The following is a 72,089-nucleotide window of genomic DNA, read 5'->3' as shown; positions in this document are numbered from 1 at the left end:
TTGCTGGTGGAAGTACACAATGACACCAAAAGCTGAGAAAACTGTTTGGGTTATTATCAAGATAAACAGACATTTACTCTATGGCCCACCAATCCTACCCTTAGGCGTGTTCTCAAAAGAGATGAAAATATATACCCACAAAAAGACATATGTGCTATAATGTTCACGGAAGTTTTACTTGTAGTGGATAAAAACTGGAAACAACCCAAATGTCCAAATGTCACAGTTGGGTAAACCAACTGTGATATTTTCACAGAACTAATCAGCAATAAAAAAATAATCTACTGATGCATGCAACAAGGATAAATCTCAAAAACATTTTTTAAGTGAAGGAAGGCAGATAAAAAATAGTATGCACTATGCAGTTTTGCTTTGTAGAATTTCATTTATATTAAGTTCCAGAATAAGTAAAAGTGACCTACAGTGGTGAAAATCAGAATGGTGGTTTCCTATTAGATAGGGAGGGGGATTGATGGATAGGGAGCAAAAGATAACTTTTTGTGATGATTGGTTAAGCACACTGGAGTATACATTTGTCAAAGCGTATCAAACCGTGTGCATTTTGTTTCATGTAAATTTTACCTCAATATAAAAATACAATGATCAAAATTCTCCAATGACTTTTCATCTCACTGAGAATCAAATTAAACTTCCTTTACTTGGCCTCCAAGTCCTTCACTTTCTCTCAGCTCCTTCTGCGCCTTGCACATTCCTTTCCAACCTCAAAGGCCTCCTTATCATTTTTTGAACGTGTGGGTGTGCTCCTGCCACAGACCTTACACTGTTTGTCCTTCTGCTAGAACTCTCCTCCCCTAGGGATCTATATAACCAGCTCCCTCATTTCATTCTGATCTGTGCTCAGGTATCACCTCATTAGACGGTGTTTCCCCAACACCTTTGCTAAAATGGCAACAAGTTTCCCTAAGACATACGCATCTCATCACTCGTTATACCATCTCCTTTTTCTTCATAGTACCTATCAATCCCAGACATTATATAACTTATTCTTTTACTTTTTTGTCTTTCTCCCCTCTACAGAATGAAGAATTCTGCAGCCAAGACCTTTTTGTTATTCACTGATGCATTCCCCAGTGCCTAGGAAATGTCTGATACATAAACACTGAATAAATATTTGTTGAATGATTGGACAGACAAGCAGAGCTTAGATAAGTGACAGGGTAGAGGAGATGTAAACATCAGTGGGGAACAAACTAGATGTTCTACCTATCTATTGTTGCCTAACAAACCTCCCCAAAACAACAAAAATTTTGTTCAAATCTATCATTTGGGCAGGGCTCAGCAGGAACAGCCAGTATCTTTCATGTAGGGTCAGCCTTGGTGGGGCTGGAGTAAAAAGGATGCACTTTCAAGGAAGCTCATTCACATGTGGGCTGGGAGCTCAGCAACTTACAGGCATCTGTCTCTCTCATATGGGCATAGTGGCTGAGTTCTAAGAGCAAGCAGCACAAGAGACAGGAAGTTGAAACATCACATCCACACCATGATATGTAAGTAGTTACAGAGCCCAGATTCATTGGGAGGCAATATAAACCTCACCTCTTGATAAGAGCTGAAGAATTTTAGGGTCATTTTTTATAACCACCACACAAGATGATCTTTAGGTATGTTCTACCACCCTTGGATTTATAAATCTGTGGCTTATTTCACTGTAGACCTTTTCAAAATTCATGTGAAGAGAAGTTGTTTAACACTAAACAAAGCCATGATACAATAATCACTATTATGTACTTGATATAGTGTGTTAAAATGTTTTATATACCAAATCTCAGTATTTTTAAATTTAACATTTAAATACTGTTTACCATATACCAGGCATTGTTCTTACTGCTTTAAAGATAAAACCTAATTTAGTCCATGCAATAATCCCATAAATTAAATGCTATTATTATCCCCATGCTGTTGAGTGGAAAGCCTACACAAGAAGAGATTAAATACCTCGCAAAAGTCACACAGCCAATGAGAATGGAGTCAGATTTGAACCTGCAGTCTGATCCCAGAGCCTGTACCCTTAAGCACAGTGTCATTCTATCTCTTGTAATCTACTCAGTAATCCTATAAGGTAAATACTATGGTTATCCCCATGTGACAGAAGAAAAAAAAAACTGATGCTTTCAGCCATTATATCACCTTCCCAAGCAAGGTCTGTCTACTTACAATATTTTATACAATGTTTCTATCCTCATAACAATACTGCAAGATAGATGTGTCAAAACTGAGAATCAAATGTGAAGTCATTGCTCTAGGTCACATAGCTAGCAAGTATTAGAGCTGGGATTCCAACTCAGGTGTATGTGGCTGCAAAACCATGCTGCACTGCCCCCATCTTCAGGGGCAGGGCAAGAAGGCAGGGGTGGAGCAGCTGATACTAGAAGAGAAGATCCCTCCCCACGCTAGGATTCCTGGTAAACCTCTGAGAGGGCTCAAACAGAGATGCCCAAAGATGACAAGAGTTCTATGGATTATTAAGAGAAGTTTCCTGGTTCTATTGTGAGATTATAAATGCCAGTTCCATATTTTTCTCTCTTCCTTTGAGAAGTAGTTTTACTTCCCTCTCTCATGCTAGGGCATGACCTGTTTTTCATTGCAGCCATCATCTTTAGCCCAACTGATAGAGGAAGAAGGTAAAGTGATGAAAGTCAACATCTACCCAGGGACCTCTTGTGGTTTAGTCAATTAATTGTTGGTCCTGTGGGGAGAGGGGAGTAGAAGAAGACTGAGGGGCAAAGGAAGAGATGAGAAAAAAAGAAATCAACTAATCTCCTGAACCTGTCAGGGTTCCTCTCAACTTTTCCTATGAAGATGTCCCCTGTGGCCCATTTAGAGCCATTTACCAAACCTTTTTCAGACTTCTTTGATTTTAACATCTGCTTTCCTCCTTCTTCCCTGCACAGTCCTATGCTTCCTGGATACATGGCAGTCAGCCTTTGATCTTGGTGCCTCTGGATAGCTGCATGCTGTAAGTTATCCCTCCTCAACCTCATTCTGGGTAATGATGAAATCTACATCCCTTCCTCCTTCACCCTCTTTATCACAAACCTCCCATCCAGTCTGACATGGGTTGGACCATCTCTCCCAGGGGGACTCACAGCACTCACTAATCCTTTACAGAGAAGAGGGACTTCAGGCTATTCACAGTCCCAGAGTCATTATGTTAATCGTATAAATCAACCATCCTGAAAAGTCAGAGAGGCCCCAAAGAAATTAGATTATCAGCAAATAAGTTTAGTATAATTTTCAAACACAATTAGGTTAGGTAGGGAAAGTCTCTGAGTTATTTGCATCATCACCATTATTATTGTTACATGATTTCTGTCAACCTCAACTTTGCCATGATACTAATCTGAGTGTAGGAAGAGCTGGAAAATACTTTAAAAGCAAGCTAAGTGGGGAAGGCTGATGTAACAAGGTGGCTAAATTGCAGAAGCTTTTAAAAGAACACAATTATAAAAAAAAAGAACACAATTATATTCTTATAAATTATCCTTATAAAATTACTCCAATTATCTATATTCCTAAGGATGCTTGCATAAGAGATAAGATAATTTTCAATAAACTTTAAAAACTGTTTTAATGTTTATTTTTTGAGAGAGAGAGAGAGAGAGAGAGAGAGAGAGAGAGAGAGAGAGAATGGGCAGGGGAGGGGCAGAGAGAGAGGGAGACAGAATCTGAAGCAGTCTCCAGGCTCTGAGCTGTCAGAACAGAGCCCGACGTGGGGCTCGAATTCACGAACCATGAGATCACGACCTGAGCCAAAGTCAGACGCCTAATTGACTGAGCCATCCAGGAGCCCCTACAATAAACTTTTAAATGCAATTAAACATTTCTTCAGAAGATTCTCTCCAACAATTTTAATATTTCCAGGTGATAACTCCATCATAGAACATTTGTATTTGAATTATTCTTTAATGACAGTAAAGACATAGGTGAATGTTAGACCATTTCCTAGGCAAATAATCACAAATTCTGAATAATGAAGATTTTATTGTACTACTTTTCTACCCTCTGAGGAAAACACAATTAATATGTAAAATGTTTCTTCTACTGAACAGGAATTGCTTCCCACATTAAAAAATTACCATTATTTTGGGGCGCCTGGGTGGCGCAGTCGGTTAAGCGTCCGACTTCAGCCAGGTCACGATCTCGCGGTCCGGGAGTTCGAGCCCCGCGTCGGGCTCTGGGCTGATGGCTCGGAGCCTGGAGCCTGTTTCCGATTCTGTGTCTCCCTCTCTCTCTGCCCCTCCCCCATTCATGCTCTGTCTCTCTCTGTCCCAAAAATAAATAAACGTTAAAAAAAATTTTTTTTTTTTTAAATTACCATTATTTTAAGTTCCCCAGAGGAAACCATGTCCTGGTACTGTTAATTCTTGATATCCCAGGAAATTTTTCATTTTGTGACTTTTCCATGGCCAATATACACTACTATTTACATTTTAGTCACAGACGCTCTCTACTCTACAGCATGTTTCTGGTAGTTATTCTCCACCTCTTAACTGGTAGGAAAGCTGAGGGAAACATTCAATGTGGTATCAGACTGAACTAAACAACTGGAGTTTTAAGCATATCACTTTTTAATTATCCGGTATTTACAGGTGACCCATATCGTCACCCCTTTATAGATAATTAAGAATAAGTTTTATTCTTCTACCACGTTAGAAGAGGGCCAGAGGAAAGTAAAGAACATTTTTCTGTGTATACAATGATTTATTAGTAACCAAAGAAGTAAAACACATGCACAATCTTGTATAAAAAAGGGATGATGATAATAATAATAATAATAATAATAATGTGGTTTTGGGGGCACATGGGTGGCTCAGTCGGTTAAGTGTCCGACTTTGGCTCAGGTCATATCTCAAGCCTCATGTCGGGCTCTGGGCTGACAGCTTGGAGCCTGGAGCCTGCTTTGGATTCTGTGTCTCCCTCTCTTTCTCTGCCCTTCCCCTGCTCATGCTCTCATGCTCTCTCTCTCTCTCTCTCTCTCTCAAAAAATTAATAAACATTAAAGAAATTTTAAATAATAAGGTTGTTTTGGCTGAAATACTCAAAATATAAAACAACCATGGAAAGAAGAAAGTTGACTTTTAGATCCATGCTTTTTAAACTGTTCTGTGGCCACTAAATTGAGTGATGTTCCAACAACTAAACAGAATACAGGGAAGAGAAGGAAACTGAAACAGGAAGGGCTAGGGAAACCATTCAGAGACAGAGCTTCTTAACTGGATTGGGGGGGTGGGTGGTGAAGGATGAAGATGGCAGAAAGAAGGGAGAATATCTGTCCTAAGCAGTGGTGATGGGCACCTGCTCAGAGCAGACCTCCTCCCCACTGGCAGATGTTTTCAGACCTTCTTTGAAGCAATGAGCTACCCTTGCAGAACCTGGGGTGGGCTGTCCTCATCCTACTCAGGCAGGGGTTCAACTTTGCTGACTCCATCATGTGCTCCTGATGGCGAAGGGCAAAGGCCCTGGGGTGCCTGTCTTTGAGCCTCATCCCTCTTCATGACTCCCTAGACAGAACTGTCAGTGGGGCGTTCCTGGCCATAAAAAATGATCCTTTTCCTGGGGACTAGATTATTTCACCTGGAAAACTCAAGCATTTCTTCCTGCAAGCATTTGTCAATGGGACAGGACCTACTGCTCTCCAGATTGGGGATAGCTCTCCTGTCTTCACTGCCTGGCCCCTGAAGTTCTGACATTCAGCTGCTGGCCATTACTGCGGTCTCTGCTCTTCCCTAACTGCCATATCCCCAGCACTATGTGGTCTTTTAGAGCTTACAACCTCTGTACACAATTCTAAGAGGGTAGCCTCTGAGACAAATATTTCTCAACCTGCCTACTTCCAGTGAACCAATTAAACCTAACAGCTGGTGTTGACACAGCACTTACCTCCCAGGCCTTTTCCAGTGATAGACTCTAATCCTCTCCCAAGCTCTACGCAGTAATAGGTATTAATACAATTCCTCTGAATACATTAAGAGGAAGATTGAGTCAAGGAACACGTAATGGTTTGCTGAATACTGCTTTGTTGATAAGTGGTTCATTCATTCAACATTCCCCCCCCCCCAATTATGTTCTTGTCACTGTACTGTAAGGTATTTTCATATATATTAACTCATTTTTTCCCAATAAGAATCACTTGAGGCTCTTGTTAAACAACTTCCCTGACCCCTGTCCTGGACATTCTCATTAAGGGATCTGCGATGAGACCCAGGGAGTTGTGTGCTTGTCCAGGTGATATTCTCTCTTTCTCTTTTTCTCTCTCTCTCTCTCCCTCCCTCCTTCCCTCCCTCCCTTAATGAATTATAACATCACAGATGATTATTATCATTAGGAAAGTTTGGAAGCACCATTTATTTCATTTAATTTTCACAGTCACCCTAGGTAATATTATTATGCACCTTTCTTGAAAAAGAAACATGAGACCAGTGTATCAATATAAAAGGCTGAGATATAAAATCAACTCTAACTCCCACAGACAAGAGGTAACAGTTGATTAATTTCTTATATTCCTTCCTTGGGTTTTCCCAAGCACACTTTCTCAGTTAAACAGTTTTTTTAAAAGCTATTCATCCAGGGTTTGAGCTATATACATAATTTCTGCCTAGACCTGTGCCATACACTGGTGCCATGAGAAATTCTTAGTAGAAATTGTAAAAATAGTAGAAATAGTATTTCTATTTCTCCTTGCCCTCAATCACTCGTGCTCTCTTCCTGTCATCATGGCCAATTTTAAGCTACCAAAGACTTAACAGCCAGCTTAAAAGATTCCTGAGTATTTAACAGGCATGAACCAGCCCCAGCACACTGCTGTGTAAATCTGATCCCAGAAAAAAAATAATTCATTTTCCCCTGGATCTTCTATTGCTTCCTACTGGGTACCTTATTTACTAGTAGACAAAGATTACTGACTCCTCCCCAGACATGCTCTGTGATATCGCACCACTATGCCTTTCTTCATGATGGTCTATTTGCCAGGAGTCTCCTTCTTCCTCATCTCCTCAAGGCCTATTTCAAATGCTTCCTGTTTCCTGAATCTTCATAGCCCTTGATCTATAACTCTCTTATGAGACTTACAGCTTTCTATCTTACACTAGAGCTATTTTTCAACTTGTGTCCCATACAATTAACTGGATAAAAGCTCTCTGTTTGCATCACCCCTGTATTCTGACAGCACTGAGATCAATGTCTGGTGCACAGCAAGCAGTTAAAGCCACTTTGACAACATCTATCACATGCTTTCAATGTAGCAGGCACTGTCCCAACCCACAGGAGAAAAAACTCAGCATTTGGAAGAATTGGAGACCTTAAATTGAGGTTCCATGGGGAAACTTCAGAGTCAAATGGTCCATGTAAGTTGACTACTAACCAAACCCAATATATTTGGAAGTTGTAGACAGCTTCCACCCAAGACCATTGGAACAATTAGTCTAGTCAGCAAAAATTTTTTATAAAGGACCAAATAGTAAATTTTGTAAGCTCTTTTGGTCCAGAGGGTCTCTAACAGAATGGTTCAACTCTGCCACTGTAGTGCAAACGCTGTTATAGGCTACAAATAAACAAAATGAGCATGGCTGTGTGCCAATAAAACTTTATTTATAAACACAGACAGCAAGCAAGATTTGGCCCACAGGTTGTAATTTGTAAACTGCTGGTCTAGACACTTGAAAGCTCTGATTTCCAAACAGTCATGTGAATGTTTTTGTTCACATTCCTTTGGGTGTTATCATTCCTTTTTACTAGTTTCTAATAGCCCATCGTGATTTTCTTATTAATAAACTTGGTTAAGTCTAGGCTTTATTAGAGATAATCATTAGTCTAATTATAATTTAGCTAATTTGGGTATTTGTAGTGCAGCCAATCTGTTAAAACAGTATAAAGACATGTTACACTGACTTTGCCAGTAATGATACAACTTATAGATAATATATAAATGAAGTAAAATGTCCTTGCAATAGAAGATGATACAGATATTATCAGGATGCAACTATTACTGCTGTCATGATAACATCTAGAGATAATATACTGAAGTTCCACTGAGGTTAACTGTATCTCATAAAGTACATGAGTTCCTTTTCCTATGGTGAAATCAGCATCTTCAATGCCAACACAGAACCAAGACTAATTGTTCTGCGGCACTTGTAGATCATTTCTAGTGTATAATTCCTAACACCCTAAATGTTTCCTACAAGAAGTCTGTATGGATAAAACTCTTCCCAAGAAAATAAACAGTAATTGGTAAAACAGACTCCAAAGGTTAATGATCTTACTGTAGAAGCTGAAAAACTTGATACGGTCCTCAAAAATAAGTTCCTTACTTTGGCTGCCATGGTAAATAACATAGCTCTTACCCTGGGTATACAAGTAACCTTTTTAAACTCCTTTGCCCAAGTAACTATGGAAAAGAAAATAGCCTTAGATTTTCTTCTGGAAAATCAGGGGAAATCTTCCCCCTTTCTAATACTTCATATTGTACCTGGATTAACAACATGGGCAATCTATATCTAAGCTAAAATAAAAGGTGGGGCGCCTGGGTGGCTCAGTCGGTTGAGCAGCCAACTCTTGATTTCAGCTTAGGTCATGATCCCAGGGCCATGGGATTGAGCCCCATGTTATGCTCTGCACTGAGTGTGGAACCTGTTTTGGATTCTCTGTCTCTCTCTCCCTCCCTCTCTCTCTCTGTCTCTCTCCGTCCCTCTCCCCCACTCACACTCTGTCTCTCTCTCTAAAATAAAAAATAAATAAAATAAAATAAAATAAAATAAAATAAAATAAAATAAAAGGCAACCTGGCCATCTAGGGAAGACCCGAAGAGTCAATGGGATTGTTTTTTTGGTCAAACCTGAGAAGTCGTGTTTATTATTTAAAGTGACTATTGGTTCCTTCTTAGAATACTTTAATTATATTTGTCACACAAATTGTTTAATATGTTTTCAAGTCTTAAATGTTTCCATGCAGCCACTTTTCCAGCAGATGATTGACCAAATAACAACAACAAAAAAATGAGCACAAGATAAAATCATGCTTGTCAACACTCAACTGAAATTCAGATATCTACAGACAAAACCTCATCTTCAAAGAGATTGTGGAAATATGAAGAATGCTTATGTCATTCTTGAAGCTTTAGCTAGAAGAGAACCTAAAGGAAGATTGAAAAAAAATTAATTTCCATACTCCTAGAAGACCAATTGTTCTTACAGCAAGGATGGAAGTAGACACCAGAATCAGTTTTAAACCTGCTTAATCTATAAATAAGAATTCTGTAGCTATGGAGCCATCAGAATTGGTTTCAAACGTATTTACTCAAATCAAAGTCAACTTGTCTTTGTGAACACACTTCTGTAAGCCAACCAATTATTGAAAACTACCTGCTCCTGAAGGTCAGCCGATCAGGAATGGGCTCATTCCAGTGACCTGCTTCTGGAAGTATACAGTCAATAAGTCTTCCCCACATAATCACACTTCAACCATTGATAATAACTTATTTACAACTCTGAACTTCCATCAATCTCTGAACTCCATGCCTTTGAGTCCTAATACATGATCAACAGTCTTTCCTGCTTAAAGAAACTTCGACTGAAAAACATACCTCCTGTCTTAAGTAAGCAATAAATTCAGCACTGTGGGCTTTTATTTGTTGGTTTCACCACCATTTTTAGTGGAGGTTTCACACTTTGAGAAAATGGAGAAACGTAACAAGACAGAAAGGGCATTAATAGACACCACTGGTAACTTGGACAAAGACACGAAAGTACAAAGGTACTTGGTGAGTTCAGGAATTCGGAACCCCAGTATTAGCTGTTTGGCATCAGAAAAGTCAAGTGAGAACTAAATTTTGAACTTTTGAGGTCAATGTAAAGAGGTCATATTTTATCTTCTAGGTGTTGAGCGCTCATTGAATATTTTAAGTGGGGTATTATAATTAAAGATGAGTTTTAGAGGATGAAAAACTGCAGTGCCAAGGTCACTGGTTGAATTGGCTATGACACAGTCAATATCTATATTAGAGACTCTAATGAATCTTATGACTTATTGCATGAGAGAGGTAAGGAAATTAGAAGCAAGGATGAGATTTTTTTATTTGAATGATTTATAGGAAGGAAAAGGAAGACAAGGGAAGGGAAGGGAATGAACGCAAGGCATAGGAGGGAAGGAAGAGAGTAGAATTACTGTTAAGATCAGGTAGCTAACAAGTATTGACAATGGAAGGGGTATGAACAAGATTAAATTATGTTAACGTTTTCATACACTCTGCAATCCATTTATCTCTAACCTTTCTATCTCTAGATCAGCACCTTGAACCTTCATCCATCTCAAGAAGACCAGCCTAATGCAAGTGATAAAAGTACAGATAAAGAAGATTTTTTAAAAGGAGATTAAGAGATACAAACTTCCAGATATAAAGTAAATAAATCACAGAGATGAAAAGTACAGCACAGGGAATATAGTCAACAATACTGTAACAGCGAAAGATGGTAACTACACTTATCATGGAGAGCATTTTTGTAATGTATATAAATGTCAAATTGCTAAGTTGTAACCTGAAACTAACATAACATTGTATGTTAATTATACTTCAACTTTAAAATAACTTTTTTAAAAGCCGTATAATTTTTGGTGTTTTGTCCTCTCCTCATCCTGGGTTTCTCTCATGCATTTACCTAGAAGCTCTACCATACTTCCTCAACAATCCACTTTCCAATCCTGGTGATCCACCACCCCAGGGTTGTGCACCAAGTAAAACAATCTGGGCTCTGGGCCCTGCCCTCTCTTCATTTCCCATCTAAACAGACATGGAGTTGTTTGGTGAATTAAAAAGCAAACTCATTTAGGTGGGAGAGTAAGGTACTGGTATTTGGGCTTTTATTATTAGAAATGGCTTCATGAACAGACTTAGCAAGCCTTTCTTAGAACATGATCAGCTAAGACAATTATCATGGGGCATTGAGGGGCCACTTATTACCAGTATGCTAGGCTGTGACTTAAGGAAGCAGTCAGCAAAAGAGAAGGGAGGAATGCCAACAGGCTCTCTACTAAAAAGCTGTAAGATTTATGTGCATATCATTCATCCATGATCACTACATCCCCCCATCCCCAATACACACACACACACACACACACACACACACACATACACACACACCCCTTCGGCACCACCACCATGGGCACACTGGTAAAATGGCTACCAAATAATCCCACTCCTCCATAGACCTCTTCCACCTATTTGGGGTCATTCTTCCCATGAGGTAGTAAATACAAATGAATTTATTCCTTTACTGACATAGGTACCAACTGCTATCGGTGGAAGCTCAAAAATACTAATACTCACTAATACTACTCACTCAATACTACTTTCCAGGTACTTTAAGTGCTTCACATATATTCCCCATAATATAGTACCTATTTTATCTCCATTTATAGGTGAGGAAATGGAATTTGAGAAATTCACCAAGTACAGACAGCAGGAATTAATGCAGGTTTGTTTATTTGAGAGCTCAAGCTTTTAACCACTGTGTTATATTATCTTTCCTATACAAACCTAAGAACTAATATTAAACTAATAAGAATATTAAAGCTGTACATAATACAGGACCCATCTAAATATCCTTCCTAAGTTTCAAACACCACTACCACCTTTGTGACTTCTTTTTTCTTCAAATCTGTGTGGAAGTTTCTTTCTAACCTTATTAAATACTAAAATGTTGATTAAGGGGACAATTCTTCACACATTTAGCCAAAGCTTTCACTCCCTTAAAACTTTGGGCCCAAATAACACTGAAAAATTATATTTCCATTCATTCTGGGTTATGCGGACAATGCTTCCTTCCCATGTACATTTCCTGCTCAGACGTTAATATCTCACCCTTTACATTAATCTCCTAGGACTACCATTAAAAAGTACCAGACACTGAGTGGCTTAAATGACAGAAATTTATTTTCTCACATTTCTGGAGGTCTGAAGTCTGAGATCAAGATGCCAGCAGGGATGGTTTCCTCTGAGGCCTCTCTCCCTGGCTTAATAGATGGCTGTCTTCTCCCTATATCTTGACATTGTCTTCCCTCTCCATAGGTCTGTGTCTCTTCTTATAAGGACATCAGTCACATTGGATTAGGACCAAACCTAATGACCTATATTTAACTTAATCACCTATTTAAGAGCCCTATCTCCATGTGGTCACATTCTGAGACACTGGGAGTTAGAACTACAACATACGGATTTGGGGTCAGGGGACAAAACTCAACCCATTACACACTCCAAGCCCTGAACCAGCACCTAGCATGATACTGATGGTCAAGAAGTGGCTAAAACCTTTACTGGTCAGATAAATGTCCAGAAAAACAAAAGAAGTAATAAATAAAATGGTGGCTCAAGAGAGAGATTCAAGTAAAGGCTGAATTTAAATTTCTCCTTCTGGGTGAGTCTAAAGTTGAGCTTCAGATGGAGGGTATAGCTGGGAGTGTGAGGTGGGGAGGGGAGGTCTAACCTTGGCTCTCCTGGGGACTTGCTGTGTGGCTGAGCAGTTAAATGGCCCCACAACTCAATTTCCTCATCTTTCATTCCCAGGGGCCATGACAGTGAATTAAGGCAAAGGCAGAGTCTTTAGGGGTCCCTCAGTGAGAAAAGCTGAGCCAGTTGAAGGCTTAACTACACATGTCAGGTAGCTTAAACATTCTTCCATCATTATATGTTTAAGCGACAATGTCTTAGACTCACTTTCTAGCTTGCAGAAAATATTTTTTGAGAATTTAGAATTACCCACTGAGATGGTTTTGAGCTGTAGTGCACCAAGGGATCTGACCATAAAAGCTTACCTCTGGCCTTGGCTTAGCTTCGAGCACAGGATTATATTTAGACCTGCTGCTTTATTTTCTCACTTAGAGTCTAGAGCGGTAGGAGTCTGAACAAGTTCTCCTGGTCTTCCCTGGACATTAACATGTCTGAAAACAAAAGGAAGTTTCTCCTTTCAGGCTTTTCTTGGACTGGCTTTAAACAAAAAGAAAAAAGTTGAAGGGATAATGCAAGAGGACAGTTAGGCACTAAATTATTTGGTAAACACGGGTGCTATGAACTGTAACTGCCCATCCCTTCACCTTCTTTAGCTATGTGGACAATTAACCCACCGTACAATTCATCTTGCATATTTCAGGGACTCTTGGTGCAATTGTTCTCGTGTTCTCGTGTTCCATGGGGACACTCTGGGGCTGAGATTCCTCCGAGGGTCATCTCTCAGGGCTCTAAGCAATAGAACAAGTTGACTTCCTTCAACTTCAAGCTTTAACTGGAGGTATCATCCTATCCCCTCTTAAGAGCTTAAATCCAAAATGAAGAATTCCTTTTGGAGATCCCAATGCATTCTTAACTGATATTCCTAAATGATTCCCCTTTCCCTTCCTCATACTGTTTCCTTCTCTCTACTCCTCCGTGAACTCTTCATTTTCTCTTTTCTTCTCCTCTCTCTTTTAGGTCACCAGACTTAGAACTCCAAGCCTACTCTCTCTAAATATACCATTTGCTTACTGGAAAGAAGGTTGGGCATAGGGAATTAAAATACCTGGTTCCAAACCTAGCTCTACCATATACTGGTGGCGTGACCTTAAGCAAGACACCTTTTATTTCTTTAGGCTCTAACTCCTATGTCTGTAAGACAGGGATAACAATAATGCCTGACAGTTTTATGGTGAGCAGCTCATAAAATAATATATGCAAATTATCGGGAAAGAGGCACTAAATACATTTGACTTCACATCAACCAGGCCTCTGAATAAATCTCAAAGTTGAAAAGCCCCAGAATCCTAATCTGTAAAATGGAAATAATTATAGCTACCCTGCCTTCTTCATGATTATAGAGATTATGAGATAAAATATGTATAAAAGTGCTTTGCAAATTGGAAATCATTCAGTTAAAGTATCACTTTCTGATTACGTCTTCACAGGGCGGAGGACAACAGTTCAGGATCAGCCTGAGTGATGCCGCTGCGGGATGGAATCTAAAGTCAGTATCGCCCACTTGTTCTGGTTCTTTTCTCTCTCTGTCTCCCTCAGGATGGAATACTATGTTGAAAGACTCTCCTTTTCTGTCTGACATGATTTCTTTCTGCACTGCAGGCTGTTCTCCAAAATGAATAATGACAATGCCATCTCTTCGATGAGGCAGAACACCAACACTAAATTGTGTCATCGCTTGTCTCATGCTGTAAAGGAGCATGTGGTGGGCCCAGCATCCCAGTTAGGGAATGGCCACCCTGGTGAGCTGGACAGATCTAGCCTGTTGAATCCATTGCTCAGATCCCTTGGCAGCCATTTAATATTATTACTTTCCCTTCTTTTCTTGGAATTGTGCTTCCTCCTGTCTCCATATGAAGCATGAGTGAACTGGGAGAAGGCTAGGAAGACGAAGAGGCTCAAAACAAGAGCAAAAGATAATAATGATAACAACTCACATTTGTAGAGTGTTTTACAGTTTATTAAGCCTTTTAAAATGTTACTTATAGTTCTTACTCCCTGCATAACTCATGCAAATTATTTCACTTCCACACCTCAGTTCCTCATCTATAAAATGGTGAAAACGCCGACTTCATAGGGTTCTGAGGACTGAAAACTAGTGTATGAAAACAGTCCAAAAGTGTGTCTGGAACTCAATCCTTCATTTACTTAACAATATTTTGGAATGTCTACTATGTCTTAGATACTGGCCTAGGAACTGGAAAAAGATCAGTAGAGAGGACACACTAAAGCCCCTTCCCTTATGGTGCTTACACCTTGATGGCATATAATAAGCACACACACACACACACACACACACACACACACACACACACACACATAGCTGATATTCTTACAGAGAAATGAGAATTGAGAGGAATAAATACTTTAAAGAGAGTATGAAGATATAATTTGTTTTGACTAGGAGATCAAATAAGACTGGGGAGGTGGGGAAAGGGCAAAAGCAAGGATTATTCTAAAGGTTCCAAAGGCTCAGGGAAAAGGACTGTGATTCCACACACAGAGATGTAGACAGACAGTCTGGGTGTGGGGTAGGCAGCCTCTATAATGGCTCCCAAAGATCCCCACTCCTAGAGTGAGGGAGTGAGGTCTGGGCCTTTCAATGACAAGTGATGAGACACCACTTTCAAGATTAGGTAAAGGCTGTGACACCAGTCTTGCTTGTTCTATTTTACTTGCTCTCTCTCCCACTCTCCCTCTCAAACCCTCACTCTGAGCAAAAGCAGCTGCCATGTTGTGAACAGCCCACTGGAGAGGCTTACACAAGTGAGCCAACCAGCTCGCTAAATGATAACTGGTGAGGATCTGAGGCTCTCAATTCACATGAAAGAGGCCGCAAGTAAATTTTCTGATGCCTACCCAAGTAGTGAGCTTGGAAGTGGCTCCTTCCCCACTCAAGAGATGACTGCAGTCCTGGCTGACTCCTTGATTTCAACCTTTTGAGAGACTCTAAGTCAACCAGTTAAACTTCGTCCATATTCCTGACCCACAGAAACTAGGAGATAAGACATGTTTGTTGTCTTAAGCCACTACATCTGGGGGTAATTTGTTATGAGAATATCTCTTGTGCAATAAATAACTAACATACAGTATGAAGACAATGAGTTCATTTTGGAGATTTCAGTTTGAAATGATAAAAACCATCTAAGAGTTAGCCAATAGGCAGTGTGGTATATGTGTCTGGAGGTCATTTCCCTAAGAGGAAGTAGTGAGAATAGAGGCTAGACTATAGTGGATTGAGGAATGATGGAAGGGGAAGATGGGGAGATTCCTCTTTCAACTAGTGTGACTTTCAAGAAGAAGAGAAGTACTGTGTCAGCTTCTTCCCAAGAGGAGAAAAGGAGTTCAAGAAAAGTTTTTTCAGATACACATTTAAATAGAAAAAAATTTTAATTGATTTGTAAAAGGCGAGAATACTTATATTGAGAGAGAATTGCACAATTTAGAAGGCAAGCTCAAATATAAGAGAAAATGAGAAAATAATTAATGAAACAAGGTTCTAGATAGAGTAAGAAAAGAGGGAGCCAAAAGAATTAGTGGAGGGATTAGGCCAAGCCAAGAAAGAATGGCACTTGTTTTCTACTGTTGCATAACAAATTACCACACATGTAGCAGCTTCAAAGACAAACATTTACATCTCCTGCTTTTTGGGAGTCAGGAGTCCATGCATCGGTTAGCTGGGTCTTCTTGTCAGGCTCTCACAAGCCTAAGATGAAGGTTTCTTTCTACATTCCTCTCTGTATCTTGGAGTCCTCTTTCAAACTCACACAGTTGTTGAGGAACACAGTTGCTATGACCGTAGGACTGAGGTCCCTGCTTCCTTGCTAGCTGTGAGCCAGGTGTGGTTTGCAGCTCCTTGAGACGACCTTCAGTTCTTTGACACAAGGCCCTGCCATAGACTCTTACACAACATGGCAGCTTGCTTCTTCAAGGTCAGCAGAAGACTCTCTCTCTAGTCTGTTAAGATGGACTCTTACATAAGATAATGTGATCAGGGAGTGGCTTGCCCATCATCTTTGTCACATTCCGTTGGGTAAAAGCAAATCACAGGTTCTACCTACACTCAAGGGTTAGGGATTGTACAAGAGCATGACTTTTGGGGGGCTCACCTCAGGGTGTGTCCACTGCAGGAAGGAAGAACAGAGAGGAACACAGATATCCATGTCATTTTACATGGACATTTGCTGGGAAGATTTTTTTTTTTTAAGAACTGTTCTGCTGAGCACTGGGCAGGCGATTCTGCTGCCCGCTCTGGATTAAGATGCTGAAAAGGCACCTCCCGTTTGCCCTGATGGCCCCCACTGGCATTACTTCAGTTATGGGGCATGCCTCTCCCATATCCATGCCAAGGAATGAGCCTAACAAGGAGTTTGAAAGGATATCTGTGTTTGAGCTAGTAATTTTATTTAGAGATGCAAATTCGTAATACAGCAGAAGCAATTCTGAAGATAAGGAGCAATCCTGCCTGAGGTGCAGTGGCTCTAGAGAGACACCACATAGTGTAAAAGAAACACTAGAAAGCCAGAAGCTAAACTGAGCCTATGCAAGCAGATACATATGTAGACTGAAACAACTCATTTCCTGATTCTATAGCTCAGTTTCTCATCTGTATGATGATGCTTCTAAAGTACATTGCGGGTTTCCAAGTGATACTTCTCAAACTATAAAGCAACTTCTACAGAGAAGTTCTCAGTAAATGAAAGAGTATTTTCACCAAACAATAAGATTTCCGTTTCCTGAAGAACCCACTTAGTCCATCACTTTTATTTATCTGACATTTCAGATTTCCCGGGTAATAAATCTATGAAAAAAAAGTTCAACTCCTTTTAATTCATGAAAATAAATGTGAAAATCACCAAGCTAGTTAATCTCTAGAGTCTAACTCTGATCTTCTTTGGATCCATGACAGACAGTGTGCTATAGACAGGTTTTTTTTTCCTCTTCTTTTATTGTGGTAAAAACACGTAACTACAATATAGTGTTACTATGTATAAGTGCAATGTTGTATAGCAGATCTCTAGAATCTATTTGTACTGCATAACTGAAATTTTAAACCCATTGATTATCAACTCTCAAGTCCCTGGGAACCATCATTCTATTATTTGCTTCTATGAGTTTGACTGTTTTAGATATTTCATATAAGTGGAATCATGCAGCATTTGTCCTTCTGTGACTTTGGCATAATATCCTCAAGGTTCATCCATGCTGTTGTATTTTGCAGTATTTCCTTCTATTTTAAAGGCTGAAAAATAGGGGCATCTGGGTACCTCAGTCAGTTAGACATCTGACTTCAGTTCAGGTCATGATCTCACAGTTTATGAGTTTGAGCCCCGCGTTGGGCTCGGTGCTGACAGCTCAGAGTCTGGAGCCTGCTTCAGATTCTGTGTCTCCCTCTCTCTCTCTATCCTTCTACCGCTCACACTCTGTCTCTCTCTCTCTCTCTCTCTCTCTTTCAAAAATAAATAAACATTAAAAAAATTTTTTTAAATAAATAAAGGCTGAAAAATATTCTATTGTATGTATATACCACATTTTTAAAAATCCATTCATTTTCTGTGGACATTTAGGTTGTGTCCATACCTTGGCTATTGTGAATAGCATTGCAGTGAACATGCGAGTGTTAATATCTCTTCAGACCCTGATTTCACGTGTTTTGGATATATATCCAGAAGCTGGATCATATGGTACTTCTATTTTTAACTTTTTAAAGAAGCTCCATTCTCTGTTCCATAGTGGCTGTACTATTTTGCATTCTAACCAACAATGTACAAGTGTTTCAATATCCCCACGTCCTCACCAACATCTGATATATCTTATTTGTGTGTGTGGGCATTGTCGAGGGGGGGGAGGAATACCGGCATAAAGACAGACATAAAAACCAATGTAGCTGAATAGAGATCCCAGAAATAAATCTATGCATGTATGGTTAAATGATCTTCCACAAGGGTGTCAAGAATACAGAATAGGGAAAGGGCAGTCTCTTCAATAACTGGTGTCAGAAAATTATATATCCACATAGGAAGGAAGGAAGGAAGGAAGGAAGGAAGGAAGGAAGGAAGGAAAAGGAAAGGGAAGGAAGGATGGAAGGAAGGAAGGAAAAGGAAAGGGAAGGAAGGAAGGAAGGAAGGAAGGAAGGAAGGAAGGGGAAGGAAGGAAGGAGAGAAGGAAGAGGAAGGAAGGAAGGGGAAGGAAGGAAGGAGAGAAGGAAGGGAAGGAAGGGAAGTGGGAAGGAAGGAAGGAGGGAATGAGGGAGGGAGGAGGGAGGAAGGAAGGAAGAAAGGGAGGAAGGAAAGGAAGGCAAAGGGAGGGAAGGGAAGAGGGAAGGAGGGAAGGAGGAAGGGAGGGAAAGAAGGAAGGAAGGAAGGAAGGAAGGAAGGAAGGAAGGAAGGGAAATTAGACCCTTAGGGCATACACAAAAAAACAATGAATTCAAAATAAAGACTTAAGCATAAGTCCTAAAACTATAAAACTCCTAAAAGAAAACATAGGAGAAAAGCTTCATGACCCTAGTTTTGGCAATGGTTCCATAGAAATGACACCAAAGCACAGGCAACAAAAGCAAAAAATGACAAGTGGAAATACAACAGAAAATGTGTGGAATGGGAAAAAACATTTGCAAATCATGTGTCTGATAAGAGGTTAATATCCAAAATATATAACGAATTCCTACAATGTAGTAATTAAAAAACTAATAACCAATTAAAAATTGGCTAAGAACTTAAATAGACATTTCTTCAAAAGTGACATGCCATGGCCAGTAGATATATGAAAAGATATTCAACATCAGTAATCATGAAATGAGAACCAAAACCACAACGAGGTATAATCTCACACCTGTTAGGATGTGTATTATGAAAAAAAAAAAAAGACCAAAGTGTTGGTGAGGATGTGGAGATATCAAAGCCCTTACAGGTACTTAAAACTAGGGCTTTGGAGCCAAAATGTTCTTGGATTGAATTGTCACCACCACTCTGGAACCTTGACCAAGCTACTTTAATTTCCCTGAGACTCTATTCCCTCAGAAAGGTAATAACTGAATCACCCACACAGGACAAATGTGCAGATTTATTCTGAGAGTTAAAGTTAATTTGTCTGAGACTTGTTTCCCCATAGCCCAGCTCCCTGAAAAGTTCAATGGAAGCCAGCTTGATACAGTCAAATGCTTAAAGTGGTCAATGCTGGCAGAACAGTTTGCCAAGTCATGAAAGCTATAACCCCAAGGCCTTGACCTCAGCTCCCTTCACCAGGAAAAAGGGCTAATGCTTCTGCAACCATTAATGCTGAGGTGGTAAATCATGCCACTTGCCTTCCAGGTCACCCCGTTGCAATTGCATGGCTTCAATTCCTGATCATATCGGGGCAGGGTTTCTCAATCTCACACTCCTGACATCTTGAATAGGGTAATTCTTTATTTGTGGGCAGCTGCCCTGTGCATCGTAAGATATTTAGTGACATCTCTGGCCTCTACTCCCCAGATGCTAACTGCATGCTTTCCCCACGTGGGAACAATCAAAAATGTCTTCAGCTTTTGCCATTTGTCCCCTAGAGATCAAAATCCCCCTTGGTTAATAATCCCTGCACTAGGTGAACCCAGACAAAAAATGCTGAACTGATAGAATAAGGCTGTGGCCAAGTGCTAACCATAATACTGCTGTTGCATCCCAACTCTGATTACACTAGGAAATAAACTGTGCTTCCCTAATCACATATACCTTAAAAGCCCACAAACTTTGAGTCAAGGATTCTGTGACGGACAGAAAAATGCTCCCCGCACCCAAAACATCAGTTCCAAATCCCTGAAATCTATGAATGTTACTTTATGAAGAAAGGGGGATTTAATTAAGGATATAGGGATGGAAATACTATCTGAGTTATCTGGGGTGGTGGGGAGACCTAAATGAAATTACAAGTGTCTTTAAAAGAAAGGGGAATTTGAGACATAACAGAGGAGACTCACACACAAAGGAGAAGAAAACAATGTGAGCATGGAGGCAGAGAACAGAGTGATGGGGCCACAAGTCAAAGAATGCTAGCGGTCACCAGAGGTCGGAAGAGTCAGAGAGTGGACTCTCCCCAAAACCTCTGGAGACAGCCCTGCCCTGCCCGCAACTTAAGTGTCGCCGATGATACTGATTTCACACTTCTGGCCTACAGAATGGTTACTTCAAGTCGTCAAGTTTGAAGGTAATTTGTTACGGCAGCCACAGGAAATCCATACAGGTCCTACCCAGCATTTGGCTCTGGTCCTGCTCTATCCCTGTGTGCTGTCCCTGCTCCAGTCTGTGCGATTTCCATGATAAATTCCACTCCAGCAGGCCCTGTGTGTGCTATCGGAAAGTAGGCCTTGGTTTGCACAACACAGTCAGAAACAAAAACTCTTTCAGTGTCTATTATATGTCAATGTTCAAGGCCCTGAAAACACAGTAATGAATAAAACTAGCCCTATTTCAGGCTGGGAGCAAAAACTGTACAAGGAAAGAAAGAAGAAAGGAGGTAGCATAAAACACAATAAATAAACAAAGCTAAATAAATAACAACAGATAGAAAGCCCGGAAACAAACACGGACCTTAACAAAAGGAACACTGAAATGCCAGTGGGAAAGCATGTATTTTGGTAAATGGTGCTAGTCAATTGGGTATGCCTATGGGTGGAAAATGAATATTAAGCCTTTATCTACCATTATGCTCCCATATCAATTTCAAATGAACTGCAGATCTGAATGTGAAATGAGAAACTGTAAAGCTTTTAGAATAAAACATAAAACACCTTCATAATGTGGGGTAGGCAAAAATTCCTTAACATGTTTTGAAATGCACTAGCCATAAAAGAAAAAAAATAAATAAAGTAGGCTAAATTAAGAACTACTACTAGGGCACCTGGGTGGCTCAGTTGGTTGGGCATCTGACTTCGGCTCAAGTCAGGATCTCGCGGTCAGTGAGTTGGAGCCCCACGCCAGGTTCTGTGCTGACAGCTCAGAGCCCGGAGCCTGCTTATAATTCTGTGTCTCCCTTTCTCTCTGTCCCTACTTCAGCTCATGCTCTGTTGTCTCTCAAAAATGAATAAACATTAAAAAAATTAAAAAAAAAAAAAAAGAACTTCTGTTAATCAAGACATTATTAATAGAGTGAAAGGCAGCCCAGCCCACAGAATGGGAGAAATACTGCGATTTCTTTTTCAGACAACTGAAAAAAATGGACAAAACACTTGGAAAGTTTAAAAACGAAATGATGCAAATGACAATAAATATATGAAAAAGTTCTCAATCTCACCCATCATCTGGGAAAAGCAAAGTAAAACCATAACGATATGCGTACTTATCAAGGCACCATGCTGTTCCGGCCTAGAGAAGGATATGTGGTATGGGTGAGACCCGGCCAAAACATACTTCAAAGTGTCCTTGTGATGAGGGAGCATAAGGCAAGCTGACAGGCCAGGTGGGATATGTGGGATATTCCTCTGGCACTTCTGGCTTCCCAAGAACAAAGGAAAGGGGAGAATGATGTGGGAAACAAAGGCAGAAGGAAATGGCAGATAGAATTAAATTTCCTTATATCCTGCAGTCCACTGACAAATACTTGATGCCAGCAGAGTAAGTTTCTCCAGGAACTCCCTGCTGTCTTGATGCTAATGCTTTGCTAGAGGGAAAACAACCCTAGCTTGACAATAGCCAGGCCTCTACTATCCTGTGAGTCCTTAGCATATGAAAATCTCACTGGAAACTTCCCCTGGACTTTACCTCCCTCAACCCCATAGGGTTGACACCAGCCTTCACCAGTCTCTCACCAGAGACATCAGTCTCTCCTCATGGTCCCCCCCACCCCGCAACTCTTCCTGCCCACCAGTCCTGTCCCCGTGCTTTAATAAAAATCACCCTTTTGCACCAAAGACGTCTTCAAGAATTCTTTCTTGGCCATTGGGGCCAGACCCCATGAACCCCACTACTACCCCCAAAAAGCCTCATCACTTGGACACAGGCAAAGTGAGCTCCAGGCCTGATGCCTTCCTTGACTCTGCTTCTACCTGATTCACACATCCATTCCACACTTACTTCTAATACTGCGGACAGATACAGTGGATACAGTGGCCAATAAAACAGACATGGGTTTTACCTTCATGAAGTCTAGTGAGAAATCCAGACACTCAGCAAACAAACTCCTAAATATACAATTACAAATGGTATGTGCTACAACATAAAATAATAGTTACTGTGAGAGAGAAAATTAGGGGGAAGGGCTAAGCAAAGGCCACAGAGGAAGTGCTACTTAGGCTGAGAAGTGAAGGCAAGAATAAAAAGAAATGCCCTTCAGGTAGAAGTGATAGCCTAAGGCCTGAAGGCTGGCAGAAACATGAGGTTACAAGAACAGAAATAGGGGCAGCGAGGGTGTTATTGGTACTTTAGGTGACGGTGGGAGGAGACCGGAGCTATACAAGGGTCCAGGGTCATACACGTCTTTGCAGACTATTTATACCTTTGAATTGTATGTTAAGTGCAGTGGAAGCCATTATAAGATTTTAAGCATGAAATTAATATAGTCCAATTTAGATGTTTTAAAAAATCTGGCTGGCTTCTGTGTGGAAGATAAATTGAATGAAGAGATCAAGGCTGGAAACCTGGAGGCCAATTAGAAAGATGTGTCCATCGTCCAAGTGGAAGACGAAAGGGGCCATGTCACTAAGTCTCAGCTCATTCTGTTTGTCCACTGTGGACAGGTCAATAAATTGAAACTCAAGATGTTGGGGTAAGAAAAGCAACTTTACTTGGAAAGCCAGCAAACCAAGCAGATGGCACACTGTCATCCCAAGGAACCATCTCCCCAAGCATTAGATTTGAGTTTCTTTTATGTAGGAAGAGGGGGAAGCAGGAGAGGGTTGGAGTCAAAAGGTGACTGACATCCGTAGACATCAAGGAAGGTCATGTAACTTCTTTGTCTTTCAGCTGATCGTCGTGTATAGAAATCTGGTCAACATAGCAGTCATTTCTGTACATACTTCCTTATTTCCTCAGGTGAGGTAAATTTCAGGTAAAAAGCAGTTTTTGCAAATCTTAGCGGTAACATGCCTACATGTAAAGCTAAGCAGAAATTTCTAAGCTATAGGTCACAGTAACAAGGGAAAGAGAAGCAAAGCAATATGGAGTCAGACATGCTAAGTTTCTCCTGTTACAGCTGGACCAGGAGAGTGGTCCTGGAGATGGAGAGAGGTGGATGAGTCAAGTTACTTTGGAGATAGAACCAAACAGTTCAATGGAATAGGGGCATGCTGCATCTGAGAAGAAGGATTGTATTTTAAACTTCACAGAAGAGAATCAGCTCCATGGGCATGATTTTTTCCATCATGCACAGGACTTGAGATTGTTCAGGGGTGGGAAAGAAATCAGCCTGTCTTTCCCACTTCTGAATTCTCCTTCCCAATTAGGCAAATGTGAGGATCAGCCCCCAGCTCTTTGGCTGTTGGATACAGTTGTTTTCCCTCTCTTTTAAAATCCTCTCAAGTAATTCCAAAGACAATTGCGAAAACAATCCAATATTAGATATGTGTACTTAATTAACTCTAACCTGAATCCTTTATGCTGTAGAGGTTAAATTCAAGCTTCCTGTTGGAAAATGACTTTCTTCTTCCCAGCAGGAGGCAGTGTGAGATTTTTGCAGAAACCTCTGAACCTTACTTCTCACCTTCTCCTCTGAGGCCTCTGGGCTGAGAATCCACTTTATCAGCCATACAAGGGAGTGCAGGAGGCAAAGGCCATCTTCCTTAGCCTGCTTCTGAGGAGGCTATTAAAAAGACAGCTTTACAGGACGTTTATAGTGTTCTTGATCCTAGAGGGCAGGCCTGCAGGGCCTGGCAGGGGAGAGTGTTTGTGTGTGTTCTGGATGAAGCTGCTGTCTTCAAATCCAGATGGCCCATGATGTCACTGGAAAAAACCCTGAAACGTGCTACGAGAAAGAACGTTTTTATGGCTCCCTGTGTAATGTTCCCATACGCTGGGCTTGAGGTGGGGAGAAAAAGGAACTGACAGACTTTTCTACTCCCCACAGCCCTCCCCATCTGTCACTTTGGGCTGTAGGGAAAGGAAGGGCTGGAGGAAGGAAAGGGATTAGGTAGGAAGAGAGGAAACGCAAAAGGACAAAGGGAGTTGAGAGCTAATCCTCTTTCCTTCATCCGGCCTCTGCATCTTGGCACACGGTACTTACCACATGGGGGTACGGCGATTTGTTTATGGACGTGAGTCCCCTACTGGACTGTTTGAAGTCAGTGTTCCTGCCTTACTTATTTCTTTAACCTAAGAACCTAAGGCAATATCTATTAGACATTAGATGTTCAGTAAATGCTAAAAGAAGGGAGTTCTACATTGCAGCCACATTATTAAAGACCAAAGCAGGAAGAATCAAGAAAAAGAAAAGGGGAAAAAAGGTACTGCCTCTTTTATTGTTCTACTGCTCATTTCACATATCGTAACAGACACCTTTGGATAAATTTTCCTTGTTGCTGCTGTCTGAGGTGGAAGTTATTAATCCCACTCCACAGAGGAGAAAGCTGAAACCTAGAGAAGGTAAATACAGTGCCCATGACCAGTCTGCAAGTACAGCCAGCACTGAAGCCCAGGCCTGCTTGACTTTGAAGCAATTCTCACTCGCACGACCTGCCTTTCTCAGGAAACAGCCACTCCACGCTCTTCCCTACCTCACAAACAGAACAGAAAGAAGCAGGCCACGTGTGAGGAGCAGTGGGCTGGAATCTGAGTCCTAATTCAGTACTCATTATAAATAGACTCTGCTGTACCACAGTGCAGGGGTGCTTTTAATAACCCTTACAGCTGGATTTCTTATAATTTTCTAGCTATTTCCCCCTGAACTGAAAGTAAGTTCTAAAGAGCCTAAGTTACTCAAGCAGTGGCTTATATAATGAGAAATGATGGCTTACAAGGAGAACCACTCCCTATTTAGGCTAAGGATGACCTAAATCAGCTTTGGTTCTTCAGCTAAAAAAAAAAAAAAAAAAAAAAAAAAAGTACAGGGGAGAGTAAGAAAAGAACAAGAAAGAAATAATTAAGAGTTACTCTGTGAAGGGGTGCCTTGGTGGCTCAGTCAGTTAAGCATCCGACCTCAGCTCAGGTCAAGGTCTCATGATTTGTGGGTTCGAGCCCCACATTGGGCTCTGTGCTGACAGCTCAGAGCCTGCAACCTGCTTGTTTCCCTCTCTCTCTCTAACCCTCCCCGGCTCATGCCCTGTCTCTATGTCTGTCTCTCTCTCAAAAATTAAACATTTATAAAATAAATTAAAAAAATAAAATCTTAAAAAAAAAAGAGGGACTCTGTGAAATACTTCATAGTCAAAGAAGGGGAAAACTCCCCTCTCCTGGATTTGAGAGGGGAACCTTGTTTAGGGGTAAGAGTTGGGGCAAGACTGAGGTACATACCTTGCTAATTATAGACACATAAGATTTCAGAACTGAAAATTCTTTTGAATGTTAAGTTTAAACTCTTAAATATATAAGCCATCTACTTCACTTCATGTCTGAGAAAACCTGGTCCGGAGGGTAGAGAAACTTGCCAAACGTTGTAACAGGTTATTAATAGAAGTAGCACAGAACTCAGGAGTAGCATAGAACCCCAGTAAGGAGGTCTACTCCATTAAGAAAACACGTAAGGCTCCAGGTGCTAGCCCTTACTTGAGCCACTCTATTCTGGCAATTATCAAGGAATCTTCAGGGCCACTATGGAGATGGTAGGAAGTATCCCTGTCTATGCTCAGCCAAGAAGCCGGGGTTTCCCTAACATGTGACCAGATAGCATCAAGAAGTGTAGGTATTTTCCTCTCCAGGCATATTAGGGGTATGTTCCTAAGGACTACAAGATATGAAGGAGAGATTTCAGTGGGCATTTCCTCACACACTAATGTGCCATGTAGGTATATTTTTCAGGTGATTATATATATAATAAAAAAAAGTTTCTTCACCTGGCATTAGAATTCTTTTTAAAGAAGGAACTCCCCCTATTTGGAAAATTATGCTTGAAACTGAAGGTAAGCTGTTGAGGGTCAATGCATCTTCAAGGTCAAAATGGCACAGAAGGCAATACAATAAATACAGTGCCTTGAATAAAAATAAATTTATTTCTTAAAATAAGGAAGTGAAAGCTAAGAGCAAAAGAGGAAGAAGAAAATAGATGCCATGTGAAGGAAGAACCAAGTAAACACCCTCATTGGGGATTAAACAAAAAGTATTCTTGAGAATGCAATATTTTACACAGTGGGTTTTCTTTATTGTGTGTACTACTAACTTTCCTGTGACATCTCCCCCTATCCAAGCCCTTAGGTAACACTTTCTACACTCATACGTACTTTGTGTGATTCAAAACTCTTGGCTGTTCGGTTGGCTGGTTGTTGGAGAAACTAATGAAAATGCATATATTGACATGGACAAAACAGGAAGTAAGGCAGAAAAAAAAAAAAAGCCTGCTTCAATCCTGACCATAACATTCATTCCATACGTACTGAACACTCTCACTGTATGAAAAGGAGTAGACAATACTTTCCAAGTGATTTTATGAGACCAATATAACCCTGATATTAAAATATGACAGTCATCACAAAAATTAAAATTATAGACTAAAAGCACTCATGAACATAGATGTACAAATTACTAAAAGAAATGACAAAAACAAACCCAGCAATCTTCTAAAAGAATACACCATGCCAAGTGGGGTTTATCCCAGAACTTAAGGTTGGTTTATCAGTCAGAAACAGATCTATGTATTCATCATATTAGCAGACTAAAAATAAACAAATGAATATCTCAATAGACTTAAAAAGGAACTTGAAAAAATTCAGTGTCAATCAGAATAAAAATTCTCAGAAACCTAAGAATACAAGGGTATTTTGGAAACCATGATTAATATCATAATTGATGGGGAAAGGTACCCTTTCCCTTGAAGATAAGGAATAAGGCAAAAAGATCCACGTTTATTACCTTCATTGAACATTGTGCAGGATGTCCTAGTTAGTGCAAGAACACAAGAAAGAAAAATAAAAGACAGACTTTAGAAAGAGACAATTGAAACTTATTTTTTCACAGAAATTATAATTGTTCATACAAAAATCCCAAGGATTCTACAACACAACTGTGACAATTACTAAGCAAATTTAGCAAGCTTGCAGGACTCACACTGTGATTCTATATAACTGGCAACAACAACTAGTAAGAGAAACTTTAATATTTCCATTTATAATAGCATCCAAAAGCATGAAATAGCAATAACATAACAAAAGATAGAGAATTTTTTTTACAGAAATCCTCAAAACTTTGCTGAAAGAAAGTGAGATGATCGAATATATTTACTATTTCATGAAGTAAAAGGCTCATAATTATTATAATGTCAATTCTCCTCAAATTAAAGCTGATTCTAAACATAGATGAAAATACAAAAAGCTAACACAGACCTGAAACACAGAACAACAAAGCTTAGGATCATACACCAGCTGATTTCGAGAACTTTCCATATAGCTACAGTAATCAACACAGTGGGGCACTAGAATAAGGACAGACATACAGGTCGATAGAGCACAAAAGAAAGTTCAGATACACGCAGATACACACACACACACACACACACACACACACACACACACACACACACCTATACAGACAGACAACTGATTTTTAACAAAGAACCAAGCTAATTCGGTGGGGGGAAATGATGGTGATAGTCTTCAAAAACTGGTGCTGGAATAAATGGATATCCGTATAAAAGAAAAGAAACTCTAATCCCTATTTGCACGCCATACAAAACAATTAACTGGAGATGGGTTTCAGATACAAATGTGAATGCTAAAACCAGAAAAGTTTTAAAAGAAAAATGTAAAAATGTATTTATCATTATTGGACAGGCAAAGATTTCTTCAATAGAGCATACCAAGTACTACCACAAAAGAAACAATTATAAATTAGAGTTCATCAACATAAAAATTTCTTCACTTGAAAACTAGTATGGAGAATATGAAAAGACAAGTCACATGGTAGAAGACAATATCAATGATGCATGCAGGTGACAACAGAGTTTCATCTAGAATATATGGAGAACGCCTGCAAAACATTACCAAGAAGATAAACAATACAATAAAAATGGGTAAAAATCATGAACCAATACTTAACCAAAAAAGACATGCAAATGATCAGTAAACACACATAAAGATTTCAACATTATTGACCATCAGGGAAATATCAACTGAAACCACAGTAAATAAAATTTAAAAGACAGATAATACCAAGTATTGGTGAGAATTTGGAGCAGCAGTTTCATATAGTTTTGGTGAGAATGTAAAATACTACCATCAATTTGGAAAGCAAGTAATTTCTTACATTATACACACAAAGTCTACAATCTGACAACTCCCACAAGATAGCTTTGTCCGAGAGAAATAAAAAACTATGTCCATAAAATGATGTGTATAAGATATTCATTATTTATATAATAAAAGCTTCTTCATCTGGCATTAGAATTCTTTTTAAAGAAGGAACTCCCCCTCTTTGGAAAACTATGCTTGAAACTGAAGGTAAGCTGCTGAGGGCCAATATCATAATTGCCTAAAACTAGAAACAACCCAAATAGCCATCAACTAGTGAGTGGATATCAACTAGTGAGTATGATGAAACAATGAAAAATAAGCTACTGATACATGCTACGACTTTAATCAATCCACAAAATATTAGGCTGAATACAAAAACAAACAAACACCAGGGGCGCCTGGGTGGCGCAGTCGGTTAAGCGTCTGACTTCAGCCAGGTCACGATCTCGCGGTCCGTGAGTTCGAGCCCCGCATCAGGCTCTGGGCTGGTGGCTCGGAGCCTGGAGCCTGTTTCCGATTCTGTGTCTCCCTCTCTCTCTGCCCCTCCCCCGTTCATGCTCTGTCTCTCTCTGTCCCAAAAATAAATAAAAAACATTGAAGAAAAAAAAATTTTATAAAAACAAAAACAAACACACACCAAAAAGTTCACAGCGTACAACTGAATTTACATGAAGTTCTAAAATAGGAAAAACTAAGCTATGATGACACAGATTAGATCAGTAGCTATGTCTTGGGCTGGGAATAAAAGAGTATTAATTGCAAAAGGGCATGATAAAAACTTCTACGATAATAGTGTTCTACATCTTGATTGAAGTGGCAATTTGTATTTCTGTATACACTGAGTGTGTACCTTTGTCAAAACTTGTGGAACTGCATACTTATAGTTTTTGTATTTTATTATACACGAATTATATTTTAAAAACAAAAATAGAAACAATATTAAAAAGAATGGTTAGGGAGGAAGAAAATGTACCAACCTACACACACACAAACACACATATATATGACACATACATAAACATATATATATATACACACACACATGCATATATGATATAATATACATATATATGTATGATAGTGTTATATTTAAAAGTATAACAAGCTTTTTATCCCTGAAATGAGGAATACTTTGTAAAAGTTATGTAAAAATTAGATAAGAACACAAGAGGAACAAAGTTATTGATATAATTAAAAAAGAAAGAATATTAATCCAAGAAGACTAACATTTTACTACTGGAAGCTCCAGAAAATAGTAATAAAAATACTAGGAGATTGGGTTGTGGAGAATTATCAAAGATACAATAATTTTCTCAGTAGTGGATTGCAGCTTCCAAGATAAAACAGCCAATGAATGTCATGCAAAATTAATGAAAAAGATCTACATCAAGGTATAATAACACTGTGACATTTTAAAACACCAGGATAAAGAAGTGATTCTAAGCTCTTCACAGGAGACATAAATGAGTCCTGAGGAAAAAATCAACAGGACAGTGTCAGAATTTTCTAAAGCCATGCTGGAAAACAGAAAAAGAGACAAATAGCTATAGCATTCTGCATAGAAATAATTCCCACCCTAAGATTCTAAACCAAGACAAACTTGAAATCTAATGTTAAGGTAAAATACATTTTCAGTGTCACAAGTTGTCAAGAATTTTACCGACCATGGCTTTCTTTTTCTGTAAGAAATTAGATGATGTCCTTCAATAAAATAAAGGGGAAAACCAAGAAAGAAAACAAGGAACCCAGGAAACAAGATCCAACACGTGAGAGAAGTGAAGATGATTTTCTAGCAAGTCTGTAGGCAAAATCCTGTCACACCCTAGCGATCCACCAGCACAAGGCAGATGACCCCAAGAGGGAGTTGTCAAAAAAACAAGAATGAAGCAATGCATTTGACCATTCTGACAGGACTGCTACAGCTCTTTTGTGGTTTCTAAGAAGAATTGGGAGACAGTGTACAGAACACAATCCAAAGGGGCTGGGAGGCGAAAGAATGAAGATAATTACTGATTCCAAGAAAAACAAAATATTGTGCAAAAAAAGTAAAAGTAATTACAGTATATTCTATGGTTTAACTGTAAATAAATTTACACAGTAATAATGTGAATAATTAATGTTCACTTAGTTAAAATAAGATATAATTTGGGAAACAGAATAAAATAAAACAGAATAAAATAAAGTAAAATAAAACAAAATAAAATAAAAGGCATCGAAAATAAGCCTTAGAATAAAATAAAATAAAAAATAAAGGCATGGAAAATAAGCGTGTGTGCAATTAGGATGGGAGCAAAGTTAATAGGAAAGAAGAGATAAATCCTAAATGTCATAGTAGAAAGCAAGAGATAGTGTCTAACCTACAAAATCAAGTAACTATATAGGCAATATTTAGCTATATGGAAGTGAGTGCCCAAAGAATTAGCTTAATTAGTTAAGATGGTTGCCTCTAGATGATTAAAATGAGAAAATGGGAGCTTCTCTTTCCCTCCCTTTGTTGAAACTACGTAGATATATAATTTTAACAAATATATAATCTAAATTGGAATGAAAAGAAATAAAAAGCTAAGCAGAAAGTATTACATTCAGAAAAATAAAAATTGTACAATAAGGGAAACTGATCATAATAGATGATTTCCCTGTAAAATATATGTAATCATGTTCTTTTTTTTAAGTTACTGCAAGTAACTTTATCTTTTTTGGGGGAGACAGAGACAGAAAGAAAGAGAATGTGCATGCAAGCTGGGGAGAGGGGCAGAGGGAGTGAGAGAGACAGAGTGAGAGACACAGAGAGAATCTTAAGGAGGCTCCATGCTCAACACAGAGCCCGATGCTAGGCTTGATCCCATGACCCTGTGACCATGACCCGAGCCAAAATCAAGAGTAAGACATTCAACCAACTGAGACACCCAGGTGCCCCTATAATCATAGTCTAAACACAGGTTGTTAACTTATCAAAAAGCCTGATAAAAACCACATTGATTCATGTGAAAAAAGAAAGATTTACTTATCTATTTCACCCATAGTACTACAAGACCGGAATTGTGCTTTCCCAGGATATAGACACATGTTCCAAGGAATATTATGATAATGAGGAAAAGAGAAAAATAAGGCTCATTACAGAACTATTTAGCAAAAACTATGATAGAGTATCTTAAGAAATCACAATGAAGGCTGGTCTAAATTATTTTGGAAAGTCAGTAAAATCTTCTGGAAAAGACCCGGACCTCATGAGTTCATGTTAATAAAGTCTTAAAAAGAGAGGTGGGAACTACAGACAGAGAATGGCATGTAGAAAGGGGCAGAAATATGGAATGTAGTATGAGGTATTTTAGGAACTACCATTAGTTTGTAATAGCTGCTGCAAAATGTGTCTGGTATTTTCACCATAAGCATCCTTTACCACAACCATCTTCATCACAAACATTTTTGCCACATAATAGCTTATTAGGATATTTTGCAATTAAAAATAAATCACAGGAAAGAAGAGAGGGACTTTCATTAAGGACATAATGAAACATAAAAAATTAATAAAATTAAAAGATTTTATTGTGGAATATATAAAATACCTGAATATATTCAAAACGTACATTGTAGATTCACGTAACTGATTTTATTTTGTGGATTTGTTTGAAAGCATTTGTTTTCAAAGTTTTTCATTCATACTATTTACACATATGTTTTTGCTTGTTGATTTGTCTCCTTCTTTGGCATCACACTTTTTTTTCTCACTAAATGTCTTTTCTTCATTAAGAGAAGTGTCAGTTTCCAAATACGAGAATTGCATATTTGTAACTGAGCTTTATATTGCATTGTGAAAGCTTTCTACACTGTTGTTTGTTCTTGGCGCATTATCACATGTCCACTGATAGATGTTCTGAAGCTTTATGGGAAATGTGGGTTCAAAACTCTGCACCACTGTATAGACCATTATGAGGGCTAAGATTTATATAACATATAAAACATCTGTGTGCAGGGTTTTGTATGGACATGAGTTTTCAATTCAATTTGGATAAATACCAAGAAGCATGACTGCCGGATCATATGGTAAGAGTATGTTTAGCTTTGTAAAAATCTGCCAAGTGTGTGTGTGTGTGTGTGTGTGTGTGTGTGTGTGGGAGGGGTGTAGCTCAAGATGGCAGTATAGGAAGACCCTGCACTCACCTCTTCCCACAGACACACTGAATCTATAGCTATATTTAGAACAATTATGAAAAGGACCTGAGAACTAGCTGAACAGCTGCTACACAACAAAATAAAAAAGCCACAGCAAACCAGGTAAATGAGACAGATATACAATCTCACCAAAACCCCATTTGCAATGCAGTAACCCACAGGCAGGAAGGGTGTCACAAATACGAAGTGTATCCCTGAAGAACAAGGGGTTTGAGCCCCACATAACTTCCCATCCTTGGAACCTGCATTGAAGATATGAAACCCTAAATTTTCAGGGTTTGAAAAACAATGGGCTTCTCTCCAGGAGATGCAAGAGGCTGTAGAAAACTGAGACTTTGTTCTAAAGGGCTCATATAGAGACTTATTTGCTGTAGGGCCCAATGCAAAAGCAGCAGGTTGAAAAGTGTCTAGACCATATGTGAAAGAGATTCATCAGCTTATCTTAAAGCATCTGCTACAGGGGAAGGAGTCTTCTGGTACTCCCTCTGGGGACAGAAGTACTGGTGGGCACTATTTATACACTCTCCTTCCTTGCTAATGCTGGCCCTGGTGGGAGCCATCTTTGTACTCTCCCCCTCCCTTGCTACTGATGCTTGCTTTACCCCTGCACTCTCCCATGGCCCCAGCCCACCAAACCCAATGAGTGAGTGTGCCCTGGCCCAGCACTCCTTTACAAACCAGTTCACCAAACTCAACAGGCATCATGCCCTGGGCTGTCACTCTCCTACAGCCCTGCCCCATCAAAGCCCATAGGAGGGTTTGACCTGGGCCAGCACTTCTCCCTGGTACCCAGGGAGGTTTTCCTTACAGGGCCCCATGGACTAAAACAATCAGAGGAACAGTTCTTAGCAGGCTACTACCCCCAGGGTACTACACAGACAGCAGATTGAAACACACTCTCATTCTTTCTGTGACCCTCCTTCAAGACCAGAGAAATAGATGTTTTTCCAAAAACAGAAGAAAACAGAGACAGTCAAGCAAAATGAGGAAATAAACGTGTTCCAAATGAAAGAACAAGATAAAACCACAAGGAAAAAAAACCAATGAAATAGAAATAAATAATTTACCTGATAAAGACTTCAAAGTAACAGTTGTAATGCTCATCAATTCCAAAAGAAAAAATGAACACATAAAGAACTGCAACAAAGAGATAGAAAAATATAAGAACATACCAAATAAAAGTTACAGAGCTAAAGAACACAGTAACAAACTGAAAATACAATAGAGGGGTTCAACAACAAACTATAAAAAGGAGAAGAAAGGATCAGTGACCCAGAAGACAAGACACTTGAACAACCCAAACAGAGCAGAAATATAAGGGTTTTTTTTTTAAGAACTTTTAAGAAAATACCTTTAAAGACAAATGATAATGAAAATAAAATCTATGGGATACAGTAGAAGCAGTTCTAAGAGGGAAGTTCATAGCACACAGGCCTGCCTCAAGAAACAAACAAGGGTCACCTGGGTGACTCAGTCGTTTAAGCATCTGACTTCAACTCAGGTCATGATCTCATGGTTCATGAGTTCAAGTCCACATCAGGTGAGCTTGTGCCCTGATTTGGGTGAACACAAGCTCCACATCAGGTGAGCACAAGCCCTCCTTCAGGTGAGCCCTGTTTCTCTTTCTCTCTCTCCCTCCCTCATTCTCCCTCTCCCTCTCCCTCTCTCTCTCCCTCTCCCTTTCTCTCTCTCTGCCCCTTATGGGATTCTCTCTCTCTCCCTCTCTCTGCCCTCACTCACTTGTGCCTTCTCTCTAAAAAACAAACAAACAAATTCTCAAATAAACAGTATAACTTTACACCTAAAGGAACTAGAAAAAGAACAAATAAAGCCCAAAGTTATTATATAAAAATAAAATAATAAATATTAGAGAAAAAATAAATGAAACAGAAATTAAAAGACAATAGAAAAGGCCAATGAAACCAAGGGCAAGACCTACTTCTCTGAAAGGATAAACAAAATTGATAAACCTTTAGCTTGATTTTTTTAAAAAGAGGGGTCAAGTAAGAGATACTAGAAATGAAAGGGGGGATTTACAACTGATACCAAAATATGCAAAGGATCATAAGAAACTACTATAAATAATTACACAGCAACAAATTGGAAAACCTAGAAAAATGGATAAATTTGTAAAAACATACAATCTCCCAAGACTGAGTCATCAAGAAATAGAAAATCTGAATGGACCAATTACTAGCAAGGAGTTTGAGACAGTTATCAAAAACCTCCCAACAAAGAAAAAGTCCAGGACAGATGGCTTCACTGGTGAATTCTAACATTCAAAGATTTAATACCCATCCTTTTAAAAACTCTTTCAATAAAACTGAAGAGGAGGGAGTATTTCAAAACTTAATTTACAAGGCCAACATTACTATAAGTCCAAAATCAGACAACATCACAATAAAAAAAATTATAGACCAATATCCCTGATGAACATAGATGCAATAATCTTTAACAAAATATTAGCAAACTAAATTCAATAATACATTAAAAAGATCACATACCATGACAAAGTGGGATTTATTCCAAGAAACAAATTTCATTTGTAGTTCAACATCCATAAATTAATCAACATGCTAAACCACATTAACAAGATGAAGGATAAAAATGATATGATTTCTCAACAAGTACAGAAAAAGCATTTGACAAAATTCAACATCCGTTTATGATAAAATCTCAGCAAAGCAAGTAAAGAGGAAACATAACTCAACATAAAGGCCATAAATGACAAGCCAACAGCTAATGCTATCCTCCATGGAGAAAAGCTGAAAGTTTTTCCTCTAAGATCAGGAACAAAACAAGGATGCTCCCTCTCACCACTTCAACATAGTTCTAGAAGTTTTAGCCAGGGCAATTAGGCAAGAAAAAGAAATAAAATGCATCCAAGTTAAAAAAGAAAAAGTGAGGGGTGCCTGGGTGGCTCAGTCGGTTAAGCATCTGACTTCAGCTCAGGTCATGATCTCGCGGTCCGTGAGTTCAAGCCCCGCATCGGGCTCTGTGCTGATAGCTCAGAGCCTGGAGCCTGTTTCGGATTCTGTGTCTCCCTCTCTCTCTGACCCTTCCTCGTTCATGCTCTCTCTCTGTCTCAAAAATAAATAAATGTTAAAAAAAAAAAACTAAAGAAAGAAAAAGTGAAACTATCACTATTTGGGGATGACATGATTTTATATAGAGAAACCCTAAATACTCCACCAAAAAAAAAAAAAACCCAAACAGACAAACAAAAAACCATTAGAATTAATAAACAAATTCAGTAAAGTTTCAGAATACAAAATCAATATAAAAAAAACTGCCACATTTTTATACACTAACAATAAAATACCAAATGATAAATTAGGAAAAAATCACATTTACAATTTTATCAAAAAGAATAAAATACCTAGGAAAAATTTTACAAAGACCTGTACACAGAAAACTACAAGGCATTGATAAAAGAAATTGAAGAAGACACAAACAAATGGAAAAATATTCTGTGCTCATGAACTGGAAGAATTAATATTGTTAAAATGTCCATACCACGCAAAGCAATCTATGGATTCAGTTCAATCCCTATCAAAATCCCAATGGCATTTTTCATAGAAATATAACAAATAATCCTAAAATTTGTATAGAACCACAAAAGATCCCAAATAGCCAAAGCAATCTTCAAGGGGAGGTGGGGGGAAGAACAAAGCTGGAGGCATCATGAAATACTGAATATAGCAATATTTCAAAACTATAGTAATGAAAACAGTAGGGTGTTGGCATAAAAAATAGACAAACATATCAGTAGAACAGAATAGAGAACGCATAAATAAATCCATGCATATATGTTGTATTAATTTATAACAAAGGAAGCAAGACTATACAATGCGAAAAGAATAGTCTCTTAATAAATGGTATTCAGGAAACTGGACAGTCACATGCAAAAAATTGAAACTGGACTCCTATTTTACACCACACATAAAAATTATCTCAAAATCTATTAAAGACTTTAATATAAGACCAGAAACCACTAAACTCCTAAAAGAAAACATAGGTGTTAAATTCCTTGACATCATTCTTGGTGACACATTTTTGGTTCTGACTCCAAAGGCAATGGCAATAAAAGCAAAAACAAACACATGGGACTACATCAAACTAAAAAACTTCTGTACAGCAAAGGAAACCATCAACAAAATAAAAAGGTAACCTACTGAATGTGAAAAGATATTTGCAAGTCATATATCCAATAAGAAGTTAATATCCAAAATCTATGAATAACCCATACATCTCAGTAACAACAAGAACAACAACACAACAATAACAACAACAACAACAATCTAATTGCAAATGGGCAAAGGATCTAAATAGATGTTTTTCCAAAGAAGACACATAGATAACCAATAGGCACATGAAAAAATGCTCAACATCATTAATCATCATGGAAATGCAAATCAAAATCACAATGACATACCATCTCACACCTGTCAGAAGAGCTACTATCACAGAACAAGAAATAAAAAGTGTTGGCAAGGATTGAGAGAAAAGAGAAACCTTGTGCACTGTTGGTAGGAATGTAAATTGATGCAGATACTATGGAAAATTAGAATCAAAGTTCTTCAAAAAACTAAAAATATAACTACCATATGATCCAGAAATTCCACTTGTGGGTATTTATCCAAAGAAATAAAAAGATGAATTTGAAAAGATATGTACACCCATATATTTGTTATAGCATTATTTATAATAGCTAAGATACGGAAACAACCAAACTGTGCAATGATACATGGACAGAGTATGTGAGATACATATATATAAGATACACATAAACACATACTCACACACAATGGAATACTTACTCAGCCATAAAAAAGAATAAAATCTTGCCTTTTGTGATTAACATGGATGGAACTTGATGGTATATTATGTTAAGTTAAATAAGACAGAGAAAAATGAATTCCATATGATTTCACTTTACGTGCAATCTAGAAAACAAAACAGGGGCACTTGGGTGGCTCAGTCAGTTGAGTGTCCAACTCTTGATCTCTTTTCAGGTCATGCATGATCCCAGGATCATGGGATCCTGGGATCCCATGGGTCATGAGCCTGCTGAAGATTCTCTCTCTCTCTCTCTCTCTCTCTCTCTCTCTCTCTCTCTGCCTTTAAAATAAAAAATAAACAAAACAATACAAAACTCACAGATGCAAAGAAGAAACTGGTGGTTGCCACAGAGGAGGGGTGATGGTGAGTGGGCAAAATGGGAGATGGGTGTCAAGAGGTACAAACTTCCAGTCATAAAGTATGCAAGTCTTAGGAATATAATGTACAGTGTGGTAAGTATAGTCAATAACATATTATTGCATATTCTGTAATGTTATATGTTAAAGGATGGAAAATAGACTTATTAGGGTGATCATAGTATGTACAAATACTGAGTCATAATGTTGTACACCTGAAACCAGTATGTTATATACCAATTATACTTCAAAACAAAAACAAAAACAAAAAAAAACCTGTCTTGTAAAGTGGATTTACCATATTGCATTCTCACTAGCAATCAATGAGATTTCCTCTTGTTCCATGTCCTCACCAGGACTTAGTGGTGTCAGTGTTTCAGATTTTGCCATTCTAATAGGTGTGTAGGTGTATCTTGTTGTTTTTGAAATCCCTGTTGATATACGTATGAAGTGGAGCATCTTTTCACATTGCTTACTTGCCATCGGAATATTTTCTTTGGTGAGGTGTCTGTTCAGGTCTTTTGCCCATTTTTTTAATCAGGTTGTTTTGTGTGTGTGTGTGTGTGTGTGTGTGTGTGTGTGTGTGTGTGTGTGTCATAAGAGTTCTTTGTATATTTTGGATAATAGTCCTTTATTAGGTATGTCTTTCAGAAATACTTTCCTCTGGCCTCTTTAAACACTTTATCTTTGATTTTCTTAAGATTGAATATGATATACCCAAATGTAGGGAGGTTTTTTTGTGTTGTTTTGCTTTAGCATTTATCCTGATTTGTGTTTTCTGAGTTTCTTTAATCTGTGGTTTGGTGTGTGATGATAATTTGGAGAGATTCTTAGTCATTATTGCTTCAAATATTGTTTCTGTTCCTTTTTCTATTTCTTCTCATATCCCCATTATGGATATATTACACCTGTTTATGGCTGTCTTGCTGTTTCACTTTATTCAGTCTTTTTTCTCTTTGCCTTTCAGTTCTGGAAGTTTCTCTTGTTATAATATCAAGCTCATAGAATCTTTCTTCAGGGGTGCCTGGGTGGCTCAGTCAGCTAAGCATCCGACTTTGCCTCAGGTCATGATCTCACAGCTGATGAGTTTGAGCCCCACATCAGGCTCTGGGCTGACAGCTCAGAGCCTGGAGCCTGTTTCAGATTCTGTGTCTCCCTCTCTCTCTCTCTCTCTCTGCCCCTCCTACTAATAAACCCATCAAAGGCATTCTTCATTTACTATTTTAGAACTCTTCCCTCTCTGCTTACATTATCCATCTATGCTCATATGTTGTCTGCCTCTCCATTGAAGCCCTCAGCATATCAATCACAGCTTTAAAAACGTCCTGGTCTGATCATTTCAACATTCCTGCCATATCTGATTCTGTTTCTGATGCTTGTTCAGTCTCTTCAAACTGTGTGATTTTTTTTTTTTTTTGGCTTTTTTGCCTTGTAAATCTTTGTTGAACAGCAGACATGATGTTCTGAGTAAAATGAATAATGGAAATAGAACTTCAGTAATGCAATGGTAAGCTGTCAAGTGAGGGCAAGAATGCTGTAGTCCCATAATTAGGTTTCAGTCTTTTGGTGAGTCTGTGTTCCTAGACTGTGAACTTCATCAGGGCTATTCAGGTTTTCACTCTCCTTACATGGGATAGGATGGCAAGAAGGGGCTGGAGTTGGGTATTTCCCTGCCTTTAGGTAGGTTAGATTTTGGTAAAATAGCTTCCCCTGAGTGAAGACCTTGTTAAGAACAGAGTGCTCTGGGATAATTCAGAATGGTTCTTTTTCTTCTCCCCCAGCCAGGAGCATGGCATATACATATACATATACATATACATATACATATACATATACATATACATACACATATAGTCTCTGTCATGTTCTACTTACAGGCTTTAAATATAAAATCTCCATCTTGTAGCCAAATAGATCTGTTAAATCCAGGAACTCCAAAAAATCATGTCTTATCAGTGTGCCCTTGGGTAGGGTCCTGCAGTGCTAACAGCCCAGAAGTGGCTTTTCTCTTCCTCTGAGTCTCTTTGAGCTGGGGTACAGCAGTCAGCACAATTACAGGCAGCCCTTAATTTTAGTGGCCATGACCTTCCGTCATGGTGAAGTTACTGTGTGTGTTAACTATCTATCAGAATCAAATATTCTACCTGGTTGCAGTATATAATGGGGTTCTTTTCTCCTTTTTCTTATTTTTTTTTCCGACGGCTTTTTGTTCTATTTTTAAATATGGAAAACCAAGAAAGGAAAAGAATAAGATTGGCTTGGTTTGGGGGGAGGGGGGGGAGAGTTTCGTACAAAAGTAATATCAAAGTCTACATCAACCTACTGGGACAGTGTATCAAGTCTAACCATAAACACACCTAGGAGAAAAAGTTTTTAAAGGTAGAAGTCTGGGGACACTGTATCAAACTGTTGTTGCATTTTCCTACAAAGAACTGGTCATTCACTGCAGTCAGACACACACCAATATTTAAGTACAAGGAAGAAAACATGGTGATACATAAAAAGAAAACTAGAAAGTGAGTGGGTTCAAGAGATCAGGAGAATAGGTCTGATGGTTTCAGTACCAGGTATGTGGCTCTGTACAGGGCTCTCAACTTTGGAGGGCCTGTCTGGGTTCCTATCTGTGAAACAAGAGTCTGCTTAGATTACTCTTAAATTGGTCCCTGACTAGGTCCCATTGGCAGAGTTAGGAATGCTAGTACATGGAGTTATGTTTAGTAGAACAGTAGGGGCAGCCCTAGACTGGTCCCAGAGGGACTGGAAACACCCTTATCAGGTGGGTGATAGATCAATCTGATCCAGATTGATAGAGCTATCAATGTATAGCTCTAGGGGGAAGCCAAGAATCAGAGCCAAAGGGGAAGTACTAACTCCCAAGTCTAAAGTCTTAGTATGAACTGTATGAAGAAAATGTATATAGTATTTAGAAACTGAGAAGATCAAAGAGAGGTTAGAAACACATTATAAAAATAAAGTAGCAGTTCAAGACGTACTTAAGCCATAAAGGAGAACAAGGTGGTAAGAGCCTCTTCCTGTTAGAAACATGACAGCTGGCTCAGCAGCATAGAAAGGGATTTGACCTTGGTTGGGTCTCGTAAAGGAACAGATCTAAAAAGTCCATGGCTCTAAGTGCATGGTAAGACTTAATAATTCCAGGATAATGTGAGATTTTAAAAATTATCTGTCCATAATCTTCACCATCATCATGATTCATCCTCACCACAGATGTTCACTCATTGATCTGATGCCATGACCAAGTCCTGTGCAATGATTTTTCTTCCCTTCCTTCTTGCGCACTTTCTCTCACTCATACTATCCCCACACTGCACATTATAGCTTTTAAGTTTTATTTTTCACAATTTCCTTATGAGGTTAGTTTCAATAATTGGATTTCTGTTGGTAGCCTGTAGATTTTACTAATTTAGGAGTAGAATTTTTTCACTGCGAAAAGAGCACCTGGTAAAGTTGAAGTTAGTGTGGTTTTTGTTTTTGTTTTTGTTTTTTTGTTTTTGTTTTTGTTTTTTAAATTTTATAGACTTGCCTTTAGGCAAAAACTGGCCAGGTTGTTTGCCACAAAGGTAAATTTGGCTTATGACTAAAATATTATAACAGTTACACTAACAGATTGCAAGTGGCTACTGAAAGTTTAAACACAAGTGCCAAAGGGTCCTTTATTTTCTCTAACTGTAGCTGTTAGAGAAACCTAACCTAAACCGTTTCAAACAGACCCTTTTAAAAGTCACACCAAGGATAATTACATTTGTTTTCTCCCTTTTATGGACATAAGAATCAATGAGACTGTCACATTCAGAGAAACACACACATACAATTTGAGGCCACTAAAAATGTATTATGTTTATACTCGGTTTTCTTTTATTATTATTATGATTATTTATTTATTTATTTATTTATTTATTTATTTAAAACATGGGTGCAAATGTTTATTTATTTTTGAGAGAGAGGAAGACAGAGTGTGAGTGGGAGAGGGGCAGAGAGAGAGGGAGACACAGAATCTGAAGCAGGCTCCAGGCTCCAAGCTGTCAGCACAGAGTCCTATGCAGGGTTCGAATTCACGAACCATAAGATCAAAACCTGAGCCCAAGTCAGATGCTCAACCGGCTGAGCCATCCAGGTACCCCACTACTAGGTTTTCTTGAACCTGGATTTAAGAGCTCTGATAAGAAAAGCAGTTGGTGTAAATATTGAGAGGATTGGAGGTACTCTGAAGATTCACATTTAGCACTCCCTATTCCTGCTATCTAACGCTGTGTAACGAACCACTCCAAAAGTTGTTGTAAAATAATTATACCATTTATTTGACTATAAACTCTCCAATTTGGGCAGGGCTCAGTGGAGATAGTTAATCTTTGTTCCACTTGGGATCAGCTGAATAGAAAACGGAGGCTGGAAGTGTCTCATGGCTCGCTCACTCACAAGTCTGGTGGTTGATTCTGGCTGCTGGCTAGGAGTCTCAATTCCTTTCCATATGAGCCTCTCCATGCGGTCTCGGTATGAGCTACTTTGGGTTTTCTCACGGCACACTGGCTTGTGTGAAGGTTGAGCATCCAAAGAGCAAGCCAGACAGAAGCAACGTTGCCTTTTGTGACTTGGCCTCAGAAGTTATGCAACATCACTTGTGCCACATACTTTTGAACTATTGATCAAATCAGTTACAAAAGTCTGCTAGGGTTTAGGGGGAGGGGACACAGACCTTGCTTCTAAATGGAGGAGTGTCAATGTCACATTCTAGGAAGACTATGTGGAATACATAGGAAGTCATGATGGGATAATATACTGATCTGCCACAGGACCTACACAGAAAAGTGCCTCTGCATCTAAATAGGAGGACATTACTTCTCAACTACTACATATCAAACACAGAAACAATTACCACCTCCTCAGCTTATCACTACCAGTCATTCAATTCCTTGTCTTTAGTAATCAAATGGATTTTAGGAGAGGATGATGCAGTCACTTCCTGAGGACCATGCATTCACTTTTCCTTTTCCCATCCTAGAATAGCTGCTCTGCTCCAAGCCTGGAGCAAGAAAATTACTGCCTGTGCCCCACCAAGCCTTCTCCAACCCCATGCTCTTTCCCAATGTTCCTCAGAAAGGGTGATACCCAGGCAAAAGAGAGTGCCATGATACAGCAACCTACCCAGGTTGTACTCCAAGCTCTTTTCCTTCCGATGTTAATACCCCTGTTAGTGAGTAAGAGCATTTCAGTTCAAGAAGAGTCTCTCTTGAATTCCACAAAGCAAAAGAAATATTTATTCCAAATGGGGATTTATACTGCATTGTCTTTTTAAAAACTACTTCAATCTTTTTTTGTAAGTTTCTGAGGCAGGCCAAGAAGTTCTGCGGCCCATACAAACTTTCAAGGTAGCTCTAATTTCCAGCAACGTCTCCCAACCTTTCTGATTTTTTACTTAGCTTGGTCACTGGTCCTCTTACCGAATATTCCTATAAAAGCCAACTTGGGAATCAAGATACTATTTTTTTTCTTGAAACAAATGAGAAACCATTACTTGACCTAGCAGCTTGAATCTAACTATATTTCTGAGGATCCAATTCCAAAACCCAATTTCTAAAGAACTATGTTCAACTGTGCTATGGGTTTAATGCCTACTAAAATGTCAGGAGATCTTATTCATTTCAGAAAAATTGGAATTCCCTATATCTAAGAAAATAAGGCTACAATTAAGACTCCAATACTTCTTATAAGATAATATATTTATAAAGTTAATTATAAATTAAACGTAAACATATGTGTTCACCTTTCCCATGCTCCCCAAATACCTTAAAACAAAGGCTTAGAAATTGACAAGCGTGGGTAGGGGAAGAACTTGTTGCTGAATACACTTATCAGGGACAAGACCAAAAGCTTCCACCAAAGACTGATGTCCAACTATATAAGTACAAATGGGAGTCCTCTTACACAGTTCTATCTTCCCTACAAAATGTAAATTTTAGGGAAATATAAAGGGAAAATAACATTGCACTCTCTTTCCACTTACATACCCCAGACCCTGTAAGTCTTCACTTTTCAAAGTAGGGGATCTCTTCAGTATCAAGAGATACCCCAAATTCTGTTTTTTCCCCCATCGATGGCAATTTTCGATTAAGATACAAATGAATTAGCAAGAAATCTGCCCCTTCCCCAGAGCAAAGCCGAACTGGATGAAGTGAGGAGTGTATCTCATTTACATGAGTACATCACATGGTAGGAACTCAGTCATATTGATTCTACCTCTGGGGCCTCTCTGAAATGTCTCAAGTTTAAGGAACATGCTGCATGTGCAAATCTCCCATGCTCTTTCCCACATAATTTGGACAGAACCTAAATAACATACAGGATTTTAATATTCTTGATATCAACAGTAGCTATTTAGTTTATGCCGTTCAGTTGAGTTGAAATATCATGTAGTCATTTCCCCTCTCTGGTTCCATAATTACTCAATTTATGTATTTTCTGCAGACAGATTTAAAAACTATGATTAAATGAGGACACTTTTCTTGCCATTCAAATAGTTTGTATTAGGTTTCAGCATCAATTAGAAAGGATATTTAGTTACTAGAAAACAGACCAATATAAAGTGATATAAGTAATATTGAAGCTAATTCCTCTTTTCTGCAAAACAAGTCTAGAAATGAGAAGTTGAAGCAAATGAGCACGGTTTCATTTGGGACCTGAGTTCCACTATCTTTACTCCATGTCTTCTTTCTTCATGATCCAAGAGGCTTGCCCATCTATCATTCTCATTGGTTTTTAAGTGTCTCAAGGGCAAGAATCATTTATTTCCTTTTCTAGCCACGGCCCCTACCACATATAGGCTCCAAACAGTATTTGTTGAATGAATAAATGGGTAAAACAAAAAAATGAACAAACGAGTGAAAAAACAAATAGAGGACAAGTCTAGTGAGGGTACATTTAAATGTACAAATCCTGAACAGGCAGCAGTCCATTTATTGCTCAGTACTTCATTCATGGAGGTATTATTAGTGCATATACCAGAGAATGTCTTATGGGGAGAAGAGCTATTTAAACTGAGTATTGAGTGATGGGCAAAACGTGAATAAAAAATAAAGTTGTTATTTTGGTGCTAGGACATAGAATTTGGAGTCAAAAGACTGGCTTGCAGCCCTCCCTAACTCAACCATTTACCAGATGTGTAATTTTTGGCAAAGTAAGAAAAACTCTCGGAGCCTCTAGCCTCATCTACAAAATGGAGATAATAATAATGGACTACGTTTTGGATTATTGTGAGGTCTTCTTTATTCTTTAAGTTTTTTTTTTAATGTATGCCATCTCATTTTATTCCATGTTGTATATTAATTCTTCTATAAATGTATACATACTTAGAAATGTACCAGTCTTATTAACCATTCTTATGATGGTTAATTTTATGTGTCAACTTCATGGGGCCAAGGGGTGCCCATATTAAACATTACTTCTGGGTGCTTTTGATTGAGATTGGCATTTGAATCAGTGGACTCAGTGAAGTAGATTGCCCTCCCCAATAGGGGCAAGTATCAGCCAATCCACTGAGGGCCTGAGTAGAGCAAGATGCAGACCAGAAAAAGGAATTGTCTTCTTCCTGCTTGCCCACTGAGATAGAACACTGGTGTTCTCCTGCCCTTGGACTGGGATTAACACCACTGGGATTAACACCTAGTTCTCAGGTCTTTGGATTTAAGACTAGAATTAAACAGATTGACAGAATGCTCAGATTCCATTCCACCCTATCTATCCATTTACAGGCATACCTCATTTTATTGCACTATGCATTACTGTGCTTCACAGACATCACACTTTTACAAGTTGAAGGTTTCTAGAAACCGTACATGAAGCAAGTCTATCAGCACCATTTTTCCAACAGCATTTGCTCATTTCGTATCTCTGTGTCACATTTTGGTAATTCTCTTAATATTTCAAACTTTTTCAATAGTATTATATTTTTTATGGTGATCTGTGATCAGTGATCTTTGATGTCACTAATGAAATTGTTTTGGGGTGCCAGAAACTGCCTATGTAATTCAGGGAACTTAACTGACAAATGCTGTATGTGTTCTGCCTACTCCACCTACCAGCTGCTCACCCATCTCTCTCCCTTTCCTCAGACCTCCCTATTGCCTGAGACACAATAATATTGAAAGGAGGCCAATTAATAACTCTACAATGGCCTATAAGTGTTCAAGTGAGAGGAAGAATAACATGTCTTTCACTTTTTTTTTAATTCTGAGAGAGAGAGTGAGGAGCAGAGAGAGAGGGAGAGAGAGAGAGAGAGAATCCCAAGCAGGCTCCGCACTGTCATCCCAGAGCCCAGTGTGGGGCTCGAACTCACAAACCCATGATATCATGACCTGAGCCGAAATCATGAGTCATTTAACCGACTGAGCCACCCAGGTGCCCCAATGTCTTTCACTTGAAATCAAAAGCTAGAAATGATTATGTTTAGTGAGGAACAGTTGTTGAAAGCTGAGACAGACCAAAGACTAGGCCTCTTATATCAGTTAACCAAGTTGCAAATGCAAAGGAAAAGTTCTTGGAGGAAATTAAAAGTGCTACTCCAGTGAACATGCTAATGATGAGAACGTGGAACAGTCTTATTACTGACATTGAGAAAGTTCTAATGGCCTGCATGAAGGATCAAACCAGCCACAATATTCCCTTAAGACAAAGGCTAATCCACAGCAAGGCCCTAACTCTCTTTAATTCTAAGAAGACTAAGAGGTGAGGAAGCTGCAGAAGAGAAATTTAAAGCTAACAAAAGTTAGAGGTTTAAGGAAAGAAGTCATCTCCACAATATAAAGTGCAAGGTGAAGCAGCAAGTCCTGATGTGGAAGCTGCAGGAAGGCATCCAGAAGATCCAGCTAAGACAATTCATGGAAGTGGCTACACTAAATAACAGATGTTCAATGTAGACAAAACAGTCTCCTACTAGAAAAAGATGCCATTTAGAACTACCATAGCTAGAGAGGAGAAATCGAGCTTTGCTGCATCAAAGAACAGGCTGACAGTCTTGATAAAGGCTAGCAGCTGGTGACTCTAAGTTGAAGCCAGTGCTCATTGGTCATTCCAAAAATCCTTCAGAACTATGCTGAATCTACTCTTCCCGGACTAAATAAATGGAACAACAAAGCCTGGACGAGAGTACATCTGTTTACAATATGGTTTACTGAATATCTTAAACACACTATTGAGACCTAGTTTTCAGAAAAAAAGATTCCTTTCAAAATAGTATGGCTCATTGACAATGTACCTGGTCACCTGAAAAGCTCTGATGGAGATACCATGAGATTAACATTGTTTTCATGCCTGCTAACACAACATGCATTCTCCAGTCCATCGATTAAGGAGTCATTTCAACTTTCAAGTCTTACTGTTTAAGAAACACATTTTGTAAGGCGATAGCTGCCGTACATAGTGGTTCCTCCGATGGTCCTGGGCAAAGTAAATGGAAAACCCTCTGGAAAGGATTCACCATTCTAGATGTCATTAAGAACATTCATGGTTCAAGGGAAGGGGTCAAAATATCAACATTAGCAGGAGTTTGATAGAAGCTGATTCCAACCTTCATGGATGACTTTGAGCAGGTCAAGACTTTAGTGGAGGAAGTGACTGTAGATGTGCTAGAAATACCAAGAGAAGTAGAATGAGAAGTGAAGCCTAGAGATATGCCTGAATCTCACTGCAATCTCATGAGAAAACTTTCGTAGATGAGGAGCTGCTTCTTACAGATGAACAAGAAAGTAGTTTCTTGAGATAAAATCTACTCCTGGTGAAGATGCTGTGAAGATTGTTGAAACGACAACAAAGGATTTTGAATATTACATAAACTTAGATGAGAAAGCAGTGGCAGGGTTTGAGGACTGACTACAGTTTTGAAATAAGCTCTACTGTAAGTAAAATGCTATCAAGCAGCATTACATGCTACAGAGAAACTTTTCATGAAAGGAAGAGTCAGTTAACGTGGCAAATTTCAGTGTTGTCTTATGTTAGGAAGTTACCACAGGCACTCCAACCTTCAGCAACCACCACCCTGATCAGTCAGCAGCCATCAACAATGAGACAAGACCCTCCACCGGGAAAAAGTTTATTAATTACAATCTGCTGAAAGCTCAGATGACAGTTTACATTTTTAAGCAATAAAATATTTTAATTAAGGTGTGCATATTGAATTTTTAGACATAATGTTATTGCACGCTTCACAGATTACAGAATAGTGTAAACACAACTTTATATGCACTGGGAAACCAAAAAATTCATTTGATTCATTTTACTGCAATATTCACTTTATTGCAGTGGTCTGGAACCAAATCTGCAATATGTCTAAGGTATGCCTGCATGTACATATATTCTACATATATATGTTTAATGTATTTTATCTATGTATGTACAGTATATATCCATTATATACTTATATATTATATAGATACATATCCATATATTATGTGTGTGTATATATATCTATATATACACATATAAATGTATATACAAACTTTAAAATGGTGCAAAAATGATACACATTCAGTAGAAACTGTATATACATTGAATTTTGAATTTTGATCTTTTCCTGGGCTAGCAATATGTGGTACAATACTTTCTCATGATTCTGTACAGCATCAGCAAGCTCCCAGTCAGCCTGGCAATCAAAATGGTGAACAATGAACACACTGACAACCATTCTGTACCCACACAGCCATTCTGGTTTTCCCTTTCAATACAGTTGTCAGTAAATGATATGAGACATTCAACGCTTCATTATAAAATAGGATTTGTGTTAATGTTGCTCAAATGCAGGTTTATATAAGTACTCTGAGCATCTTTAAGGTAGGCTAAGCTAAAGTACGGTAGGTTAGGTGTGTTACATGCATTTTCTGCATGATATTTTCAACCCATGATGGGTTTGAGATATATCCCCATCGTAGGTCAAAGAATATATGTACATATGCATATACATATACACCCCCTGCTGGTTCTATGTATCATATATATGTGATATATTATACATGTGGAGATATGTATGTATGTGTATGTGTATATATATATCCTATTGGCTCTATTTCTCTGGAGAACCCTAATACCCTTATCATAAAGAATACATTTTCTTATCACCGAATAGATCAACATTTTCTTTGGTCCCAAGACACTGCTCAGTGTCTATTAAACATTTTATTTTTTTTTCACTTGTTCATTCAATTCATTGATTTATTTTCAGGCAATATTCTGTCCCTGAGGATTACATACCAAGCAAGACAGATGATGTGAACCTGTTTCTTACATTCTGGTGAATGAGACAGACAATAAAAGGGGAAATATAAGCTGGGGAAAATCCTCTGACAGAAGTAAACATGGTGATAAGAGAGAAGACAGTCATTTCAGGCAGGGGGATTATGGGAACCCTGTCTGAGTCATTAAGACTTGGGCTAAGATGTGGAGAATTCATGACCCAGCCGTACAGAGAGCTGGAAAATAAATGTTCCAGGAAGAAGAAACAGCAACTGCAGTGAATGAAAGCTTGATGTGTTTGAGAAAGAGAAAAAGGGTGTAGCAGGTAAGGTAATGCTGGCTGTTATAATAAACTTCAAAATCTCAGTGGCTTAGCAGTAAAAATTTATTTTCCATTTACTTAAAGTGTAATTGATGCCTGAGGTTTTCATCCATATCAATATCCAGCTAAAAGATGAAGGAAGAAAGGGTTATGTCTGGAGGTCCTTTATGGTCTAGGCTTCTAAGTGATACCTGTCACCTGTCACCTCCACCCCCATTTCACTGGCAGGACTCGGGCAAAGGCCATACTTAATAGCAAGGGGTAATGAGAAATGTAATTTTAGGATCTCACTCTAATTGAGAGTTCAGAGGTGTGGTTTGCCAAGGAACTAGTCGGTCTCTGAGATAGGAGGCCAGTGTGGCTAGAGGTTAATCAGTGAGGAAGGGAAAGACACAAAAAAAGAAAAGAAGGACAGTGAGGAAGGAGGGAGGAAGAAGAGGACGAGGAGAAGAAGGAGAATGAAAAAGGAGGAGAAAGTGGAGGAGAAAGAGGGAGGAAGGGAGGGAGAAAAATTAGTAATTTGACACTGAGAAGTAGGCAGGAGCAAAATCATGCAGAGCCTTTTAGGACACAGGAATTCTCATTTTAATCAATGAGCAATCCTCTGTGAAGTTTTAAGTGTGAAGTGACATGCTCAGCTTTACTTTTTAAAAATATGTCTCCACTGTGGAAATGCATTTGAGAGGAATAAGAGTACAAGATTTAAGTTGCTACTGGAAAAATTTATGTAGAAGAGGACCGTAACTTGCTGAAGGATACCGAAAGTGAAGACGGAGAGGAGTGGTTGGATTTGAGATATATTTTGGCTATAAAGCCAACAAGTATGTAGATGATTAGTAACCATTTTGTGAATAAATGAATCAACAGTAATGCCTAACATTTACTGAGCACATACTGTATCAGACTCCATGCTGAGAGCTTTTAATGGATTATGACAACTAACATAACGATCTTCTGAAGCGAGTATTATCCACCCATTTTATGGATGAAGAAATTGAGGCACAGAGAGCTAAAATCACTTGCTCCTGGTTAAAGGAGCCAGGATCAGAACACAGGCATTCTGACTTCACAGCCCTTACCCTACTGGCCCTAAACAATCCACAATTCTCTCCTAAAGGTAATAAATCTGTTAATGATGATCTGAAATGATTCCAAACTCCAAGACACCTTTCCCCTTAGCCCCAGGTACAGAGAAGTCTCCAAGTAACACAGTCAAGTATCACAGGTAAACTCAAAGATGTTGGAGGTATTTATGGTGCCCCATCTTTTGGGGAGTTCACATCTTGTTTCTGAAATCCCTGCCTTTGGTAACTCCTGTTAAAGCCAGTTGTAATGTACTTGTAAGATCAAATGCTCAGAGGAGAGTCTGTTCTGAATTAGAAAATTGTTGCTGCTAAGGAGCCCCTGGGGCATGGGGGGCTGGGGTGGAGGGCTGCACATGGGTTCAGCATGGCAGGCCCCTATACTGATAATGAATGGGGAAACGTGGCCAGTAAGGCCCACAGAAAGAAAAACACTTAAGCCTCTTGATGAAAGGCCAGATGAGAAGGTAAGTGTTATAATTCAACTGAAAATAAAAGCCAGCGGCAGGTTATCCTTCCTTCCAGGCAGACAGTTTACGGGACTGCTTTCCTGCAGCTACAGTGGCAGTGATGGATTATCTGGGAAGGTGAAGCAGCTGAGCGGATCGCCCCCTCCTTTTCCACCTCCAAATCCCCCTCAGGCTACAAGGTTTCAGAGCAGCTTTAATCCCTCTTAGCCTCCACTCTCTCTCCCACAAATCCCAAGACAAGTCCCAGCAGTTGTGAGGACTGGAGAGCATCCTCCCAAGCTGTTTCCTGAAACCCAAGCCTGAGAGACAGGAGTTGGCCTTCAGGTGCTTGCCAGAAGCCTCCATTCATTACCCTGCTGGGAAGATTGTTTGAGGAGTCTGGAGCTAAGAAGGATTGTTTGAGTCTGGCCTCAGAGGGAGTGTTGGTTGTTCAAGAGTGGCTTGTTGGAGGTATGTCTGGAGTGAGCTGTTCTTTTCAGAAGGCCGTCAGCAAGCCTTCCTGGAGGATGCAATGTTGAGGTTGACTGGGGTCAGCATGGAGAGTGGGTCCTCTGCCCCAGCCAGTTTCTGCCTCTGCTCTTTAATAAAGAGGACTCTGAGTTCTTCCGTTCTTTCTGCCCCTAATTCTCGTTCCCATAATGATCGGCTTGAGTTGCCAGCCCTTTGAAAGCCATTTTATTTATATTGGGAACTCCGGAGTCCTCAAAACCTTCCAAGAGGTATGAATATGTCTCTGGTTTTGGAATTCCAAGGCTCTTGGAGAAATGTTCTTGGATAAGAAGGCTATTCTGGAGCCTCTCAAGTCTCTCTACAGGGGAAGCTATCGTGCTTCCTGTTCAAAGGCTGGCCAGAATATCTGGATGTAAAGAAAACAGACAGAACAACAGACAAGTTATCTTTTTCCACACTTTGCTGATCTCCTCTAAGGATCTTGCATTCAATACTTGATGCAACAAGTAATACAGAAAGAGTGAGAGGAAGTAAAGGGCACAAGCCCCTGAAATCAAATCATACAGGGTTGATGAACCTCTTTCAAGAAAAGATAATTCTTCCCCAAGTACCTCTCCATCTTTTAGTCCCAGCCACATTTTGTAGGAAATCCCCTTTAGACCTATTCCACGAATATCTACCATGTTACGCCATATCAATTTTATAAACCTGGAATAAAAAAATCCTACCCCACAATCATAACTGTTATGTACTCTAAGTCTTAGCACTGAAGGAACATTTGGGTGTGATAAAATGGTATGGGTTTTAGACTGGGACAAATATGGATTCAGATCATACCATTTATATATAGGGTCTTAAACAATTCTATTTTGTCAGCTATAAAATGAAGGTAGTCCCTGAAAAACTACTGTGAGAATTAACTGAGGTATGTAAATCCCCAGACAATAATGAAATAGCATCCTTTTCCTACAGAGGCAAATTTGAATTAAACCAGAAAGGAGGTTGAGATTTTCCTGTTTTCTATAATTCCCTATAACATATTTCTGGGGAAGCAAAAAACTAAAGATAGTTGTTTTTCTTTCTAGTCACAACAGCAATCTGATCTTTTATATATACATAACATGTAATGCCTTCCAAAGAATATTTGCGTTCACTTTGTATCACATGGAGTGTTCAGAGTCATTCCATAAATACATACTACTTCACCCCTAGGTCAACAGCAGGGTAACTATGCTTTTAATAACACAGAAGCACAGGTTTTAGTACTGGTGGTTTAGAAAGGAGAAGGGAAGCAGAGGTCTTAAGAGAGAGTGAGCAGACTGTATTCCTGACCGCCAAGGCGCCTTGCCTTCCAGCCGGGGACACAAAACCAACGCCCACAAGAGCAAGACACAATGTTTGCAGGGGCATGGCGAAAAGCAGAACACGTGAAACCCACGAGTGCCCCAGGTCTTCAGAAAAGGGAGAGAGCAGCAGCGTGAACTGGAGCAGCCTGGGAGAGTCATGTGGCATGTGAGCCGGGCCTCATGGAAAAGATAAACTGAACACACAGAAAGAATGAGTAAGAATAATGCACTTGTGGCAAGAGCCAAAGCCAGAGATTCCCAAACTTGCCTGCATATCAGAATCATCTGCGAAGATCTTTTAGAATTCGGATACCTGGTCCCCAGCCCCAGAAATTCTGCTTTAACTGGGCTGGGCTGGGGACCCAGCGTCAGAATTTTTTTAAAAGTTTCCCCTATTGATTCTAATGTAGTGAAGGTACTGCACCATACTGTGTTGTGATTTATCTACTTCCACAGAACTAGATATTTAAATCTCTCATGATAAAATAAAATACATTTATGAGAATTAGTTCAGGAGTTCCGATTCTGCTCCTCGGGTTTTCCGTAAATCTTCCTGAACAAAGATGCAGGATATTTGTAATAAATTATGTCTCCTGAAAATGTGTTATCTAAGCCCGCTCTGGTTAACTCCTGCTCCATCACGTTCTTGTTATGTAAACGTATCTAGGTGAGGGTGCACTGTCACACTAACCAGGTGTTTGGTTTCAGCACAGGTCTGGGCTTCAGGTTCTTCACACACAGGGCAGCAGAGGAGGAGTAACTCAGGGGCCTTCAAAACTGGGCTCCACGTAGAACTGCAGACTGCGTGGGAGGGCAGTGTGTTCTAATTTGAGGCCACCTACCAGCCTTCAACTAGAGAAGCCGCATTTCTATCCATTTGTAACTAGTATACATCCGGCTTCTGATAATAATTCATTTAAAGAAGGAATGAGGGTAGATGTCAGTAAGATAGAGTAGGGAGTTCCAAATACCTGTTCCAATAGAGCACTCTTCACAACAGTCAAAACCCGGAAATAGCTCCAATGTCTATCAATGGATGAAGGGATAAATGAATTATAATATGTACATACAATGAAGTATTATTCATTTATTTTTGAAAGTACTGATATACGTGAATGAACATAAAATATGAATGAACCTCTATAATGTCATGCTAAGTACAAGAAGCCAGACTTAAAAGGCCCCATGTTGCATGACTCCACTTACGTGAAATATTCATAGAGCTGGAATGCAGACTGGTGGCTGGCAGGGACTGGGGAAGGAGGGAGGAGGGAGAGACAGCTTAATAGGTGTGGGGTTCTACTTTGGAGTGGCAGAAATGTCTCAGAAATAGCTAAAGGCAGTGGCTGTGTAATATTTGAACGCACTGAATGCCACTGAATCGTTCACTTTAAAGTGGCTCCTTTTACCTCAATAAGTTATTTTTATTCTAAAAAAGGAATGACCTGTGGGGTTAGATGATAGGTCCATCTCAGCTCTAAAATTGTACAACTAGGACTCTATGAATTAAGTATCATTTTTAAAGTATGGTAAGTACCAAGGAAAACATATAGAAAAAGTGTTCCGTGGGGTTCACATGAAGAGTTGGGGGCAAGAGAAAAGGAGACATTTAAGAGAGGTGCTGAAGGAGACAGAGAATTCTACATGGAGACGGCAGAGCGTGTTCACACAGACACGGAGACAGGAACCTGCAGAGGAACAGCTGGTGGGAGAGTTGGTCCATACAGGGGACGGGGATCTAAGGCTGGAAATATGGGTGTGAGCCACACTGACGACCTCAACGCCAGGGTAGAAATGTTTAAACTTCATGTGGACTCAGACAGATTATCTTTTAAAAGTTTTGGAGTGAACAAGCTCCGGGCAATTGTAATAAGAACTGGAATTCTACCTTATCCGGCTGTCCTGGCCTCAGAGTATAAGGCGGATGCTGTAGAAAGGCAGCACAGTGGCATGGTTAAGGGTGAGGACTCTGACGCCAGACCGCCTGCACGTGAATCCTGGTTCTGCCACACTCAAGTCAGGTGCATTCGAGCAAGTTACTTAACCTCTTCCTGCCTCAGTGTTGTCATCTGTAAAATGGAACAATGTCCACCTGATAGAATTGTTGACAAGATTAAAAAATTAAAACAAGTACTCAGAATAACACATGGAGCAAAGTAAGTGCTCAATAAATGTTAGTTGCTATTGTTACTGGAATAAGGGTTGTGTGTATTCAGGAAAGAATGGGGGATTAGTGGGGAAAATCAGGCCTGCTGCTATTCTGTGTTGCGGGTAAAGAAGTCTTTTGTGTGAATTCAACGTTACACTGGACTCGGAAGAATACAACGTTTATTATAACGTTCACGCGAGAGTAAACACTGAACAAAGAAGTTTTATAAATTTACTGAGGCATGCAATACAGACCGTTAACCAGGAATTGGTGAGACATGAACAGTATCAGGATGATGACCTTTCAAAGTATCCTCAGATGACCTTGGGAGTTTCCTATGCCCAGACTCCTCAGGAGTGTGTGGCAATACGTCTGGCTGCAGGGTCATCGTTACTTTGGAATGGACACTCATTGATGAAAATATTGGAGGGAAACCATGCGGTGTGGAGCAAAGTCTGGCAAGAGGAGATGGTACCGTTTGAGGACACCTGTTTTTATCAGCAAGACTGCCACAGTGCTTGAGGGGAAAGGACAGAGCTGAAGCTGAGGTCAACTGAGTTCAGAAGGGAGGCAACTCTCGCGGCCACATCAGGAAGGGGCTAGCTGCTAAAACTGACAGCACAAGGTTCTTCAATAAACTCACCCCCTAAGCTAGAATTCAAGCCTTTTGTATCAATCAGTCAACAAATCCACTGCATGCCTATAATGCAGCAGGTGATAGGGTAGCTTCCCAGTACATAGTGATGAAAAAGACAAAAATATCCTGACTTTGTTACACTCTAGCAGGGGAAAAGGAATCAAGTGTGTTGATGTCTCAAAGGCATTTGAAAACCAATGTGTACAAAAGTGACTTCCAGAACTTCCCTCTGGGCTTCTAAGTTTCCTTTTGCAGTAAATTCTATAAGCCAAAATTCATCCTTGACGACTTTGGCTCATTACCCCCGCCCCCCCCCCCCCGCCCCATCCAACTCATCACTATGTCTTGTACATTTTGCCTCTTAAATATTTTTTAAGTCCATCTACTTTTTTTCATCTCCAAGGTCTCAGTCTCTGAGCCTCCATCTACTGGAGCATAGCAAAAGCCTCCCAACAGGTATCTCATATCCACTCTGTCCTCCTGCCAATCCATCCTTGACTTAGATAAAGTACAAATTCCTTCATCTGGCTTACAGATCCTTTCCTGACCTGCCTACTGCCTACTTCTCCATTCTCACTACTTTCTTGCCACATCACAATTCCTCAAACTTGACATGTGTCCTCCTGCCACAGGCTTTATGTATGTTGTCCCTGACTGACTTCTCATCCCTTAGTTAATTCCTATTCATTCTTGGGAGCTCAGTTCACACATCACTTCCTTGGAGAAAGCCTCCTTCATTGGCCAAATCAGACCTTCCAGTTAGTAACTTCTCTTAGCACTATGCATCCTGTCTCCATAGGTCTTTTTTTTTTTTAATTTTTTTAACGTTTATTTATTTTTGAGACAGAGAGAGACAAAGCATGAACGGGGGAGGGTCAGAGAGAGAGGGAGACACAGAATCTGAAACAGGCTCCAGGCTCTGAGCGCTCAGCACAGAGCCCGATGCGGGGCTTGAACTCACGGACCGCGAGATCATGACCTGAGCCGAAGTCGGCCGCCCCACCGACTGAGCCACCCAGGCGCCCCCTCCATAGGTCTTATACAATTAGTAACTATATATTTATTTGTGTGATTATTTAATTAAGTTCTGCCTCTCCCTAAGGATAGATTCCTATCTGTTTGCTTATCATTATTTCCCCAGTATCTAGCATAGTGCCAGGTGATAATTTGTTCAATGATTGAATGAAAGGAATAATAAATGAATTACCAATAATCCCTTGCCAGCGCTCTGTGGTCTTCCAACAATCAGAGCCATCAAGGAAGGCTTCCATGAGGTTTTGATATTCAAACAGCTATTGAGAGAATGAATAGAAATTAGATAGCTGAAGAAAGTAGAAAGGCACACTCCAGACAGAGGGAACAGCACTGAGATGAAAGGGAGCACAAAACAATCACAGACTTAGACACATCCAGTATGGAGAGAAGAGCGAAGAATGGCCCAGTGCTAATGGGCATATTAACAGTGGCCAGGGGGGTGCCTGGGTGGCTCAGTCAGTTGAGCGTCTGGCTTCAGCTCAGGTTATGATCTCGTGGTTCCTGAGCTCCAGCCCTGCGTTGGGCTCTGCGCTGACAGCTTGGGGCCTGGATCCTGCTTTGGATTCTGTGTCTCCCTCTCTCTCTGCCCTTCTACTGCTCGCACTCTCTCTCTCTCAAAAATAAGTAAACATTAAAAAATTAAAAAATAAAGAGTGGCTAGGAAAACATGATGTAGAGGCTTTGTTTCTACTAGACTTTAATTCTATGGTCAGTGAAAAGCCATTAATGTTTTTACAAGTTAAATACCACATTTGGTATATAAAAAGGCTTTTAAAAGATTACCCAAGCTTAAGTAAGACAAATGGAAAAGAATCTGAGAAAGAGAGACTGTTTTTCGGAGGCCATATCTGTGGCTTGGATAAGAGGCTATGATAGCCTGGATTAGGATAGAGTAGAGCTGGACAGAGTAGACAGAAGAACATTTAGGAAGTTGGTGAAAATCCTCATAATAGTGTGTGTCGGGGGGGCAGGGGGATGATACCTGAAAGAGATTTCTCTAAACTATCAATAACAGTTACCATTAGGCTATACCAATGAGTGGCTCTGAGGGATCCTGGCCCTTGCTCTATAATGTCTTTTACCCCAAATTGTAACATAATCTAGGTAAAAGCGGTGCGCTACTTATAGTGCAAACACAACCTCAAGATAAGTCTTGCAGCAATTCCTTTTAATCTCTAAGTTCTTCCTATACATACTTGGCCACCAAAAGCCATCATATGTGCTACTGTAATTTTAAGCCAAGATTTTAGAACATCCTTTAATAAGTATTTTTGTATTTTGTTTTACTTAATAATTACAACTTTATTGTTTCCTAGTCTTTGCAGATACAAAACTGAAGTACAATAAAGAAAAAAAAATTATGTCCCAAATTATAAAGTCAGAAATGGCTGAGTCAGGGTTCAAATCCAGATGGGTCTGATTGCAAGATTGTAAAACCCTCTAGGTCCTTTCCTCCACCATGTGGCAAACTGACATGCCAGGCAGCTTCTCCTGAAAGCGCTTTGGACCCCAGGCCTCAGCACTAATGGGGCATTAGCATTTCTCTTTGCATTCATCCCCAGACATCCTTTCAGCTTGGCTTATTCTGACACCATATTTCCTATAGCAAAGGAAATGCTGTAAAATATGGGAGCTTTCAGATGTGGACTTGATTGAAATGGGTGAAGTTTGTTTTCTTTTATGTTCTATTTCTCTCTCATGCCTTCATAAGCTAGTGGATCCAGATGGCTGAAAACACCAATTAAAAACAAAGAGAACACTAGGGAAGGAGCAAGGGAGAGAGAGATACCAAGTGGTAATTAGGGATGAGACAGCTGAAATGGCTTCATGATGGTAAAGATTCTTTCATTCCAGAAGAATGTGTGTGCAAATTAGAGTCTTTTTCTCCTTCTGCACTGTAAAAGCAATTTAACATTAATAAATTGCCACCAGAGTTCTTTATTTCTGTAAGAAAATGTATGCCAGTGTATATTTCCACAGTAAGCAAAGTATGTCATTTAATTTACAGATTGGCTGGTGGAAAAAGGTGAAGGAAAAAGCCAGGCTTCACAGATCCTTAAACCCACGGTCAGACAACCTATATGGCTAGTCCAGGGCCGGCTGCTTAGACGACAGACATTTTTAAGGCCCACCAGCCTCACCTCAAAGCAACTGAGAGAAAGACTTAGCACCTTGGAAGCACACAGACTGACCACTTTTGCATTCAGGAAACCATATGCATATAAACTTCTCTCAACTTAGAAGCAAAAGTGACAGAGGCAGAGAGAGTGAGAGGAGGGGAGGTGGTGGGTGGGAGGAAGAGAGACAGAAAAGAGGAAAGGGAAAGGGGGAATGAGACAGGCTACAGAAAAGGGAAAGAGAAGAGGAAGGGGTCAGGAGACATGGGGGAGAAGGGAAAAGGGAAGAAAGAACGTAATATGGGAAAAACTAGAGAGGAGAATTACAGGCTATTTCACAATAAAATATATATATTACTTTCTGATACCAGAAATATTGTGAAATAGGTTAAATAACTGCTTCTATGTACTAGATTCACTACTAGCAAATTTAGGAACAGCTCTGTAATGACTTGTGATTAGCTTTATACTTGCTCACTTCTAATAAAAACCTTGCTTATGCTTGAAAGCAGGTTTACTCAAGTTTATAGAAGCAGTTTGTTTGAGAAATTTGGGGGGCAGGCGGTTTCCATTGGGGAACCAAGAAACAGAAAATCTGAACAGAACAAATTAGTAGCAAAGAGACTGAATCAGTAATCAAAACTTCCCAACAACAACAAAAAGTCCAGGACCGGATGGCTTCATTGGTGAACATTTAAAGAAAAATTAATACTACTCTTTCTCAAGCTCTTCCAAAAAAACTGAAGAGATGAGAACAAACACATCCAAACTAATTTTATAAGGCCAGCACAATCCTGATACCAAAGACAGACAAGGACACTACAAGAAAATTACAGGCCAATATCCCTGATGAATATAGACGCAAAAATACTCAACAAAATATCAGCAGGTGAAATTCAACAGCATATTAAAAGAATCATACACCACGATGAAGTGTAATTCAGTCCAGGATGGTCCAACATCCACAAATCAATAAATGTGATACACCACATTAACAAAATGAAGGATAAAAATCATATGATCGTCTCAATAGATGCAAAAAGAGCATGTGACAAAATTTAACATTCTTTCAAATTAAAAACTCTCAACAAATTTGGTGGAGATGGAATGTACCTCAATGTAACATGGGCCATATATGACAAGCCCACTGCTAACATCATACTCGATGGCAACTGAAAGCTTGTCCTCTAAGATCAGGAACAAAACGAGTTTGTCCACTCTTGCCACTTTTATTCAATATAGTACTGGAAGTTCTAGCCAGAGCAATTAGGGAAGAAACAGATTTTTAAAAATCCAAATCAGAAAGCAAAAAGCAAAATTGTAATTGTTTGCAGATGACTTGGTATTATGTACATGAAATGTTAGACTCCACCAAAAAAACTATTAGAACTAATAAATGAATTCAGTAAAGATGCAGGATACAAAACTAGTATCAAATATCAATTGTGCTTCTATATACTAGCAATAAACTACTGAAAAGAGAAATAAGGAAATAATCCCATTTACAATGGCATCAAAAAGAATAAAATACTTAGGAATAAACTTAATGAAGAAGGTGAAAGATCCGTACACTAAAAAACTATAAAATATTAATGAAGCAAATTGAAAAAGACACAAAAATATGGGAAGATGTTCCACATTCATGGGTTGGAAGCCTTAATACTGCTCAAATGCTCATACTACACAAAGCAATCTACAGATTGAACGCAGTCTCTATCAAAATTCCAATGGGATATTTTTTTTGCAGAAGTAGAAAAAATAATCCTACAATTCTTATGGAACCACAAAAGATCCAAATAGCCAAAGCAATTCTGAGAAAGAACAACAAAGCTGGAGGCATTACACTTACTGATTTCAGATTATATTACAAAGCTACAGTAATCAAACACTATGGTATGAGTATAAAAACAAACACATAGATTAATGGAACAGAATAAGCCCATAAATAAACCTATGCATATATGGTCAATTAATGTCCAACAAAGAAGCCAATAATATATGGGGAATAATGGGAAAAGGATGGTCTCTTCAGTAAATGGTGCTGTGAAAACTAGACATCCATATGCAAGAAAATGAAACTGTACCCCTATCTTACACTATACACAAAAATAATCTCAAATGGATAAAAGCCTTAAATGTAGCACGTGAAAGCGTAAAACTCCTGGAAGAAAACATGATGGGTAACCTCCTTAACACTGGTATTTGCAACGACATTTTCGATTTGACAACAAAAGCAAAGGCAAGAAAAGCAAAAATAAACAAACGGAATAACATCAAACTAAAAAGTTTCTGCACAACAAAAGAAATAATCAACAAAATGAAGAGGCAACCGTCTTGGAACAGGAAAAAAACGTTTGCAAACCACAGACCTAATAAGGGGCTAAAATCCAAGATAAATAAAGAACCTATACAACTCAATAGCAAAAAAAAGCCTTAATAACCTGATTTTAAAATGGGCAAAGGACCTAAAGAGACAGTTTTCCAGGGAAATACAAATAGCCAACAACTACCTGAAGAGCTGTTCAACATCACTAATCATCAGGAAAAGGGAAATCACAACACCGCAGTGACATATCACCTCATGACTGTTAGAATGGCTATTATCAAAAAAGAGATAAATACTGACAAGGATGTGGAGAAAAGGGAACCCTTGGTACAGTGCTGGTGGGAATGTAAACTTGTACAGCCACTATGGAACAGTATACAGGCTCTTCAGGAAATTAAAAACACAACTATATGATCTGGCAACCCTACTTCTGGGTTTATATCCAAAGACAATGAAATTATCTCAAAGAGACAGCAGCACCCATATGTTCACTGCAGCTTTATTCATAATCGCCAAGATATGGAAACAACACAAGTGTCCATCAATAGATCAATAAGGAAAATGTGGTATACATTTACGTTATTCAACCTAAAAAAAAAAAAAAAAAAAGGAAATCCTGCCACTTGAGACAACATGGATATACCTGGAGGGCATTATGCTAAGTGAAATAAACCAAAGACAAAAACTGCATGGTATCACATACATGAGGAATCTTAAAAAAAAAAAAAAAAAAAGTCAAACTCAATGCAACTCCTTAGCTTCACCTCCAGGGCATCTGATTCACTAAATAGAAAGGTTGGGAGAGCAGGGAAAGTACCTGGGAATTTGCATATAAATAAAAATTTGCCCATCAGGCAATCCTAAACTATCTTTGAGAACCCCCCCAGACGTAACTTTTAGTGTTCAGCTTCATTCTCTTCACTTCCAGTAATGTCTGTACAGTCCTACTAATTTTCTGCATAGTGCCTACTTAAGCAAATTACTGCATGAATTCTCCTGGGTTTTCATTGTATTTCTCTTGTCACATGGTTTAGAATTAGGTCAATCTAGGGGTGCCTGGGTGGCTCAGTCGGTTAAGAGTCCGGCTCGGTTTCGGCTCAGGTCATGATCTCACAGTGTGTGAGTTCGAGCCCCGCGTCGGGCTCCGTGCTGACAGCACAGAGCCTGCTTGGGATTCTCTCTCTCTCCCTCTCTCTGCCCCTCCCCCACTCACTCTCTCTGTCTCTTTCTCAAAAATAAATAAATAAAACTTAAAAAAAAAAAGAATTAGGTCAATCTACAGTGAGTTAGGGTAGAAGTAAGAGAAAGCAATTTTAGCCAGGAAGAAAATCAAAAGACAAAAGGTTACTCTTACCAAGCCATTATATTTTTTTTAGTGGCAAAAAAAAAATTAATTTCAATATATAAAGCCAAGAAACAAAAGCTTCTTAGGATCCAACTGCTTTCAAAACTCCATTCATTCATGTGTTTTGAATTGAGAATGCTGGAGCTGTAATAGTAGTGTCAGCAAAGCCACTAGACTGTTTAGTCACTGTCTGGAATCTTCTCATTTAGGGACTCCTAGCCCTGCTTTCAAAATCATACAGGTTTTCAATCATCCCGGGATGTCATAGAGTACTCAAAACCAATTTCAGTTTAACTTCATTTAAACACAGCAATTTCTACTTAAAATAACACTTAGGATACAATTAAAGAAAAAAGTTATGAGATAATGTCCAATTCTTCCTATAAAAACAATTCTTCCTAAAAAAATCTCTTTACATTTTATTTATCTAGCAAAAGGTCTAAGAATATAGTCACTAAAATGTCAACAATGATTCCCCCTGAACAATACAAATCTAGATAAATTCAAATTTTTTCACTTTTTCTATTCAGTGTCTTTTTCTGAATTTTTCTAAATTAATATATAAACAGGAAATAGGAAAAAAGAAATATCTTCCTGAACGGTTATAGAAATCCGGCAGTTACAGAAATCATCATGTCAATTCTCAGTTCATAATCAATCCCTCTATCATCAAGAGCATCTTTTCTCTTAAATAGTTTCTTTTCCTCAGATTATTTCTCCTCAGAGTCATTCAAATATATACCTGGTAGGGTGCCTGGGTGGTTCTCTTGGTTAAGTGTCCAACTTAGACTCAGGTCATGATTTCATGGTTCTTGAGTTCAAGCCCTGTGGCTCTGTGCTGTCAGCTCAGAACTTGGAACCTGCGTCTCCCTCTCTTTTTGCTCCTCCCCTGCTCATGCACTATCTCTTAAAAATAAACACATTGTCTCTCTGTCTCTTAAAAATAAACACAAAAATGTTTTAAAAATTAATAAAATATATTTTAAAAAATACACCTGGTACTGTAATACTGGAATGAATGAATCTCCCTTTTGTATTCCCTTTCCCTCTGGTTACTAACCCTGGACATCTTTCATAGAAGAGTTTTCTTCACTTTGCACACCCCTTTCTCCCCCAACAGTAGCACATTACTTCTATAAAATCGGTGGTTGTATTACATTTAAAATTGTTTTCCTTCTCATTTTAAATAATGCACAATTATAAACAATTTGGAAAAATAAAATAAAAACCATCCATAAGTGCATTATCCAAAAATACACTAAAATATTAGCTGATGTTATTTCCTATTAAGTTTGTATATACATATGGGTATGTGTGTGTGTGTGTGTGTGTGTGTGTGTGTGTGTATCTAGTTGAGTGCAATTCACTGGGCCCTCCAGAAAAAAATTTAGCCAAAGAGGTGAAAGACCTAAACTCTGAAAACTGTTAAGACATTGATGAAAGAAATTGAAGATGACATAAATGGAAGACATAACACTCTCTGGACTGGAAGAACTAATATTGTTAAAATGTCCATTATACACAAAGCAAGCTACTGATTCAACGCAATCTCTACTAAAATCCCAATACTATTTCTCATAGCACTAGGACAAAAAAATCCTAAAATCTGTATGGAGCCACAAAAGACCCTGAATAGCCAAAGCAATCTTGAGAAAAAAAGAACAAGGCTGGAGGTATCACAAGCCCAGATTTCAAACTATACTACAAAGCTAGAGTAATAAAAACAGTACGGTACTGGCACAAAAACAGATACATAGATCAATGAAATAGAATTGAGAGCCCAGATCAACTCATGTTCATATAGTCAATTAATCTATGACAAAAGGGGTAAAAATATACAATGGGAAAAGAGAATCTCTTCATAAATGTTTTTGGAAAACTGGAAAGCTACATACAAAAGAATGAAACTGTACCACTTTCTTACACCACACACAAAAATAAACTCAAAATGGATTAAAGACCTAAATGTAAGACTCCAAACCATAAAACTCCTAAAAGAAAACATAGGTGGTAATCTCTTGGACATGAACCTTGGCAATATTTTTCTGAATATGTCTTCCCCAGGCAAGGATAACAAGAGCAAAATAAGCAACTGTGACTAAATCAAACTAAAAAGTTTTTGCACAGTGAAGGAAAACATCATTATAATGAACTGGTAGCCTATTAAATAGGATAAGATATTTGCAAATGATGTTACAGTAAGAGGTTAATATCCAAAATACGTAACGAATTCATACAACTCAACAACAACAAAATAATAGTAGTAATAACCCAATTTAAAAATGGGCAGAGGACCTGAATAGACATTTTGCAAAGAAGATATACAGATGGCCAATAGACACATGAAAAGATGCTCATCACTAATCATCAGAGAAATGCAAATCACAACCACAATGAGCTATCACTTCACACCAGTCAGAATGGCTGACCATCAAAAAGTCAAGAAATAACAAATGTTGGACACCATGTGGAGAAAAGAAACCCCTTGCACACTGTTGGTAAGAATGTAAATTGGGGGGTGCCTGGGTGGCGCAGTCGGTTAAGCATCCGACTTCAGCCAGGTCACGATCTCGCGGTCTGTGAGTTCGAGCCCCGCGTCAGGCTCTGGGCTGATGGCTCAGAGCCTGGAGCCTGTTTCCGATTCTGTGTCTCCCTCTCTCTGCCCCTCCCCCGTTCATGCTCTGTCTCTCTCTGTCCCAAAAATAAATAAACGTTGAAGAATGTAAATTGGTGCAGCTACTGTGGGAAAGTATGAAGGTCCCTCAAAAAACTGAAAATAAAAGTATCATAAAATCCAGTAATTTCACTTCTGGGTATCTACCCAAAGCAAACGGAAACACTAATTTCAAAATATATATGTTTATTGCAGCATTATTTATAATATTCAAGATATGAAAGCAACCTAAGTGTCCATTAACAGATGAACAGATAAATAAGATGTGGTATGTACACACACAGACACACACACAGAGGAATATTACGCAGCCATAAAAAAGAATGAAATATTGCCATTTGCAACAACATGGATGGATCTACAGAGTATGGTGCTAAGTAAAATCAGTCAGACAGAGAAAGAAAAATACCACGGGATTTCACCTATATGTGAAATATAATAATAACAAACAACAAAAAAGGAACAGACTCATAAATATAGAGAACACATTAATGATTGCTAGAAGGGAGGGGGACTGGGGAGATGGGAAAAATAGGTGAAGGAGTTTAAGAGGCACAAATTTCCTGTTATAACTTAAATAAGTCATGGGATGAAAAGTAGAGCATAGGAAATTCAGTCAATAATATTGTAATAATGTTGTATGTAACCACACATATGCTGTATATATTATATATAATGTGTAATTGTCAAATCACTATGTTGTATACCCGAAACTAATATATTATATGTTAACGATACTTCGAGTAAACTTTTTTTTAAAAAAGATGTCTGAATCTCTTTCCCATACCCATTTCAAATCCCCTGGAAGAAGGCTCAAATTGGCTCAGTTACCCGTTTCTAGTCCTATCAACTATGGACAATGTGAGGTCATTAACAGGGCTCCTAGAAGCTGATCACTGGGAATGGAGGCCACAGCAAAAGGGACTCCATTAAGCAGGGTAGATATTTCAAATATACCTTACCATATAATCAAAAACTGGTAGAAGACCTACTGGGTGCACACTTGTCTCTGAAAGGGAAAACTCAGGCTGATGTCTTTAGAGAGGAAACATCATTTCAGTAACTGATGGTGTTTTGTCTGTGTATTAGGTGAGTTTCATTTTATTATGGCTAACTATTCAGTAGTCCATAACTTCAAAATTGTCCACTTGGATATAACTCTTCTTTACTTTTTCCGGGAAGTAAGAGCTGAACACCACTCTGCTTTTTCTTTTTTTGAAATATGGATTTTAAAGATATAGTTGAAAGTATTAACATGAATTCATGGTTTTAATTTATATAGCTGATAGATAGATAGATAGATAGATAGATAGATAGATAGATAGATAGATGTGTGTGTGTGTGTATACACTGAGAAATGGCAAAGTGGCCCATGACATCCAGACACTGGATGACACCCACAACTAGGCCTTGATGTTCTCCTTTATAAATGATGTCCAATATAAATGATCTTACAGAGCATAAATACCAGATAAAGCCACTCTGTGACTATCTCATATCAACCAGACAGGAATGTTCTTGAAATGGCACCAAAAAAAACAAAAACAAAAACAAAAACAAAAAAACACTTTGTAGCTTTAAGCATGGGGGGGAAAAAAACAAAACAAAACAGGATCACTGTGCAAACTACAAAAATAACAAAACATCCCTCGATTTTGGCTACTGTGTTGACTGCTTCTTTTCAAATTATAGCTTTAGGGGCGCCTGGGTGGCGCAGTCGGTTAAGCGTCCGACTTCAGCCAGGTCACGATCTCGCGGTCCATGAGTTCGAGCCCCACGTCGGGCTCTGGGCTGATGGCTCAGAGCCTGGAGCCTGTTTCCGATTCTGTGTCTCCCTCTCTCTCTGCCCCTCCCCTGTTCATGCTCTGTCTCTCTCTGTCCCAAAAATAAATAAACGTTGAAAAAAAAATTTAAAAAAAACAAAAACAAAAACAAATTATAGCTTTAACCTCTCTCTAGTCTTCTCTTTTTCTAGATAAAATATATTAAGATTTCCAGAGCAAAGTCCCACTTCCTTAAATACTTCCCCAAAACGCCTAACACAAGCCCAAATATTGTAGTAAATTCCAACACCGTCTTACTAAAATGACTCATCATTATCCATGGTATACAACCTCCCTCATGGCATTAAGTAGTAACAACTTGTTTAAGTACAGGTGTGTTCCTAGTGGATGCTGGCTAGAGAGTACTGACAATGTGTGTGTGTGTGTGTGTGTGTGTACGTGTGTGTATGTATATCTATGTATGTATGTATTTCCTAAATTTACTGTCTGCTGACAAACTCTAAAACAATGACCCCTAACACCCAGATATTAAATTCTAAATATCCTTTTCCAATAAGGCAACAGGACTCCTTAGAGAAAAGACTAATTCAAGGACTGGGGCGGGGAAAGTAAGAGATGAGCCCAGAACATCTTACGGTGCCAGGAAGAAATACTTGAAAGAAAGAAAGAGAGACAGACTGATAGCCGGAAGGGGGGGGGGGGGGGAGGAAGGGAGGGAAAGAGAGAGGAAGATGGGAACTTGTCAAAGGACACAGGAGCCTACTTAAAGGGGCTCCTGATTACCAAATATGAGACAACTTGAACAACAAAATAATAGTAATGGATTACAGCTCACAAAATAGTAAAAAATCCATCCGTCCATACTAATACAAATAATTGGGCAAATAAATCAATGGGGAGAAGGAGTAGTTCTTCCTTACAATTCCAACTAATAAATGTAAACAAAAATCATGAAAAGAGAAAATTATCAATTAACAAATATCAAATGTTTCAGGCAAAAATCATCAATGGCTTAAAAAAAATAGTGGACAAAAAGTATAATGATAAATGGTTTTTCATGGTCTCAAAATATCTCATCACCAAATACTTATTTTGTAAAAAAAAAAAAAAAAAAAAGGTTAACTTTAGAGTGGAGAAAACCGGCAAACATGACCTTAATTATGTAATAAATGTTAACATCACAAGTCATGGGAAAAATTCTTAATCATGTGCTTCTGGATGCCACAACGTGAAAAACACAACACTTGCTTCTTTGGTAATCCTAATCATCAAGAAATATCTGACACACCCAAAATGAAGAATATTCTACAAAAATAACTGGCAAGTACTCCTCAAAAGTGCCAAGTCACGGGGTGGCTAGGAGGCTCAGTCGGTTGAGTGTCCGACTTCGGCTCAGGTCATGATCTCGCAGTTAGTGGGTTCGAGCCCCGCGTCAGACCCTGTGCTGACAGCTCAGAGCCTGGAGCCTGCTTCAGATTCTGTGTCTCCCTCTCTCTCTGCCCCTCCCATGCTCATGCTCTGTCTCTCTCTCTCTCAGAAACTAAACATTAAAAAAATTTTTTTAAAAAGTGCTGAAGTCATAATAGAAAAAATGAGATTAGAGGATTGTTCCAGATTAAAGAACATGTGAAAATTAATGGTGATATATGATCCTGGACCAGAAAAATGATATTGTTAAAATATGAATAAGATCTATTAGATTAGATAATAATATTGTATCAATGTTAGCTTCCTGATTTTAATAACTACATTGTAGTTATTTAAAATGTTAGCATTTAGGGAATCAGGATTATGGAGTATTTGAGAATTCTTAAAACTATTTTTTGAACACTTTCATAAGCCTGCAACTATTTCACAATGAAAAGAGGTTTCTTAATTTAAAAATGAGACTTCTATCTTATAAAAAATAATAGATTTCTATCCTTTACTCTTGTTCTACCGATGTACTAAACTAACAAAAGGGCAATTAAACTTTAAGCCTTCAAAAGCCACATGCCATAAATGCCTCTTTAGGGAATAGTTAACACATAGGTTACAAAAATTGCAAAGAAATATATACTATCTAAACAAATTTTACTCATGTTCAGTTTCAAAAAAATACTAGTGATCATATAACATAAAAATTTAAAAGCTACTCAGGCAATTCTACACATTGTAGCTTTTTCCTATTATTTCCTCTTATTTTCTTCTTTTTCCTAATTCCTTACTACTATTGCATTTTCAATTAAGTTTTTATTCCATTTATTTTTATTTCTTAGATAACTTTTTTAATATTTCTCAAAAAATTTTAAGAAAATAAATTAACAAAAAGCACCCATAATCTCATCCTATTTTTAAAATGATTATTTTATTTAATTATATAAAATATAAACTATAGTCTTTTTAACACTGTCAGTGTTACAAGGTACAAATAGCATTATAATTGTCATAATTTTACTCATTATGCCTAACATTGTATCTACCCAAAGTCACAAAAGAATGTAATCAGCCAGATGTTTGGTCCTAAAAAAAAAAAAAAAAGATATAAACATATGACTATTAGAAATACCTGGTGTTTGCATAGATTATTCCAGTTTTCCTCAAATGTTCAGCTTCATTTGGCACAGTGTCTCACCTCCCTGGGTTGATGAACACTGATTCTCTCACACTATACTATCTATAAAGTCCAGAAGTAGGCTTATACAAGTAAATCTATATATTGTTGACACTTCAAGATGAAGGGATAGCTCACATTAATGTTAACTAACACAGTATGTTTTGAAATCATCTTTACTGCCTTGACAAATCCTAGGAATGGTGGTTAAAAACGTAGTCTAAAAGAGATTCCCTGTATCATAGTAATTAATCAACCGTGGACTAGGGGCAATTCAAGTTTGAAGCAATGCCAGTAGCCTGGAGTGACAATGTTATTTAGAAGAGCTTCTTTGAGTCGCCTGGGTGGCTCGGTCAGTTGAGTGCCTGACTTCGACTCGGGTCATGATCTCACAGTTCGTGGGTTTGAGCCCCGCATCGGGCTCCGTGCTGACAGCTCAGAGCCTGGAGCCTGCTTCGGATTCTGTGTGTGTCTCTCTCTCCCCCTCCCCTGCTTGTGCTCTGTGTCTCTCCTTCTCAAAAATAAATAAACACTAAAAGTTTAAAGAAGAAGAAGAAGAAGAAGAAGAAGAAGAGGAGGAGGAGGAGCAGCAGCAGCAGCTTCCTTGGACCACTGGAGGCAGAGAACGAAAATAGTAACATGGAACACTTAGCCCCAAAACTTCAGGTACAATATAGGCCTTTAGTTAGTTCTGGTAAAATCTTATCTCCCTGGGGAGCCTCTCCATCAAAAGATGCCCCAGCCCTTTAGCCAAAGTCTTAGGGTATGTTATGAATGTCCTTGGTCAGCACTGGGAAGTAACTATAACATTTTGTCATAAAAATTACAGCATTACATATGTAGGGCTTTTATAATCATCATTATGATTTCCTCTTTGTCTGCTATAAGGCCCCTCCAAAACTCTTTGTTTTAGTCAGTACCACAGCCCCACTGTATATACCATCATTACCAGGCACCACTTAGTATGCCTATTTCTAAATTTATGAAGAAGTAGAGTGTTTGTAGAGAGGAGTTAAGATGTGGAGGCGCATGGGAACCCTAGCTTGCCTCGTCCCTTGAACACAGCTAGATAAATATCAAATCATTCTGAACACCCAAGTAATCTAGCTGAGGACTCAGAGAACAAACTGCACATCTAGAGGGAGAAAACAGGCCACACCATGGAAGATAGGAGGTGCAAAGACAGGATTTGGGGGAGAAAAGAATTGCAGGTGGCTATAGAGGGGAGGGAGCCCTGATCATGGGGGTGGGGGGAGAGAAAGAGAGAGACAGGGCAGAGCACCACTGACTGGGAAAATGAGAAGGGCTGAGTATCATGAGTTTTCACAAGCAGCAGAGCTCAAAGACTGAAGTTTTAGAAGTCCATGCCATGGTGGGTGTGGAGCCTGGGGGTTGCAGTGATGCTCCCATGCAGGAGGGCAGAGGCCAGGGAGCATGGTCTGAGGTTCCCCTAGGTTGCACTGGGAGAGAGAGTTCCCCTTTTTGGAGTGCATTTGGAAGAGATAGCATTGCCTCTCAGGACACAAAAAAGCCAGTGAGCGCCATTGTGCTGTCCCATCCATTAGCACAGGGGCAGAGATATCTGCTGGGGCAGCTAACCTGAATGCAGGTTTTATGCTTCTCTTTACTGTAAACTCCAAGCCCCTGCATACTGATGCGACTACCATGGGACAAAATGACACTAGCCACACCCCAACAAGACCCACACCCAGAGGATCAGTGAGGGTCCTTGCCATGCCGGGTCCCTAAAATTTAGAGTTTTGAAACTGAGCCAGCATGCCTGAGATAAAACACAAGTGCACTGCACCGCCAGGTGAGCAGACAGCCTAGACACAGACAGGTGAAGGCAGGGATCTGCAGGATGTCTGGGACACACAAGGGGAGACTGTTCACTCTTCAGTGAGGGCTTCCTGAACAGTGGTGGGTACAAATTCTCTTGAGGGAAGAGAGATTGGGCTGACACCATTTTAATCCCCCATGCATCAGCATGGACAGACTTCAGTGAGAAACACAGTGCCCACAGTGGAGGCTTGAGCAGTTTACACTAAGTCCCGCCCTCCCTGCACTCTGCAGGTGCATTTTTTACTAGGGCAAGTGTGCCTGAGAGCCAGAGCAGAAGCAAGCCCCTCCCCCAGAAGACCAGCACAAAACCCCCATACGCAACCAAGTCTACTGAGCATAGAGTGCTACAAAACTTCAGTTCTAGTAGAAGTAGGATCTGGCTTCCTTTAAGAAGCAGACTAAAAGCACACCTACTTAAAAGTTGCCACACTAGACAACAACCAAACCCT

Source organism: Prionailurus viverrinus, chromosome C1, assembly GCF_022837055.1.
Source record: "Prionailurus viverrinus isolate Anna chromosome C1, UM_Priviv_1.0, whole genome shotgun sequence".
Taxonomy (NCBI): domain Eukaryota; kingdom Metazoa; phylum Chordata; class Mammalia; order Carnivora; family Felidae; genus Prionailurus; species Prionailurus viverrinus.
This window is presented reverse-complemented; position numbering follows the sequence as displayed.